Raw genomic sequence first — 72,089 nt, 5'->3', positions numbered from 1 at the left:
AAGGGTAGTCCTCCTTTCGGGCAACTTGGATTAATATTGGCTACCGGAAATATGTTCGGTTAATAATATTTACTTCTGTTTGAAATCTTAACTTTCTTTATAACACTTTATCAATGCGAGCTTCTTGACTTTTATTCTAATTGTATTAGGAGTCTTTAATCTGTTGTACTTCATGCTGGAATCTATCTGACAAACTATTACTTTCCTGTTTACAATATTAAAACAATTTTGCTTTGTTAAAAACCTCCCCGTTCTAGGGCACAATTATATATATACCAGGTTTTCCTTTAACTTGAATTTGTTTTAAAGAATGCCAGTAAAACTGACAATCGACACTGTTTAAAATTTAAAATGAAATACTGACAGTCACTCAACATAATCCAAATTCAACTTGAAGGATGCTGTACAAAATTGCGCATTGTGTCCGTGAAAAAAATAATCCAATTTTGATTCGAATTAATACTCTCACCAATATTGTATTTGCTTGAGAAGACACCTTTACGGTAATAATTTTAACAGTAATCAGAGTATAGCACGCCAGGCAAATATGACAAGCAGCAAAGGTTAGGGCGACTGGAGACACCTCTATGCACCTGAATCACTGGACTATTTGAACAGCGTAAACAAGCAATAAGAACCGGAAGTGATTACGGAATTAAGGTCCGGACTTGAATAATATCAGTTTCGGTTACAACAATAATACACCGCTATGTTTTTAAATTGCTGATATCTCGACGAACGGGAATATGCGAGACTTCCCATAACACACGATGTGCGTCTGTCTTAAAAGGTCAAACAATCACATCCTAAATGCTAACTCGTAGGGTATTGAATGGAAATAGATACATTGTTAAAGAAAAAACAACCCCCCAAAAAATCGTCTTCGATGGTGTATTGTCACAAAATCAAATAAAAATCTTTATATCTTTAAGGGAAAAAAGAATGGAATGGAATGAGCTATAGAAAAGCTAGCAAAACATTTCCCAAAACCACGATATTTGACCAGGTCAGCGGCAAAGTAAAACCTGGGGCTAAGTATAAAATAAAACCAGTAATTCCACTAAAGGTAGAAAATGCCATAGCAAAACAATAGCGGCAGCAGTTCAGAAAGGATTTGGTTTAAAAAAAAAAATCAGTTACTTACAAAGGTCTCTAGAATTCGTACTTCTATGGGTTAAAATCCCGCCACCATTAAGTAACAATTCGAAGGCCAAAAAAACTAAGCACTATACGATCAAGGGTGATGGACATGGTAGTTGTTTCCCACTATTTTATAAGTCTTTGTAAACTTACAACAGAGAACAACTTGACACCAAATGTTATCTGGAATGCCAATGAAACCGGGAACTCGTTTGAACACAGTCCGTAGGCAGTTGTAGCAAGGAAGGAAGCTCGGAATGAACCAGGACGAACTGGGAATTAAAGGGGTTAGATGTAAATATGGCCTGTGCAAATGCAGTAGATTCCAAAATGGCCAATTGTGGATTGTGAAGGGGAAGACCTGGAAATCAGTAGTCATTTCCGACTATTGATGCCCCCAAAGTTCCACTAGTTCCACTTTACAAAAGGTAAAAGCGTAAATGTGCGACATCCTGGGAGAAATGTGGTTAAGGCAGATATTCCTAACGCAATGTGGACCCAAGCGACCACAAATGCTTTTAAGGGTTTAACATGGCTCGCACCAAACATTTGATTTGTTGGAAGAGGCAGCGAAACAAAATATTTATCATGACACTACCAGCCCATACCAGTCATCACTTACAACCATATCGTCAGTGGTTTCAGGACACTTGGTATGTGACCCATTGATCCGTCTGCTGTACCAGAATCGGCCTTTATCCCATTAGATTTATTTGACAACCCTATAGACGAGGTTCAAAAGGAAAACCAAACCGTGAATGATTCAGAGACAGAAGTTTGGAACACATCTCATGGGTTATTAGCTGATGCTACCGAAACTGTAAATCCACTCCCTACAGAGCACGTATTAACGGTGTCAGTTGAAGTACACACTTCAAAACGTGGATAAACCGTCGCTTGATAGCAATCTGGTGCTACCAGAAGATGATGCAAATACACTGTAATAGTTTTGATAACGGTGATCTCACTTTAATGGAAGTGAAGGAAATGACCCACCCCTGATTAATACTTCTTATGAAAGGGGCAAGGAGATTGATCATATTTTCTGTTCTCCAAGCAACTAAAAAATCTAAGAAGCCGTCCACAGCAGTTACTTTACATATACTGGTAACTAGCGAGGAGATAGGGTGAAGAAAGAAAAGGCTGAAGAGAAGGAAAGAAAAGAGAAGAAAAACAGGAAGGCAGAATAATAATAAAAAAAAACTAGAGTGGCAATGAAAGGGCCTTTGTTGAGATTTAATAAACAATAATTCAGTCGACCTCAAAAGATGAGTTAGAATTGAAATGGGTGTCATTATGATTTCCATGTATGAATCTATTTTTAAGAGAGTAATACAATGTTTTAAATCAGATTTGATTACTATATATTAGAAACAATGATGCATTGTTGTAATGGTTATTGTAGTTCCATCACTTGTTCGCCTAAACTGGCTGTAGACTAAATCCTAACATTTTCTTGTGAAATTTAATAGCTTACCTTTTTTTAAAGAAAAACTTGTAAAGGCTCTTGTATAAAGAAGAATTTGACCAATCGTCAATTGTAAAATAAGTTTCGTTACACTTGTTCAATGGGTGAGTTGGTATGACCTCTGTGTGTCTTGCTTTTATTTCAATTTCATGTCGTCAGTGTCGAAAGACTACTGTTTCGATAAACCTGTATGAAATGTTTTGATCAGTAATGTAGCCTGCGGTGTGGTATGAAGCTGTAAAAATATGTTTTTTTACGTCATTTCAATCACTATTTGCTCAATGATTTAGCATACATCTCTATGGATTTTAAAGTTGATACCAAAAAATGCTTTTTGATGGCTGAAGGGTATTTAAGATTACTTGTGTCTGTCTATCTACTCTATCTCTGCAGCATTATCGTATCGCCTTACTGCATTAGAGAACAATGCCAATAAGTCATTTACCTAATGATTCGGCTTCCTACAATTAATTGAAGCGAACAAGAGGGCATTAATGTTAAGGAGAAAATTCAAACATATTACATCAGATTGTGGGTTTCCTTCAGTATTTTGAAGGGGTTCAACTCTTTGATTCCGCCTCTATCTCCAGTTCTCCAATTCTAATGTCCAACACTCAACAGAAAATCTTCTGTCAATCAGAGTATATACTCTTTTGACAAAGAGGGCAGTGTAAAAATTCCTGTATCTTTATTAGATCCAGTTTCCTGTCCTCGTTTATTCTTTGTTCCGAAGAAAACAAAGGGAATGAGACAAGTCAAGGAATTGTTTATCCCCAATACTTATCTGGTTGTTCCCCAAATCTAGACGGAGATCAAGAACAATCATTCAATGGAGAATTACCATTTATTGACGCACTGTAAGTATCTAACATTATAGATATAAACCTATAATGTGTTTTAACTAAAAAACACAGGGACTGCCTCCTTTTTTACTCCGATAGAATACCACAGAAGGGTGCGAGGAACTTGGCATCTTTCCCAACACGTCGCACCAATATGATTTGCGGTCAGGTTTTCCGTATTACGGCCTGACGACCTCTGCATGTAACATGTCAGGGGGTACCCCATTCCACCACCTATTGCACAACCCAGTTGCTCTGAGGGCAGAGCGCCCTTGCCCTCGACAAGAGTTCTGAACACTATTTAGTCGCCTTTTACGATAAACTTTGTGCTGCTGCGAGGCTATTCTTTGGACACCCGGACCCGCAAGGGGCTTGAATTAACTAGCTGAATTCGTTCCTCTTGGTCGACTTATCATTCAACCCCTCGGAACGGGGAACTTCAAGTTCCAATTATTCATCAGGAATCATCTCCTCATCTTTTATGGTGGACTACTGAATCGGACATTTTGGGAGGTCAGTTCAAAACCAGACATAGATCAGTTCACAGGAGTCTCTAATCTTAGTTTGGAGCATATTAGTTGTTTCAATTCAGTTTGTTCGATTTCAGGAGTTTGGACTTTAGACCTCTTGAAAGAACACGTCAATTTATAAAACATGAAAGCAGTTCCCTTTGCATTTTTTTCATTTTCAGCCAATTTTTAAAACAAATCACTTGTTCTTGCATCAAACAACACAACTTGCAAAACCAAGTAAGAATATCTTCTTTGAATCCCAATCATCTATAACTTGAAGTTTATTATGTCATAGAGATACTGATCCAGATCACTTACCACAGACAACGCAGAACGAGAACTTCTTCCGTCAGTTTTTCAGACAACTGTCTTTCAATGTTGTTGGCTTGTCTGCTACTAGCCACAATTACAAACTTTCCTGTCTCCTTGTCCCAAATCCAAAAGCCTAATCGGTAGACGTCCTGGTATTAAAAACTTGTATACGCATTTCCCTATTCAGATTTCTGTCGGCAGCAATGACAACTGACCATCCTTTTTGCTCCAGCTTGGCTCATACTTGTTTAGCTCAAAGATCTTCTCCAACTGTCGTCTGTTCGTCCACTGGCTATACCAGTATAACACATTTTTCCCAGTCATCATCCTAGGTAAGAGACTCTTCATCTGTTCGCGTGTCTACTGTAAGGAATAGTTTCAAAGAGAAGAGATATTCCCGATGTAGCAAAGACATTGTCTACTATACATGAAAAATATGTTGTCGTACCAGCAGACAAAGCCCAAAACAACATTGTTTTTTTGTCTGCAAAACGTTTTACATTTTACATCCAATGTTTATTATTATCAGAGGTAGACCTAGAAAATAATAGCAGTGATAAGACCTATACTGCTACCACACTCTCCAAAGAAGAGATTGTGGAAAACCATAAATCTGTGCTATGCTCTTTTGGTCTCTCTGCCCAAGGACGATGATTGTGATTTGCCGTCTATGCACTGGATTCCTAAACTCCACAAGAATCCATACAAACAAAGTTACATAGCTGAATCTGCAAAATGTACCACCAAACCTCTTTCAAAACTTCTAACTTCTATACTCACAACTGTCAAAGAGGGTCTACAGTCCACAACGATAGGTTTGGTTTATTAATTTTAAATACTAGTCCTCCATTACTGAAATGTTTGGTGCCTTATAATCACGCCTTTCCATTTAGTGATATTATTAGATAGGGGATTAATCCATGTCCGACTTGTACAAATGGATTTATTCAGAATGTATTAGTATTTGATTTACAAAATATTAATTTTACAAATTTCTGACGCGTGGGGTCAACTGAATAAACATGGGTGGTGAGTGTTATATCAATCTGTTTGAAAATTTTATGTGATCATGTCTATTGAGTGAAGATGACCTAGTCAGAGGTTAGTCAAAGAAATAGTAATAGAGTAAGATAAGGCGTGAATTACTGGGATCTAAATGAGAATGGATTACCTGTACCAGCACTTGTGCAATCCCTAAAGTGCCTTGTAGAGGTACTCAGTCCGTATCAAAAAAAAGAAACCAGATGTCAAAGTGGAATTCGAGAAAGCTATAATAAACCGTGATGACGACCATAAAACTTCTGTAGTGATGACTTCAATCTTGAAGCAACACAACCTTGTTCCAGAAATCTAATTGTAAGAAATCTAGCGAGATACAAACAAATGCGTAGTTATGGTCAGCTCTGGCGTAACGTTAAAGTATGCAATTAATGACAGTATAACAGGGAAAAATAAAAGATTTGCTTACGATTATTGGTTTTTAAGAGTGAATCATTGATGAACACTTTGTAAAATATGTTCAAGTATTTAAGTCGGAATACTTTAATTCAATACCTCTACGAGTGGACCACACGATTCAATTTACGAATTGCTATAGTTCTGGAGTGTATGCCATGTTTCATGCATCCAAATACAATCGATCACTACGGAAAACATAAACCCGTTATTGACAATCACATAATTAATCACATATTACATCCCAAGAATTAAATTAAGTTAATTAATCTATATTAAACTTTCATATTACGAGTGCAAAACTATTTACTTTTAATTCCTTTCTAAAAATTATATGTAAAATTATAGTTCATCAATTCTAGAATATGAGGGCATTGTATACATGTACATGCAAAATGATGAAAGACATACCGATCTAATAAATGAGACATCCGATTACATCACTATTGCATGTTTACTATAACTTGCACTGCGATTTGATGTCAGTTAATCTTATATAGTTTTATTTTTCGTGAAAGTAGCAAGTAAGATATATAATAATATACTACGTAAAAGTCCTAGTCAAATCAAACTTTCGTATTTTTCTAACGTGAACCGATAGAACAAATATAACGAATATAATATAGATAGTAAAAGTGTTACTTACATGTCATGTTGATATTCTAGCTGTTAACTTTAACTTTGAATAGATGATACATGCTGTTTAGAATTTCTAATTGTAAATCAGAATTTTGTTAAAGGTAACGGTTTTTGAGTTATTTGCAAAAACTGCTATCTGACTCCTATGTTCTATTTTTAGTAACGGCGCCAAAGTTTTTTCACGGATTACAAATCCCAACGGTCATTTTGTGTGGACTAAGGAACAAATATGCCAACTTTCATTGAATTAAGTACTATGGTTTCAAGAAGTTTTTCAAAGTTGCACATGCAAAAAATGCCTCCCCCCCAAAAAAAAAAACAAAAACATAAACAAAAACAAAAACAAAAAAAAGGACGTAACTCTTACATCAGTCGAGGAATTGTTTGGATTTCGACATAAATCCGCCTCTTCCTGCTGAACAATATTTCCCTCTACCAGAATTTTGCTAACGACAACCTTCAGACTCCTATGTTCTATTTTGTATGCCAAATTTACATTCTGTCTGTCTATCTTAGTTTCAGAGGAGAAGATTCTCGAAAATTTGTCCACAACGACGACGATGACGGACACCATGACATAAGTTCACTTGGTCTTTGGAAATACAACCAACAGGTTGCCGGTTTGCGGCCAGATTTTCCGTATTATATCCTGACGACTCCAGCACGTAACATGCCAGAGGTGAGCAAAAAAGTCTAAAAAGGGCAACAACTCCAATATACATTAACAGATTAAAACGAAAATTTGACCACAGATAGATTTTATTATACTTATACTGAAGACTTTACCCTATGTCAGAATTTGGCTTAACCTAACGGTTTTGGAGATATATGCTAAAAACTACGGTCTGACCCTATGTCCATATGTTCTATTTTAGTAACGGATCAAAAACCTATCTACACACCAGTTCTATGCAGGATTCCCTAAGGAACATTCATACCAAGTATGGTTCCAATTGGTCAAATAGTATAGAGGAGAAGAGTTTCGAAAAACTGTTAACGACGACGACGGACGCCAAGTGAAGGCAATATCTCAAATTGGCCTTCCGCCAGGTGAGCTAAAAAGGTGTTTTGTTCGTCAAATAATAATTCCTGAAAAACAAATTGTCAATTGACAGAATATAAGAATAAATAATTCAAAACCAGAAAAGAATATATTTCAATGATAGAAAGCCTGTGATATCAAAAGAATAGGCCTGCAGCTGCGCTAAGCTTGTCGTAAAAGGCGACTAAATAGTGCTCAGAAACCTAGCCGGGGGCTGGGCGCTCTGTCCATAGAGCAACTGGGTTGTGTGCCCCAGGTGGTTGAATAGGGTACCCCTGGCGTGTTGCATGCTCGGGTTGTCAGGTTATAATACGGAAAACCTGACTGCAAACCATAGTGGAACGCCGCATTGGGAAAAATGCCACGTTCCTCGCAAGGTTAAAGAACCCTGCTGTAGTATTTGGTAGTAGGAACCTTTGCGCTCCACCACAGGTGGCTAAATTGCCCGACCTCACCCATCCCTCCCCTTTTCTTGTGGCAATCAAAATTTGTCGACCCTATTATCCTTGTGTCCCTTTTTTCATTTCATCATCATTTCATGTTCATTTTATCATCCCAATTCATGTTCATCGCTTGAATATAGCTGAAATATTGCTGCTCAAGCATTAAACCCAAATAATAAATCAATTAATCAATGATAGAAATGCTTATTCCAAAATAAATGCATATCACTTGGGTAAGACCCAGTAAAATTCTTGCCATCCTCAAATAAGACAATATAATATTAATGTGTAGCACCAAAATAAATTTCGTAAAAGTATAAAATTTTGAAGTTCTTAAACAATTGATCCCCAGAGCCACATACGTGTACCCAAAGGACAGTTACGTCTTACTAAATCATCAAAGACAAGTCCTAGCTGTAGAGTGAAGGATGTGGTATGCGCTTATTTGATTTAGAAGTTCACGAAAATGTGTAGGTGTAATCAACGTATTTCCGGGAAACAGTAATATAATTGCATGTTTCAATCATACATAGGCACACATTAGCTTTCCTAAATATCCCTTGACTATTGACGAACACTAATCTGATGAAAAACGCATTCAGTGTTTTACTAGTAAATTGCTGTCCTCGGTGAAAAAAATACATTTTAATAAGATACGTTACGATTCCAATTATTTTTAAATCATTGACGCAAGTATAAGTCCCGAAGTGTAAATCACAAAATATATTTTAAAACAGGACCTGCTGGGAGAAATCATTAAGATTTATTATTGGTTTTGCGAGACAATATAATACTATTGTTAATTTTATAGCTTCTGTAAAAATAATTATTGCAGATGGTGATAGCATTTGTGATTAAGTTAAAAAATAATATACCTTACCAGTATTGAGGCCAGGCTAATGATGTCAGGTCATACTAGGTCAGAACCCTTTGATCTTTCATTATCATTGTTTTTGATTTGACGTAAATAATGCAAAATCCTGACGAGAACGGTAGTAAAGTTTAATATAAAATTCGAACCTATAAATATCAACTTCTTCAATACGTTAAAGCTATATCACGACAAGATAAATTTAACAATATGAAACATTGAAATGACATCGAAGTCTAATAATAAAACAGTTACTCAAAACAACAACACAGGTTATTTACATTTATAATGGTGTGTAATAGGCTAGATTAATAATGGTGTATAAAAGGCTAGATTAATAATGGTGTGTAAAATGGTATATATATAATGGTGTGTAATAGGCTAGATTTATAATGGTGTGTAATAGGCTAGATTTATAATGGTGTGTAATAGGCTAGATTAATAATGGTGTGTAAAAGGGTAGATATAAGAAATAAAACAACAAAAACAAATATCATTTAAATAAAACTTTAAAACTCAAAAACAGATTTCATTGAATAAAGCGGTGTCTTGCATGAAATCATATTTAATGGAACGGTTTTACGCAAATCAAACATATTGTCGCAATAAAAATAATTTTGTCTTATGTTAGCAATCTAGAAGAAAATGTATACAGGAAAAAATGACAAACAAATGCGAAATACTAAGGTCGAGGATTACCAACAAGCAAATGGTCAATGCGACAAAGATATGACCACTTGCTTCTTGCAATTGCCCGATGTAGATTTATAAATGCCTAGATTAGATTTGATATAACGAAGCTTGATATGTTAAACACCGTCCAATCAATCTCGCTACATCTTCAAACATCTTTCCTTTACACAACTTAAAACAGAAATCAAGGGATTCTAGCGGGAAAAAATGTAATACAATTACAAATAACAAAAAATAAACTCGGACTCCACTGAAAACTGGGAGCATAAAACAGGAGTACAGTGTATGGTAAGCGTCCGCTGCTTTCTAGAAATTTCTAGAAACATTCGTCGAACTGCTCATAAAAAGTCAAGTGTGGGGTATATGAAGGAGGAAAAGAAAACTATATGAAGTTGGACAAATAAATTCATTCTAAACATTATCTCGTTTAATGCCTTCTTGGCAACCCTGTCTATATTTTAATTCTCCTGATATCCACATTACTATGTATCCAGAGAAAAGCAAATTCCCTAAGACGATGCATGAAATGAATAATTTGTTAAATAAGATATTTTTCATTTTGAGAATTTTTAATACATGTCAAAGGACATTTTAAAGAGCAACAAAAATAATAAACTATGAGAGATAAGTATAAGTAATCAATTTAAGTGCTTGCAATATAGCTAGAGCCTCTGTTAAAAAAAGAGTTTGATGACAATCTTTGGAGCCATCAGTATGCACTGTTGAAAAGTGTGTTTAATTATAGAGTAAAGAAAGTAAAGGATTAATATTAGACTTTTATATCCATGCAAATAAAAATAAAAAGAAGACTGTCGAAGCTCCAATGAAAGGTATTTTGAAACCACAACATGGGTCATTACATTTGTTAATCGCTTCCAGGTGGTGAGATTTCACTTTTGTGTCGAACCATACAAAATAGATCCATAGATCAAGTTAAGGCCGAAATAGAGATTGATATATGACAAATTTGTAGTATTCGCTCCCCAGTAAAAATATCAAGTACCGTAAAACCCCTAGATCTATGTAATTTGATATGGGGAAAAGAATACCTGTTGTTGAAGATTGAACCAAGAAGTATGTTTCGTCTACCATTTTTAAATTCAATTACCATAAAGGAGGTCTAGGTTCCAATGCAGCTTTCGCTTTCGACAAAAGAGCATACCAACAGGTAGGGGATAAAGTAGGGCAATTTAGCCTCCTGTGGCGGAGCGGAAAGGTTCCTACGCCTATCGAATATCACAGCAGGGTTATTTAATGTGCGATCTCGAGGCATGTGGCATCTTTCCCATAACGGTGCACCACTTTGGTTTGCAGTCAGGTTTTCCGTATTATGTCCTGACGACCCCAGTATACAGCATGCCAGGGTTAACCCTTTCCACCGCCTGAGATACACAACAAGTTATTCTGGGCAGAGCGTCCTGTTCCCCGGCCAGGGTTCTGAGCACTATTTCGTCGCCTTTTACGACAAGTTTAGCGCTGCTGCGGGCCTATTCTTTCGACACCCGTACCCGCACGGGGCCATCAACATACAGGGATCGCCCAGAACATGAGGTAAGAGTTATCAAGGGAACCAGGATTCTAGCCGAAATCAAAAGAATGCAATCCAGGGACAAAGGCAAGACATTGAAAACAGACATACACAACAATGAATAGCAATATGAATACCCACAAAAATCGGGAGTGACATCAGGTGCTCTGAAAGTACAAGTATGTCCTGCTCCGCCAGCGGCACCTGCAAGATACCAAGTGAGTATAATCCAGTAATGGTCTCACTAACCACTTCTGCCCCGTGCAGGTTCGGGTGTCAAAAGAATAGGCCTACAGCAGCGCTAAGCTTGCCGTGAAAGGCGACTAAATAGTGCTCAGAAACCTAGCCGGGCGCTAGGCGGTCTGCCCATTGAGCAACTGGGATGTGTGCCCCAGGTGGTGGAATGGAGTACCTCTGGCGTGTTACATGCAGGGGTTGTCAGGCTATAATACGGAAAACCTGATCGCAAACCATAGTGGTGCACCGTGTTGGGAAAGATGTCACGTTCCTCACACGTTAAAGAACCCTGCTGTGGTATTTGATAGGAGTAGGAATCTTTGCGCTCCACCACAGGTGGCTTAATTGCCCGACCTCACCCATCCCTCCCCGTTTTCTAGTGGCAATCAAAGTTTGTCGATCCTTTTATCCTTGTGTCCCATTCCTTTTTGTATTTCATCATCATTTCATGTTCATTTTATCATCTACTTCATGTTCATCGTCTGAATATAGCTGAAATATTGCTGCTCGGACGTAAAACCCCAACAATCAATCAATCAACTAACCACTTCTAACGTTTCCATTACTTTACATGTTAAAAAAGTAATTTTCAAATTTTCACTGTGAATTCTCAGGACAAATGACATATTACAGTTGCATAGCATTGCAAAGCTTGGAAAATAAGGCTTTCAAAATCATTATGCTAATTGTACGATGATTCTAGAAATTTTTCACAAAATTTACTTGAACAAATAATACTGAAAATCCACATTTTTACCTTTTCTGCTAACTGACAGAATGTAGGCAAATTACTCACATGTAAACAATATTCATACACTTTTGTAGTAAATTACATATATGGTTTTTAAGTACACATTTTCAGCTTTATTTTGACTACTGTTAATCAGAATACACACGAGCAATGCACTTACAATGCATAGGTCTAGGTTCAGTGTGTTGTTGGTACAACATAAGGGGTGGCCATTTGACCCGGAAGTGGTTAGTGAGACCTAAAAAGTATAAGTATGTCCTGCTCCGCCAGCGGCACCTGCAAAATAGCAAGTGAGTATAATCCAGTTATAATTAAACAACAATAACGCAGTTCCGCGACACGTGTCAAACACTAGTAACATCGATTATGACGAAATCATTCATTTGTAACTAAGTTTCATGTTATTATTGTAGAGGATAATTTGGAAATAGCGGGCAGATATCCAAAATAGACAATATTAGTTAAGGGATAACTTTCATATTTTTTCGGTCTATGAAGAAATAATATTGCAGCACGGGCATTGAGGTTGTCATTCCTTGTAAATTAATTTTAACATAAATATTAACATTTATTTTAGCCAGTATTCGTTTACCTCGTATATTGGACATATTTTAACATTTTATTAAATAAGTTTTGGCTTTTTGTAGTCTCTTTTATCTCCAGCTCTGGTGGATATATTGACTATTTACCAAAAGAAAGGTTGTTAATGGAAAATATATTATCTATATATATGTATGTGAAATTTAAGGATTTTCCACCTTTTTTATTTTTTCTTAATGAGAGTCTGACAAATAAATACAAAAACAGGTCGGCTAGGAGAGAAGCACAATTAGTGCCCATTGGAACGCAACTTGATGCTGAAAAATATCTCCTCCAAATGTGACAAATATGTTATCAATGAGGAAATCAAGCATGCTACAAACCTGCTTTTCTGTGTTGCAGTCTTTACCATTCTGAGATGTTTTAGAAAAAATATGTGGATTTGTAACCTAGAACAACAAAGTCGCATAGATTTACCAATAAAGGACGAAAATAAACCAACTTGCTTAAATGCATGTTATTAGCCTAATTATTGTTTTTGCTTATAAATACATATGCATGACATTTAAAAAAAATGCTGTTTAGTATTTAATTTTTCAATCAGAGTAACTGGAAACCCTATCTGTATTAAATCGGCAAAGCAATTCTTTCTTTGTAAACGACAGATGTTAATTCAGTTTAATAATTTTCTTGAGAATTTCTAGAACTTAAATGGATTCTGGTGTTTCATGTCCTATAGAAAGAAACAACAAATGTAGAGAGTCTGGAGATCTTCCTTGCAGTTTGATATTATACTACATTTATGTTGCCAGTTTTACAATTATCACTGTTCAAGTGTATGAAATATTTTTAATTTACATAATATGCAAATCATATAACAAAGTAAATTTATTAGCAGAACTTTAATCAAGTCTACTATGTAAATACGAAATGATTAGCTGAGTATTTTAATGAAAAACTATGAGAAAATATAAACAACAAACACAAAAAAATCAGATAGAACTAGGACTTGACTAAAATAACAAAATGAAACATGAAGAACAAATTGGCACAACACTGTTAAAACACACAGTATTTACATCTCATCCATGTCTGCTTTGTTTCATTTGGAAGCCGTTGAGCAGTTCATATATTCACCAAGTAGCTTTCTCTTCTCAGTTCACCCCTAATATAAAATTGTACATTTGTTCAATGGTTGTCTGTAAATTTTGCTTTATCATGAACATTCGTTTTTATCGTTTTTTAAATAATAATAATAAAAAAAACTGTCCTGCAACCACTTGTAAGTCCTGACGTGGAGAAATAAATGACCTGTTAAGAATTTGCCAGCTCCCCACTCAGAATCAAATCTTGAGCAACAACATATCAATCCGCTGCTTAATATAGGTTTTACTATACAGAATACGGTATAACCACTACTCATTACAAAACTGCATCCTTTGAATCCGTTTTACCAAACTAATTTGCATGTAGATTCGGAGTTAGTACTGAGTGTGACATAGCGACTAAAACCTCTGCGCATGAGATCGCCTTTAATGCGTCCGTTCACAGTATACATGTTATATCAATATCAATAAGGGTCAAACCAAATGAACTATCCGGACCTTGTCTTCGGAGTGTCTCAGTAAGCTTTGATAATCAAACAAGATTTATTTCTCTTATCTCTTCATTTACATTGTTCTGCCAACTCAACAAAATAATTATTTAGTTCATTAAAATCACAAAAAGAAGAAATTCCAGCTTAAGATCTCAAATCAAACCACATATATCATTAAGCATTGTAAAAATTCTTTTTTTTTTCTATATTTCATCAACTGCATTTTCAGTTTTCAGGTGGAATGTATGTACGCCTAGGCAGTAGGTATTTTGGAATTACAGTGTCGTTGTATAAACCTACATTCGCATTTATGAAAAACAATATCACTGCTAAGATATTTCCTTTAACTAGTAGATATACCTCAAGACTTTTATAGCCACTTTTTGTTTGTTTTTTTCTAAAAGCATAAGGTAATGTGATACGATCTAATTCACCTATTTTAAATTCAATACACATAAAAATGAAGTAGGTTTGATTGATGAAATTCTGAAAATATAATTAAGATTTAAAATCACACCAACTTATTTTGACGGGTTGATCGTGTGTTATCCTAAAGTTGTTTAGGCTGTCATCATTTTTCTTCCTTTTGAACGAACGTAAAGGAATAGGAGGTTTTGGTTTGGGAGATCTTTCTGCAATAAGCACATCTCTGTGTTCCATTGATTTATAATTTGTTTCCTGGATTACGTACAGTATGAATTAGTACAAATTTTATCCTGAACTTTACTTCATTGTTTGCCTTCGTTAGGCTAGGATACAGTCTCTGCTTTTCAATCGCCACGGGTAATTGTTAATTAGTACAGAATATTGCTTGCCTTGAGGCAGTAAGCGTATTTTTAGTAAAAGAACAGCACCTTTTTCATACAAGAAGTGTACATCAATCGTTCGAGCTCCTCCTAAGCGCAGTCATACAAATCAATGCACATTGCCTATATGGATCTGGTGTGTTTTGGAGAAAAATGCATATCATTTGTTCACATCTCACTGAGTAGACCGGTGAAAATACGATTTTATATTATAGATATACAGTGCAGATCCAACACACTGTTTTTTTTAATATTTAATTTTAGTACCTCTCCACACGTGGCGAGGTATTGTATAATACCTTTCGAAAAGTTGCGTGTCCGTCTTTCCGTCTTTTTCAAACTTTGTATAGTTATCGTGTATTATGAAATTCAGATCAACTTCGAACTGTTCCCAATTGTTATAGAGTGGTTTTTGGCTCTGTTTACGTTTTGGAGGAAATTTTTTATGAAACTTGAGAACGAAAATCCCTGTGATACGTATGTATGACATGATGTACCATGGTTCTCAACCCTACATGGAAAGAATTGGGATTGATATGACATATAATTATATGTAAGGGCATAACCTTTTATAACTTTAAACTGGTCTGGAGTTTACTACCAGTCGTCATTTGTGCATTTGTGTAACTTATAATCAGTTTCTTTATATCTGTTTCAACAAGGGACTCAGATTTAGATCAGACCAGATTTAAAAGGGAGAGGGTCGTGATCATGCCGAAGTACTTGAACCCCGCCGCATTTGTACGCCTGTACCAAGTAAGGAATTTCGGGCCTATATATGTGTTGTGTATCGTTTTTCTCGGACACTACCTGACCAGTTAGAACCGAACATGGCAAGAATGTTGCTTGGGGTATTCTGCATAGAACTGACGTAGGGATTTTTGATGCTATGAAGAACCCTAAAATAGAACAAGAGGTAAGACAGAATATTTTTGTCATATATCTCTAGGTTTAGACAAAATCAATTGCCAAAATGATCCTTAAGATAAAGCTTACAATAGTCTGCATCGGCTCAAAGATGACGGACGACTCCTTGTTAGAGTTTTTGCCCTTGAAAGGCAAAAATGACGTTTATTTTACAGTTTCAGCAAATATCTTGGTAAATATGATTGATAGGAAGAAACTTTCAAATGATAAGGCCTTCAAAAGTCTGCATTTGATCAAAGATGTCGGTCGACTTTTTGTTAGAGTTATTACCTCTGAAAATTGAAAAATGATGTTTTTGAAAGTTTCAGCCAACATTTTGAAAACTATAGTATATAGAGGATACTTTCAATTGATGAAATAATCCTTATGACATGTCATACCTAAGTTTATTTTTGAGTCAAAATTGTCGAACGACTTCATGTTAGAGTTATTGCCATTGAAAGGAAAACATTTAACCAGGTGAGCGATTCAGGATCATTGGAGCCTCTTGTAAACTTTACTTTTATATTGCTGGAGTACAATTTTGCTGTACCTGTGTATAATGTTGTTAGGGACCAGCTGAAGCCTGCCTTATGGTGTTAGTTTCCTCGTCACGTCATTCTTTGAAGATAAATGGATGGTCATTTTTTACCCCAGTGGGTTGTAGTCTCTTCGACATATTCATTATATCCAATCTCTATATATATCAAGATACTATTATTTAGAAAACATTATAAAATATTTCGCATCCCAATGTAAACGATAATTTCGGTTTATTTTTTTAGTTGTTTAGTTGTTTTCGTATGATTTCATGACTTTGAAATGGCGACTTCTTTGTTTCTTGTTTGATGGTTTGACCCCTTTTTAAAATGAACACATGTGTAACGTGCGCCAGCATAACAATGTACCATGTGTTGTGTTATACTCGCCACAATTTGTAACAATTTTAATAAAACTAAATTAAGGATGACGTAAGATTAAGGGTTACATGGGGTTGTGTACTTGGATACCCTTGATTCGTTTAAAGACCAATATCAGCAACCTTCCAGTACCATTCTCATGCTATCTATCAATTCAGATGCTATTTTCTTCTTGGATAGCTAGGTATTTATTCATGCGTGTTACCCGCGAGCCTCCGTTACCCTGCCGGATATGTGGAATGCATTTAGTGGCTATCCTTTTATCATGCCATTCCTATAATATGTGAATGGATCAACATGAATTCTTTTCCATTGTATTTTTGGTTCGAATGTTATGTTTTAAGCACACAAAGATTTATATTAATCGACAATGCTCAGAAAAGGATTTGAAAGTTCCTTAAAATGCACACATTTAAGTTCTTTTTTGCAACGAATTTCAATGCATGCTTTCTATGTAATGATTTTTTCTAAAACTAAATTAAACTTTAAAAATGAATTTGTGACATGAAATGAAAGAAATTATTTTGTAAACAAAATTTCTCATGTGCTTCCTACTAGCCGGTTTTTGCATGGACACCATCCACATAAGCATTTTATATAATGATATTGTAGGTCCAAGGGAACTTTGTTAACACGAAATAACCTTAATAATGGACTTTCATATCAATAACCCTATCAAATATATGTCCTCTAAAGAATCATCCGACGGAGAATTCTTATAGTCTATCGTATTAGATAGGTGTTTCATCAGGAGTTCCTTATCAGAAAAGCTCTGAATGGTCATACAAAGCATTTCATATACTTTGTTCTCATTGATGGTGTTTAACGCCCAAGCAGCAATGTTTCAGCCAAATCCGGACGATGAACACGAAATGATAATGAAATGAACAAGAGGCTCTCGAAGAGCCTGAATTGCTCACCTGGTAAACCATGCCTACTAACTAAGTAAGTAAAGGCTTTGTTACCATGCTTGACAAAATATTGCTGAAAAAGAGCATATATTGATGAATGCTGTAAGTTCAAAAGAGTACCTTAGGCACTGTAAAATGTTGGAAATGCATTCAATGTGTTTTTAGAACCTCTGGAAAAAAATTTTGTCAAGGGTCCTCCTATGTCCTGTTATTCCACCGAGTCTAAGGGGCATTAGCCCAGTATACAATTGCTGAAAGATAACATAGTGAAGTTAAACTATGGCTATCTAACATTTTCATCATCACCAATCATATCAGGAGACCATGTTTACTATATAAACCAATTATCGTTAAAATCATAGCAAGTATAAAAGTTAGCAAGAAAATGGCCGTCCAGAACGATCTTTTGTCTTCACCATTTAACTTAAAACTCCTAGTTTCTTAAATAAATAAAACATCATTGGTATCTGGTGAAAATGGTCGCAAAATAGCCGCCTAAAATAGTAATTTCCATACAGCTAGTCAACTCAGAATATCATGTTTATCTTACGAGTTCCTTTCATTTTTACAACTCTTCTATAGTTATCTTTTATAGGAAAAATTAGCAAACAGCGATTTGACCCCTATGTTACATTTGTATTAAAAAAAACCTGCTGTGGTATTCTCCCGGAGTAGGAACCACAGGAGGCTAAATTATCCAACCTATCCACCTCTCCCGATATCCAGTGGCAATCAAATTCGTCGACCCCATTATCTTTGTGTCCAATCCCACTTTTCATTTCATTATCATTTCCACCCGTGCAGGTCCGGGTGTGGAAAGAATAGGCCTGCAGCAGCGCTAAGCTTGTCGTAAAAGGCGACTAAATAGTGCTCAGAACCCTAGCCGGGGGCTAGGCGCTCTGCCCACAGGGCTGTTTGTTTGTTGTTTGTTGGGGTTAACGTCCGAGCAGCAATATTTCAGCTATATTCAGACGATGAACATGAAATGGATGATTAAATGAACATGAAATGAAAAAAAAGGATGGGACACAAGGATAATAGGATCGACAAATTTTGATTGCCACTAGAAAAAGGGGGGATGGCTAAGGTCGGGCAATTTAGCCTCCTGTGGCGGAGCGCAAAGGTTCCTACTCCTATCGAATACCACAGCAGGGTTCTTTAACGTGCGAGGAACGTGGCATCTTTCCCAACACGGTGCACCACTTTGGTTTGCGGTCAGGTTTTCCGTATTATAGCCTGACAACCCTCGCATGTAACACGCCAGGGCTACCCCATTCCACCACCTGGGGCACGCATCCCAGTTGCTCAATGGGCAGACCGCCTAGCGCCCGGCTAGGTTTCTGAGCACTATTTAGTCGCCTTTCACGGCAAGCTTAGCGCTGCTGCAGGCCTATTCTTTTAACACCCGGACCTGCACGGGGCGCCCACAGGGCAACTGGGTTGTGTGCCCCAGGTGGTGGAATAGGGTACCCCTGGCGTGTTACATGCTGGGGTTGTCAGACTATAATGCGGAAAACCTGACCGCAAACCATAGTCGTGCGGCGTGTTGGGAAAGATACCACGTTCCTTTCACGTTAAAGAACCCTGCTGTGGTATTCGATAGGAGTAGGAACCCTATGCGCTCCGCCACAGGAGGCTAAATTGCCCGACCCTACCCACCTCTCCCGTTTTCTTGTGGCAATAAAAATTTGTCAACCCTAATATCCTTGTATCCCATCCCTTTTTTCATTTCATCATCATCATTTCATGTTCATTTTATCATCCTTTTCATGTTCATCGCCTGAATATGGCTGAAATATTGCTGCTCGGACGTTAAACCCCAACAACCAATCAATCAATCATAGGATGTAGCCCTTTTGTATAGGCTTTTAATATACAGCACGAGGGTAGGTCATGTGAAGACGATTTACCATTTTAGATGACCGATGACCTCTAGTCAAATGAATTATGTTTTTGCATAACTATTTTGTGTCTCGGTTGTAATTAGTTCTGCATGATGCATTGAATTTGTTATGCATGGCTGATGCACAAGATTTTACAGTGCAGGGCCAATAGAGATGGATTACATCTCGATTATAGACTAATTTTTCCAATTTGTTACCTAAAGTGCTGCCATGTTCAATTGTATAAAAATATTAATTCTGAACACCTACATAGTTCTATAATATTAGCTCGTTCAGAGGTTACATTATTTACGTTTTTTATTCTTGGACGCAACTTTAAGAAACAAAAATCGTTTCAGAAGTTTTTAAAGCACCAAATCGTTCACTTGAATAATAAAAATCAAGAGCGCCTTAATAAGTCATTTAACATATTTCTAACCTTCATGAAACTTAAGGGCAGCAATTTGTTAACTTGAGAAATGTCACAATCCATTTAGTATATTTAATAGGAAATAAGAAACTGTTAAATACATAATAAGGAAGTTCTTAAAATATTTCTTGGGCTTTTTCAATGTAGTAAATTATAAAACTTCAGAAACATATACTCTTGTTTCTTTTTTTGTATTTCATTTTTGTACAATATGCTAATATGAATTGCTTAGAAGTGTTGACCCTAGTATCATTGTGTCCCATCCCATTTTTCATTTCATGTTTATTTTATCATCCACTTCATGTTCATCGCCTGAATATAGCTGAAATATTGCTGCACGGACGTTAAACCCCAACAATCAATTAACAATCATCATATATTTGTTTCTAAATTATCTCTTTGATTTGGGTAAAATATCAGAAGTGATGACGAAGTCTGTGACCTGTACACTACCATATATAATTAATTAATGCATAATTAATGCGACTCATTTATCATCTAGCACTTTATTATCCTGTGAAGTACGTCTTATGTAGATTAATATGACCCGAGGTGTTGAATATACAGGCCGTGATGGATTCATCACGATAGAAGTAGATATGAACAGGGAAAATATATATAATACATCTTTGCATTAAATTCTAGTTTTAATGCCCCCGTAATTAAATATTGGGCGCAATTTGTTTTTCCCCCACATGCCCGTCCGCCACTATCGTAAACATTAATGTCCTTCTGATAATCACACCTGCAATTTATATATCAGCTTTTTTTAATACATTAACATCACTTTTAGGTATACTTACTTATTTCGTTCCTTAACATTTCGGAAATTACGGATTTTATGCTATTATATATGTGCATATTAACAGTTGAAAGGTAATATAGAAATCAAGGGAACCAAGATTCGGACGGTAATGAAAAAGAACGTTATCCAAGGAAAACGATTAGACAAAGAAAAAAAGACACACATAACTAATTACATAAACGGCCACCAACAAAACAAAAAACCATTCCAATAGAAACAAATGTAAATGAGCAACCTTGACTCATCTAAACAAAAGGCTCCCAGGAGCCTGAATCGCTCACCTGGTTGAATTTTGCCATTCAAGGGCAATAAATTAAACAAGAAGTTGTTCAACAATTTTGACTCAAGAAAACTTTGATAGGACTTATCATAAGGATCATTTCAGTAAATGAAAGTCTAAATCTATCATAGTTTTCAACACATAGGCTGAAGACTGTAAAAAAAACCTTGTCATTTTTCCATTTCAATGGCAATAACTCTTATAAGGAGGCGTCCGAAAAATTTTATGCCTGAAGACCCTTGTAGTCCTAAAAACAAGGATCATTTCAACTACTGAAAGAATTTGGCTAAATCTTACGGTTTTGGTGATAAAACTACCCTGACCCCTATGTTCTATTATAGTAACAGTTTTGTTTCAGTTGGTAAGGTAGTGTCAGAGGAGAAGATTTTTGAAAGAAACAACATCAAAAATAGCAAAAAAAAGGACAATAACTCCAACGTGGCCGAACAGATTAAAATGAAAATTTGACCGCAGATAGATCTCATCATGCTGAACACTTTTACCCGGTCAGGATTGGGCTAAACCTGCCCATTTTGGAGATATATGCGAAAAACTATTGTCTGACCCCTATGTTCTATTTTTAGTAACGGCGGCCATGTTTTTCGACGGACCAAAAATCCCCACATCAGTTCTATGCAGTATACCCAAAGGAACATTCATACAAATTGGTCAAGTAGTTTCAGAGAAGAGTTTTGAAAAATGACGACGGACGCCCAATGATGGCAATAGCTCACCTGGCCTTCGGTAGGTCAAGATATGAGGCTGTATCCATCTGCGCTATGAAAACTAATTTGTTCAACGTGTGATAGTTTTCTTTACTCTTTCATCAACCCCGGACATGACTTTTTATGAGCAACTCGGCATGTGTGTTTCTAGAAAAGTAGAGAACGCTTACCCTACCGGCGCACCTGGTCCATGCTCCCAGTGTTTAGCGGAGTCCGAGTTGCTCCTTTCCCTTTTTACTTTGTATGTATGATTTTAGTTACTTTATGTTCTTTGTTGTGTAAGTTTGTTTTCCATTTCTGGTCTTAACCCTGGATTGCGCTCTTTTGATTACCGCTATAACCTTGCACGGGTTTGTGTGCCCCTGACGTGTTACATGCTGGGGTTATCAGGCTATAATACGGAAAACCTGACCGCAAACCACACTGGTGCACCGTGATGGGAAAGATGCCACTTTCCTTGCACCCTGCTGTTGTGTTCGATAGGAGTAGGAACCTTTGCGCTCCGCCACAGAAGGCTAAATTGCCATATCTTACCCATCCCTCCCTTTTTCTAGTGGCAATCAAAATTTATCGACCCTATTTTCCTCGTGTCCCATCCCTTTTTTTGCAATAACACATATAAAGATATATTCGTGTTTTTTTTTAAGATTGGGTTCTTTTGCAAAGTGATGTCGGACACCATTCAAGTGCTACAATATATTTCAATTTATACCTTGAAATCAAAGAAAAAGAGTATATGTTATAAATTTTATTTTCAGAACAGTCCTATTCTTCAAGGTGGGGCACAGAAAAAAGAAAGGTGCATCAGAAGGTAAATGACCTAATGCTTTCACCTCCATTTTTCTATTTCAAACTAAAGAACAAGCTTTTTAATTAGAAAACAGCAGATTCTACTTAATTAAAAATGAGAAAAAATGTGGAACTGTTCAGGCAACCAGTTGTTTAAAATTTTACTGCATAGCAAAAATATTGTCTACATTTTCATGCAGATGTAGATTTGTTTGTTTGTTGGGGTTTAACGTCCGAGCAGCAATATTTCAGCTATATTCAGGCGATGAACATGAAGTGGATGATAAAATGAACATGAAATGATGATGAAATGAAAAATTGGATGGGACACAAGGATAATGGGGTCGAAACATTTTGATTGCCACTGGAAATCGGGAGAGGTGGGTAGGGTTGGGCAATTTAGCCTCCTGTGGCGGAGCCCTATGGTTCCTACTCCGGGAGAATACCACAGTAGGGTTCTTTAACGTGCGAGGAATGTGGCATCTTTCCCAACACGGTGCACCACTATGGTTTGCAGTCAGGTTTTCCCTATTAAAGCCTGACAACCCCAGCATGTAACACGCCAGGGGTACCCCATTCCAGTTGTTCTGTGGGCAAAGCGCCCTAGCCCCCGGCTAGGCTTCTGAGCACTATTTAGTCGCCTTTTACGACAAGCTTAGCGCTGCTGCAGGCCTTTTCTTTTAACACCCGGACCTGCACGGTGCGTTATCGTTGTTTGTTTGTTTGTTGGGGTTTAACGTCCGAGCAGCAATATTTCAGCTATATTCAGACGATGAACATGAAATTGATGATAAAATGAACATGACATGATGAATGAAAAAAAAGGGTGGGACACAAGGAGAATGGGGTCGACAAATTTTGATTGCCACTGGAAATATGGAGAGGTGGGTAGGGTTGGGCAATATAGCCTCCTGTGGCGGAGCCCTATGGTTCCTACTCCGGGAGAATACCAGAGTAGGGTTCTTTAACGTGCAAGGAACGTGGCATCTTTCCCAACACGGTGCACCACTATGGTTTGCGGTCAGGTTTTCCGTATTATAGCCTGACAACCCCAGCATGTAACACACCAGGGGTACCCCATTCCACCACCTGGGGCACACATCCCAGTTGCTCTGTGGGCAGAGCGCCCTAGCCCCCGGCTACAGTTCTGAGCACTATTTAGTCGCCTTTTACGACAAGCTTAGCGCTGCTGCAGGCCTATTCTTTTAACACCCGGGGCGCTATCGTATCAGGGTTCGTGATTCATAGTCTCTCTTGCCGTGTGTTATCATGGGACCATCTAACTTCTGTCATCTTGCCATATCCTGTTCACGCAATTAATTTTCACTGTGGCGGCATCTTCCACCTAACGTTTGTGTTTTTCCATGCCAAATAAATCTTTTTTTATAAAATCCGTTTAGCTTTGTTGTTTGTTGGGGTTTAACATCCGAGCAGCAATATTTAAGCTATATTCAGACGATGAACATGAAATTGATGATAAAATGAACATGAAATGAAAAAGGGATCGGACACAAGGACAATGGGGTTCATCCAGGCGATGAATATTAAATGATGAAATGCAAAATAGTGAAATTTAAATAGGCAGTTAATTGACTTTGTTAAAGGATTTAAAATTCTTTAGCCGAGTCGTCTAGGTTTCGGTCCTCGATGGCGGAGCATAATTTTGTGAGCCAAATCATGCTCTCCAGTTACACAATATTTTGTCGCGGAGTCAAATGTGATATTTTGTAAAATGAAGTAGTCTGCAAATTCAGTTTAGAGTAAAAAAAAACATGTCAATAGTATTATCAGTTGTAAATGAAAGAAAAAAATAATTTTCTTTCTGTTAAGTTACAGAATATTAATTTTCAACAAGTCCAGCACGGTACGGTTTAAATGTATACACTTGTTAAATCTTTCGCTTATTTATTTAACTTATCAAAGTTATCAATATAACAAAATTCCCTTAAGCACCGTGGCTGCATTCTACAAAATTGCACATCTTAAACATTTCGGCGATATAATTAATTTTGCTTCATATTTTGATTTTGAAAAAAAAGTATACACCTCAATCTTCCTATGTATTAAGTTCGAATAATGAGAGATTAAGTCTTCAGCTGTGTGTACTGTATAATGAGTTTTATTATATTAAATATGATTTATATTGCATTAAGTATTACTGTTAATCCTTTGACAAGCAATAGCTCAGAAGATTGATTAATTTTCGTATACACACCTACACGCACAAATATATATATATAGTAGACTATGTTAGCTTATCGGTTTTCTGTGATTACTATTTTTTGTTTCATGTTTGATACCGTACCGGGGATATATTCTAATTGGACTCGTTCATTAATTTTAAAATGTCGTTGTCATTTAGTATAAATTGTTTGTTGTGGCTTAGTGCTGCTGTAGGCCTATTGTTTGTTGGGGCTTAGCGCTGCTGTAGGCCTATTGTTTGTTGGGGCTTAGTGCTGCTGTAGGCCTATTCTTTTAACACCCGGACCTGCACGGGGGATTTAATATAAAGCAGTAACATATTTTACTAAAGTTAATCCGATTTAATTGTTGATTTTAAGACGAATATCCAAAGGTACCTCCATTTCAATTAGTTGGCAATGTGTGCATTTGCCATGTAATGCTATTTATGAGTGCTTTTCCAAATTTCCCTAGTGCGTTTCTGAACTTAAATGCATGACTTGAGGCAATTTATATAATTAACACATATCAGAAGCTTTGTAAAAACACGTGACATGCCGCAAGGAAAACAAAACAACAGTTAATACTGTATTAACATTATCGTATAAACTTTTGTAGATTTGTCGCCTAAACACTTCATCTATATGCGAAATCATTTAGCAACATTTAATCTGTTGTAGATCTTCGTGTTGCTGATAACTAATTCCTTTTGCAAATTGGCTTTCATAAAATGTTAGCCTTTATGTTCATATATCTTTTAAGTTGAATTTTAACAATCCCTCTTCGACCTTCAATCTCTCTCTCTTTGACCTTCAATTGAAAAATTACTCTCATTGGTGTCACTTTTGTTCCTAATTTTTGACAACAAAGTTCATTGTTTACAAACTGACCGTTTGAATTTTCCTTGTTTTGTTTTTATTTTTATTTAACTTCATGGAAAATAAGTGTTATCACCTATGTAAAAAGTTTTTGACAAGTATGGTTGCTCTCCTATTGTCTTTTCTGGGTTAGGAAAACTTAAGTACCTGTCAATATGAAATTCGGACTTTGTCAATAGTAGAGATGATTTATGGTGTCGAAAATCCATCGAACAAATGATGCTTTTTGTTTTAGATATATTATTTTCATGTTATATTAGTCCTCTTTGTATTCAGATTCGTATTTTCCTCAAGATCAATACACTCATCTCCTACTTAATTCGACTAAATCAAGGACGGTAACTCTTGCAATTTTCATGTAAAATTTAAGCATTGTTATTTGTCAGTAACTATTTATGAAAAAGATATATAAGCGAGTTTTGTGGGATTTTTACCTGCATGAAACAGTTCCTGGCAGATTTTGATACAGACTGCTACTTAAATGAATTAAATTAGGCTCTTTCATTCACAAAGCAATAATAATTTATCAGTGACAATTTCTGTTTAATTCGTGATATTAGATGCTTTATTAGTAACTATAAGGCGTTATTTTTCACATTTAATGCATAATTACGATTATATATATATATATAAAAACATTTGAATAAGAACTGTTTTAGATATTGACTTTATTGGAATCTTGACCTACCCCTCCAAAATAAAACACGTTTAACCAAATGCAATCTGAAACAATTGCAATTGTTACCATTGCCTTTGTGTAATGTATGGATGCCATCAACTGAGTGATTCTTAATAAAATTCCGCTAAATTTAAATATTACCTTTATTACCTTAATAGTACACCTACACCAATATTCAGGTGTATATATAAGAAGAATGTAACGTCACTATTAACAAGGATAACATGGTTCCAGGAAATTCTGTAATGTTCATAATTGGTAAGCATTTATGTTTTACAATCATGCTATTGTGACGGCAAAAAAACTTGACTTATGTTTATTTTTTAAGTTGATGTTTTATTTGCAGTAAATGATACAATTTACCAAAAAAAATCTGTGAAGAAAATATTCATTTTAAATGTAATAATTGGGCTTTAAACAATTCAGCGAGAAAAAAAAATACAAAAACAAAAACAAATGAAATCATTGATCCGTTAAATTGTATTCCGATTAACTTGTCTTTATCAATGTAAACGGATTTCGTATATTGGAGAAGTTTTGTTAAAACTTAAAAACTACTTATATACAATCAATATGGCAAAGGACGGCATAATACTTTAACCACAAAAAATGTGTTCTTGGATATAAACAAAGTAACTTGTATCGTCTTTTTGATGCAAATCTTTTCCCCTCTAGATCGACTTAATAATAAGAAACTCTAGAATTGAAAAAATAAATCTACATAGTTGATTTCAAATATGAATAAACCCTATCACGTCAGTTTACTTTTATTTTTATTGTTTTGAATAAAGCAATAATAACCATTATTTTGAAATAATGAAATGGTCTAAATCAATGAAAAGTTACTAAATACAAATAATACCGATCATTTATATTGATGATGAAATGATGTTTTATTGATCTGACATCACTTTGATTCCTTCTTTTGTCAAATAATACTTAATAGATAGTTTGATTGATTGATTAGTGTTAAACGCCTTCAGTTTTAACCGAGGAATGAAAAAATGGGATGGGACACAAGGATAATGGGGTCGACAATTGATTGCCGCTGGAAATAGGATCGGACAATTTAACCCCTTGCAGCGGAGCACCAAGGTTCCTACTCCCATCGATTATCCCAGCAACACTAAGGCTTGCGGTCATGTACTATGGCCTGAAAAAAAAAATGATAGTGCGCATTTGTTGTGCTGAAATGTTATCATCTAAAGGCACTTTATGTGAAAAGTTTATTTTGAAAGAGTAATCCAGGGAACCAAGATTCTAACGGAAAACAAAATAATATAATCCAGGGACAAAGACCAGACATGGAAAACAGACTATCACAACAAAGAACATAAAGTAACTAAAATGATAGATACAAAGTAACAAAAGTAAATGAACAACTCGGACCAAAAAGTGGGACCATGTGCACGGGTAGGTTAGCGTCCTCTGCTTTTCTAGAAACACCCGCAGAGTTGCCCATCAAAAATGCTGCTGAATTGCTGCATTCATCTAAGCTATCTAAAGTTCGAGTTCAATTATGTATATAAAAACAAATTTTCTGCTATGAACACCAAATGTCATTTAAAGGATTTTCTACAAGGACCGCGCACATTTATTTCCCACTGATATAAGTCTATTTTTTTATTCTTAGCGGTCGCCTTGGGAATATATATTTTTTTCTCTTTTAAATGATCGTTTTTTTATTTCTATGTTTTTCCAATATTTTTGCTACATCCTTCGATGAAAAATAATTTGTCAAAGTATGTGACGAATAATTCCTGTATTATTGAAAACAAACATAAGCGTGTTGAATTCACCAAATTGACGGAATGTTTGAATACACTTGAATCTAAAGTATTCGTCACATACTTCGACAAATCCGGCAAATTGTTTGTCATCGAAATATGTAGTTAAATAAATTTCCAGATTGGAGCCTCGTGCTGGTCCGGGTGTCGAAAGAATAGGCCCACAGCAGCACTAATTGTCGTAAGAGGCGACTAAATAGTGCTTAGAACCTTCACCGGGGGCTAGGGCGCTTTGCCCAGAGAGAAACTGGGTTGTGTGCCCCAGCTTGTTGATTGATTGATTGTTGGGGATTAACGTCCGAGCAGCAAGCCTTCAGCTATATTCAGACAATGAACATGAAATGGATGATAAAATGAACATGAATGATGATGAAATAGAAAAAAAGGGAAGGGACACAAGGATAATAGGGTCGACAAATTTAGATTGCCACTAGAAAAAGGGAGGGATGGGTAAGGTGGGGCAATTTAGCCTCCTGTGGTGGAGCGCAAATGTTCGTACTCCTATTGAATACAACAGCAGGGTTCTTTAACGTGCAAGGAACGTGGCATCTTTTCCAACACGGTGCACCACTGTGGTTTGCGGTCAGGTTTTCCGTATTAAAGCCTGACAACCCCAGCAACCATCGACGACACGGAGGTAACGTCACGACTGGAGTATAAATACGACCGTCAACCGCTAGAACTTCCTCACCCAACAATACCAGTTACTCACGGCAAACAAGTAGGTTAAATTAAACATCGGACGCACTGTCGATGTACGTTTACTCTGGACTTTTACCTTCGATATGTCCATCATAAATAACCCTACAAGGCATAGCTCGCATCCTTCATAACCACGCCAAGAATATGATCCGTGGTGAGTGTACTACCAATTACGAATTGGTATTTTTTTCCAAGGAATTCTGTTTTCACCATTACTTTGGGTCTAGAATATCTATTTCTCTAGTATTATCTGTCAGACAAATGCAAAAACTGAAAGCTTATAGGATATATGTATATCTTTATTAAGTTTCTGATATGCAACCCAAAGTACTTTAAAATCGAAGTTAATTTTATTTTGACATCTTGCCGAATTCCTGATTGATTCCGTGAACGGATAAAAGATGAGTTAAAGGCTTAAAGGAATGCGTTGGTGTCAATTTTTATTTTTTTTTATTCGGTAAACTCGGAGGGAAAGCTATTAAGGCGTGTAGATTGAATTGTTTCGATGTCTCGTCATTAATTAATAAAATAGTCTCGAAAATAATTGCAATAAAATGAACCAAAACGGATATGTAAGAGTTAGGATAATGGTGAAGGGAATGTATAAGTCTTAGTATTAAACTCGTTACGATATTATAATACAGGGCCGCAGAATTGTAAATTAATAATCTTCATAATGAAAGAAAAGTCAACTAAAAACTACTTAGTATTGGGTTATACTGCTGAGATGTTACAGTGTACAACAAAAAAAGTAGCTATATATGATAAAGCAGCTATTTATTTGGTGGAATCTATTTTACAAATCAAAATCATAAGCAATCCCAGGATCGTCAAAATTCAGACTCGGGTCACATGCAATAGATGAGTAATTTGCCTGTTATGAAATCAAATAACAACAAAGGAGTGCAATTACCTATATTAACTTTATTAATGAACTTTTGTAACGAAAGATAGAGTAAATTATTTGAAATATTTTGATATTTATATATTTGTTTTATTTTAATATTAGAATCTACAAACGTGAATAAAATAACTTGAAATCCGTCCAGACAATCAAAAGACAGAAGACGTCACTGATAACCTGGAATTTTATTTGAGAGAACTTGTGGAACGAAAATACTACTAGGACTTTAAATTTATAAAACAATGAGGCTCTATTCATTTCTTTGAACTTATATCGATATACTTATATCGGTATCCGCTTCGTTCTTGTATACAATGGCATTTATGAATTAGGATCTTCATATTCACTTGGTTCTAATGCTATCGATGAGAGTTTTTAAGAGTAAACAGATGTACACTATGCCCTTTTCACAACCTTTTGATTTGTTTGTTTGTTGGGGTTTAACGCCCGAGCAGCAATATTTCAGCTATATTCAGGCGATGAACGTGAAGTGGATGATAAAATGAACATGAAATGATGATGAAATGAAAATGGGATGGGACACAAGGATAATGGGGTCGACAAATTTTGATTGCCACTGGAAATAGGGAGAGGTGGGCAGAGTCGGGCAATTTAGCCTCCTGTGGCGGAGCCCTATGGTTCCTACTCCGGTAGAATACCATTGTAGGGTTCTTTAACGTGCGAGGAACGTGGCATCTTTTCCAACACGGTGCACCACTATGGTTTGCGGTCAGCCTTTCCGTATTATAGCCTGACAACCCTCGCATGCAACACGCCAGGGGTACCCCATTTAACCACCTGGGGCACACAACCCAGTTGCTCTCTGGGCAGAGCGCCCTAGCCCGCAGCTAGTTTTCTGAGCACTATTTAGTCGCCTTTTACGACAAGCTTAGCGCTGGTGCAGGCTTATTTTTTTGACACCCGGACCTGCACGGGGCCACAACCGTTTGAAATAAACTTGACAACTGTCTTGTTACCCATAAAATTCCTCACTTAACTGTAACTATTAGTCACTTGAATGCATCTAATACCTCCTGAATACATTATCGGCAGCATGATGTAGAAGTCCTTCCATTTTTTGCATATTAGTAACTAGTATATTTTTTTAACCATACCCGCAGTGAGTAATCTTTTTAATTATGACACAATTTGCTTATTTGCATTTATATTTATATCTATATCTTAAATAAGTGCATGCAAAAAAAATGTGTCGATACTAAGTTTAATATTATATCAGTTGTTTTATAAAAAAATAGACCAGTGCATGACAAATTATAGAACAAGTAGAAATTACAAGTGACTTCCGTACATTTTTTGGGGTCATAATCAGATGCACTGGAAGTTAAAAGTTTAAATTGAGAGAGACAAAAACAAATCACTCCCCCCACTCCCGGAGAAAAATATATATTAGGCAATTCTAGCACATGTCTGCAAGTAAAATAAAAAATAAATCGCCGACAGAGAGTTCTTATTTTCTATACGAAGCACAAAAAGACAAATATATATTTTTATCTTAAAATTCTGTTAATTGTTTATCTTTAATTTTGGACAGTTATTAGACAAGCACACAACTTTAAAATGTATATTTGAATTATAAAGTCGCATAGCCACACTCCAAAGACTAAGTTGCTTTTGAATAAACACGACTTGAGATATACAAACCAACAGTATATAAGACGTCAAAATTTTTATGATAACATTTCTGATATAGATGATAAAACAAAAACAAAAAAATAGTTATTTTGGTAAAACTCATCACCAAAATTCAAATTGAGTAAGTTAGTTAAAAATAAATAAACGAAAAATAAAAACAAAGAACATAAAATAACTACTATGATACGTACTAAGCAAATGCATTTGACTTCACTAAAAGCTCCATGCTGGTCCGGTGTCAAAAGAATACCGCATCTACCTCCAAAGAACTTGAGATAAAGGATATTACAGACACTGTAAGGTCAGACCCATATCTTGACCTACACTTGGAAATCGATGGTAAAGGAAAACAATTGACCAACCTTTACGACAAACGGGATGACTTCATTCAGAATTGTCAACTTTCTTTTCATCTGTGGCAACATCCCTTCAGCATCTGCGTATGTAGTGTTCATATCACAACTCATACGTTATGCTAGTGCTTGCCGAAACTACGCAGACTTTTTGTATTTAACGTGCGAGGAACGTGACATCTTTCCCAACACGGGGCACCACTGTGGTTTGCAGTCAGGTTTTCCGTATTGTAGCCTGACAACCCAAGCATGTAACATGCCAGGGTTACCCCATTCCCCCACCTGGGGCACACATCCCATTTGCTCTGTGGGCAGAGCGCCTAGCCCCCAGATAGGTTTCTGACCACTATGTAGTCGCCTTTTACGACAAGCTTAGCGCTGCTGCAGGCCTTTTCTTTTAATACCCGGACCTGCACGGGGCGTAAACAATCAATCTGACTTCACTAAAAACTGGGAGCATGGATCAGGTGCATCGATAAGATAAGCGTTTTCTGCTTTTCTTTAAACACCAGCAGAGTTGATCTTAAAACGTCAAGTCAAGGGGAGACAAAATAGGAAAGGAAAACTATGTCACGTTGAACAAATCGGTTCTCATGGTGCAGATGGATACGCCGTAACGATTCACGAGTTCGTGATTACGATCATAAAACTGTTGAAGTGATGACTTCGATTTTGTAGCAAAACCCTCCTGAAGCCTAGAGCGGTATAAAGTCTGCTTAGTTACGGCAAGCGCTTGGATACGAGGTTTCTTCTTTATATCTTGTATTATGTTATACCGACAATTTTTAAGGAATACAGGAAACCGTATAAAGCAGAGCAATTTCTATCTAAAATTGATTATTGTTTATTTCCGACAGTAATTTGACATTTGATATAAGTGGTCAAAACAGAAAAAAAGATGTCAAAAGTGAATCACTACAAGGAATAACTAGAACCGTATAGATGACTAATTGAATAAAAATCGATTCAATATAAATAGTTAATGCATATATACCACTTAATCATTTAATAAAAGGGATGAATCTGGTAATAAGACATCACATGTTCTGAATAACAGAAGGTATACGAAAATTAACATATTTGAAACAGGTATTTTTTTTTCTAATTTTACAACAGAATTTTGATTTACATTAAGCTTTAAGTACAGTGATTTACTAAAATTGAGTTTGATTAATATTATGAAAATAAAAGTGGGGGTCACTAGGCAAAAATGAGCAGGAACATCCTTAATTCTTTATTGGGAACTAATAATTATTTGATTTTATATCTTTGGCAAAAGTCAAAATAATCAGACCCTTTTACAAACGTGTTTCCTATTTGAAATGATTTACTGAATGAAATAGAGGTTTTATTTCATGTAAACATCCAAACGCATTGTGACGTATGTAAAATCCCAGAGCAATACAGACTTCTACAAGTGATGACGTTGTGTCCAACGAGATTACGAAAATAGATGTTTTGATGGATTAAACCACTTAAAACGAAACATTTACGATCTGGATTAACAAAATTATCATTTCCATGAATGCAGCTAATGATTAAGAAACTATTTTTCTTTTTCCTAAGAAATTTTCTGTAACAATTTATTATTTGTTAAAATTCGGAATATGATAAAATTTTAAATATTGTTAGGCTAACGTGTGATGTTAATGGCGATAAAACTCGTATCTCGAAAAGGAAACTTCAAATCAATATCATCATCAATATTGAATTAGCAATCACTAGAACTAATACAGAGAATAACGGTTATTATTGACATCAACCATGTAGACAAAGAAATATAACACTAACATAAATAACTGATTAAGACGTGCTACATTATTTGTTAAAATATATTCTATAAAGGTTTGCGTTTGACGTCAGAGGATGGAAAACAGACTATGTTATGAAATACTATCACGAAATAACCATATAAATTTTAAAAAATGGAACTTCTTCGTCTAATAGGTCTGTTTCTGATGTCAGCCTCTTGTTTAGCAGAAATTAATGAAAGACAGGTCAACAGAATAATTCAACTCCACAACTCATATAGACGAATATTGTCCAATGGAGCTTACAATGTGTTTGTTGCCAACATGAAGAAGCTGGTAGTATTATTTTCTTATAATTATATTTGACAATAAACAGTTGATCAAATGCAATTAAAAGTGTTAAAGCGTTATGCAGGCTTTTGACACAGACAAAAAGGAAACTACAATTCTAAAGCTCACAATCAAAGACCAATAAACCTGATTAAAAAAAAACAACAACAGAAAAACAAATCCCGTTTCGACTAAAATTGGCCACTGATAGGGTTATCATCATTTTTCCAGTGGCAAAGAGCTATTGTAGTGATGTTTTATGTTGAGATGACACTGTCATAACCAAAACTTTTTGATAACAACAAAGTTCATAATTTAGCTATTAAACACATGCAGGACTTGGTGGGTCGTTTCAAAAGATGAATGGACAACTAAATATAATGGTATTGCTTTTGTCATTAAGTTACCCCCTCTTTTCTAGGATACACATATGAAGTTGACTCTGTTGTATCACTTATGCCAGTTATTTGATACGATCGAAATATTAGAAATTGGAGCTTAAGGATTTCGACAAATGCCATTTTAATTTTTGATAAGGTATATTTAAGTCTAATGAGTTAAGGAGTTATCAAGGGAACCAAGATTCTAGCGGAAATCAGAAGAATGTAATCCAGGGACAACTGTGTCCTTCCTAAATATCTCTGAAACAATCTCTTTTCTACGGAAAACGTGAATTCTTGAAAAAATATCCAAATTCGTTGGTCCAAGTCTTATAATACGCTTTCGACGTACTGCCCGGATCATGTGTACATGTGTAACAGAAGTATTGCAAGTTCATTATTTGATTAATTAAACGAGATCAACCATTTTTACGGTGTGCAAAACAGTCCAGACATGAAAAGGCGTAGAACCTTCCCCTTTTAAGTGTATACATCTGTGCCCGAGGTCCGGACTCCTCCCCTTTTTTAATGTAAACTTGCATCACTGTTAAACCCTTTACCCATTGTTTTGAGTAATTTAAAAAAAATAATATGTACCTTTTAGCTAGGTGAAGCAGAACTTTCAGAAAATGTTCAACCCAGCTCCCCTTTCCCTCCCACACCCCCCCCAATGAAAAAAAAAATAAACAAAAAAAACGACTGGATTATCAATCACAAACAAACGGGAAATGATATTTTTTACACATTTAAAAATGTGTCGAAGTAAACAGACTGTTTATTGCAAGTGTATGTTTAATGGAGTTTGTTTTTTTCCTCGACGGGCCATATCAACTTTTGAAGTCTTTACTTTGCGTTTGTCAGCTTCTTATTCCCAAATTAAACCAACTTTTCCAGGAAAGTTCATTGACATGAAGATATGAAACTTTGTTTAGGGACGCACCTTTTAACTTCCGGGAGGGGAAAGGGGGGCTTCTTTTTTTCTTTGGTTGTTAAAAATATTTCGATCCTGACTTTGGAGAAAAGATAATTTGGGAAGGGTTAAAAATATGTAATGTGAATAAAAAAGAAAAATAATAATTCGCTTACATGCGCAAAAAAACCCAAAAACAATTCAGAGTCAAAAAGAAAACCAAGTCCCCCTGAAAGGTTAATGGTCAACTCCTCTTGAACCACAAAAGCAATTTGAACAAAACTGTACACCATTAATGTATGGTAGATGATCGTAGATCCTTTTTACAATGATTACTCATTTTGTTTGGATCCGTCAAATTAGTACTGTTTCCACACTTTGCTCAATCGACCGCGATTTGGCGGGCATCTTCTAGTAATATCTCAAACTGGCTAAGGTGTGTTTGTTCAAGAATCTTAAGAATTAATAGGAAATGGATAAAACTAAATAAAATAAGTTCTGCATTAGTCAAATTGTAAGAAACCATCATCTGTAAGCAATCGTTCTTATCTGTAACTGTAAGAATGCATATATTAAATGGAAATGGTAACGAATCATCCGTTCTTGTAAATAAAGTATTGTTGTGTAGAATTTATTGACTAATTACGCAAGTCTTGAAGAAGTCCTAATGAATTTCTTATTCAAATGTTACTTAAAATCAAAGCAGTTTGTCATTATAATGTACAGAAAAATTATTTTGAATATGTTTGATATACTCATTTTGACTGAGGAAGAAATTTTGGAATATAAATTGAAATTCCTTTGTACATTTACGGACTTTCAAATAGACACTTTACCAAAAAGGAAATTTCATACATTTCACCAACTGGTCATTAAGTAAAGTACGAAGTAATCACGTAATTTGAAAAAAACCAACATTCCCGATTATAATGAAGATCTAATACAAAAGAGACATGTCGTTTTACAAAACGTATACATATTAAACTATATTGTTTTATATCAGCTGTTTTGTCACGATATGATAAAATGGACGGAAATAGAATTTCTATTTGGCTTTTATTAGCAGATGTAAACTAACAAAGTAGCATGTTAAGTTTAATCTATATTTTTGTTTCATCAAATATTGTTCTATATAAAGGCCTAGAGAAAATTTAGGATTTAATTAATAACATCTTATAGTATTAAACATTGTGTATATATTTCGACCGAGCCGCTTTCGATTTTCTTTTTATTTATGCATGTTACACAACATTTATTTTTTATTATACCACACTCTTAAAGATTGCAATCACCATGTCCGTCAGTCAGTCGTACCTTACACTTTTATGTAGCTGATATCTTAGGGTCTATTTGTTTGAATGCTTAGATTTTTAGTATTTGTATCATAAAATGTTGCATGGGTCCCCTTTTTTCTAAATTCCTCTGATCCACTTCCTGTTTACATGTAAAGAGTTATGATAGGTTATTTATTATGGACTTTCTCAGTTTCTATTGGAGGGAATCCTCAGATAGTTAGTATATTGGTATTGCTTGATGCTTTGTACCACGTTTCCCGTTCTCAGATTCCTTGCTCAGATATTTCGTGCTTACAGATCGACTTAGTAGTTTTCAGGTTCGACAGAAATTGTTGGGTGTGGCATTCTTAGCCGGAAGTACCGTGTACCATCTTGTTTCGTCGTTAGGAATTCGGTCTTCAATATTATTAACTGATTTTGACATCCTTAGCCGATTTATAATTCTGATGTTTTTTTCTTATCATGACATCACACAGCCGTCTGTTATATTTTTTTCATAGTAGGTCATCTTAAAGGAAAAACAGTTCATTCATAAATTGCAAATTTTGAAATAAGATGAGAAAAAGAATGAAAAAGCATGTTAACATTTTACTGAAAACATGATTTAAATACTTAATTTAGAAGAGTTATCAAGGGAACCAAGATAGACCTGAAATCAAAAGTTTAGATTCCAAGTATAACCACTGAACAGTAAAACAGACACACGCACAGAGAACAAGAACGGACCAAAAGTACAAAGAAACAAAAGTAAATGAGCAACTAGGACTCAATCTAAAACTGGGATCATAGAATATCGTCCTCTGCTTTTCTAGAAACATCCACCGAGTTGTTTATGGAATGGCACGTATGGTGTAGACTCAAGAGGAAAGAAAAACTATGAGACTGAATAAATCTGTTTTTATGGCACAGATGGATCCACCGTAATAATTCAAAAGTTCATGGTGACGACCATTGAAATTTTGTAGAGATAAATCTTATAGCAACAAAACTCTGTCCCAGAAGCCTAATTGGAAAAAGTGTAGCATGGTTCGATTCTTCTGCGTAATTACTGCAAGCTTTGGTATAACGATATGAAAACTCCTTAAGCAGAATGAAAGTCATCGCGATTGCAGAAGAGTTTGGTCATGACTTTTCCTATTCCATCGGTTGATTGGTGAAGGTCGAAATATATGGCTGAATTCATTGTGACTGTAGTGTCTTTTTTTAAGGGGGTATAGGCGATGTATAACATCCACAATACGTCATCTATATAGCAGACACTGAGATCAAAGTATATGGCTAAACGGTCTTCTTTGCCTTTTGATCAGTTCAGATATAGGGTCAGACTCATCAGAATGTAGCATTAGGTCAACGAATGGCAGGACACAATTTGTTCCCATTGGAATGCCGACCGTCTGTTGAAAATCGCGTCCACCACTCTGGACAATTATATTGTCGATCAAAAATTCAGTTTGAGAACTCTCAAGGATATTTGGAATCGTTTATTTTTTACACAATAAATATGAAATACTATTAGGTATATGTATCTAGGTGTACGGTCTTGTTTTACTTCTGGAATAAATTACCAGTATTTTCGAATATTAGTTTTTGAAAATTTGATATTTTCTCATTCTTTGTAAAAAAAAAATTGATTTGGGACCAGCTGCAGCCTGCCCTGTGGTGTGACAGTTACCTTGTCATTCAATGAAGACCCATAGGTGGCCTTGAGTTGACATTTTTCATCCCTTTGTGGTTGTTGTCTCATATATATTAACCATATCCATTCTTGTTATAACCACAGATTTAGACAAATACTTTTACCTTTTAAAGCAATGTTAAATATAACATAATATTTTCAGGAGTGGAGCAATGAACTTCACGAGGAAGCAAAGCGGCGTCTAAGTTGCTCAAATCTGACAACCGTTGTAACAGATCCTAGCCTCAGTGTGAATGTTAATATTGGTGTTTCTATCCAAAAGAATATTAGAAGAATTCTAAGAGATTGGTTTAACGAAATAAATCGTTTCATTATGGAATACAAAACTTGTATTCCCATGAAAGATTGCAAACGATTTTTGACGGTATGTATTGTAATTATATGAAACCACTGTGAGTATGTTTTTCCTTCCTTATACCGCAATGGTCCTGACTTGGTACAGGCACTTCAAACGAAATAGTGGGTTAAATCTAGGTTTTACAGCGCGCTAAACCTCTTTTTTCCATTGCGGCGTGACTATACCAGTGGTGATTAAAAAGCATTTACATGCTATGTCATAATCGGTCCATCAGCACAAAGAACAATTTTCAAAAAAAAAAAAAAAAATCTTTACTCATTTTTCAGAAGAAACTGAGTTTTTTTTAACCGAGGACTGATATCTAAAAAAAGTGTTTGGTAAGAGACCTTTTAAGACGCATTTCTTCAATTTCTTCATACCCCTGATTCAGGAGTCTGTTATGCAGATATTTATGGCGTTCACGGAAATCAGAGTAGTTAGTAGTTGCTCTAGCGTAGCGATTCAATTGTGAAATATAAACACCATATGCAGAAGATGAAGGTATATTGCTGCACAGTTAAGGATTAATCTAGGGCTGTAACTTAGTGCACAATGTATGGTAGTAAGTTACAGCCCTAGACTAATCCTACGAGGAGGAATGACCCGGCCAGCAAAAGCTATATTTTTACATAGCCTAGCTGGCCGAGTGTTCTAGGGCACTGGACTAGCCCCCGGCTAGGTTCCTGAGCATTATTTAGTGGCCAAAAAAGGAAAGGAAAACTATGACACGTTGAGCAAATCAGTTTTAATGGCGCCGATGGATACACAGTAACGATTCGCGAGTTTATGATGACGACCATAAAACGTCTGTAGTGATGACTTCGATCTTGTATTGATTGATTGATTGTTGGGGTTTAACGTCCAAGCAGCAATATTTCAGCAATGTTCAGAAGATGAACATGACATGGATGACAAAATGAACATGAAATGATGAAATGAAACAAAAAAGGATGGAGCACAAGGATAATAGGGTCGACAAATTTTGATTGCCACAAGATAAAAGGGAGGGATGGGCAGGGTCGGCCAATTTAGCCTCCTGTGGCGGAGAGCAAAGGTTCCTACTCCTATCAAATACCACAGCAGGATTCTTTAACGTGCGAGGAACGTGGCATCTTTCCCAACACGGTGCACCACTATGGTTTGCGGTCAGGTTTTCCGTATTATAGCCTGACAACCCCAGCATGTAACACACCAGGGATACCCCATTCCACCACCTGGGGCACACATCCCAGTTGCTCTATGGGCAGAGCGCCTAGCCCCCGGCTAGGTTTCTCTGAGCACTATTTAGTCGCCTTTTACGACAAGCTTAGCGCTGCTGCAGGCTTATTTCTTTTGACAGCCGGACCTGCACGGGGTACTTTAATCTTGTAGCAACATAACATAACCCTGTTCCAGAAGCTTACTTGTTAGAAGTCTAGATCGATACAAAAAAATCTGCGTAGTTTTGGCAAGCTCTGGTATGAAAAGTTCCGTAGGTTGTAACATCCTGTCAGACTGAGATTGGCTCTCGGTGATTTCAGTGCTATCACTATTTCGCATCGAACACCTACTGCCTGATACATTGTAACTCTTAGTTCTCTATAATTAATAGAAAATAACAGTTTTTTTTTATTTAGAACTTCAGACGATGACTGTATTGTCAGAAAAAAAACGGCATCATGACCTTTTATAATTACATAGTATTTGTGGGTGAAGTAACAAAATAACTATCGTGCAATGTTATGAGGTCAGATATAGTTAAGTTTCATTCCAAATGCTAATTTACTTTGACAGATGGTTAACGCAGAGAATAACAAAATTGGATGCGAGATACTTCCATGTATCCAGAGAGGTAGTCGAGTTTATGTGATGTTATGTGTTTACGACGGCGGGTAGGTGTTTTTGATGGAACAATACAGACAAAACAATTGTAGGTTGTTTTTCTTTACACTAAAACACAGATGTTTTCCGAAACCTTTCGAAAAATGCTCATCCAAAACATTATCATTTGGTAATTTGATCCAAATGTGTCATCTAGGATATGGTCTTATCAGCTTATTTGAAATTTCAATGTCAGCAGTTGACAAATTGTGTATACAATGGCTTTTCACACTAAGTCTAATAAAAATGGTGTGACCAATATAAATGAAAGCTAACAAAAACAAAATAAAAACGAACACAGAACAAAAAATAACAAAAAATAAAAATACAAAAATAAAACTTGATAAACCGTATGTCATTGGTAAAGTGGGTTTCCAAATCACTTGGAAATGATAAACATACTGTATCCCTTTTTCCACTTACGACAAGATCCAAAAATACCAAATATGTTTCATATCATTTCGTCATCATTTCATGTTCATTTTATCACCAATTTCATGTTCATCGTCTGAATATAGCTGAAATATTGCTGCTCGGACGTTAAACCCCAACAAACAAACATATCTTTTAGTCATTTGGAGTCGATAAGTACCTTATGAGACGATATCCTTTTTTTATATTTTCAATTCCTATATTTTTGCCAAATGTGAAATTAATTACGATGTATTTCACTATGATGCAGATTCTGTTTAAAATGCGACTTAATATCATGTAACCTGAACAACATTTTTTCATAGACAAGATTTATTAAATCCCTTCAAGACAGGCCCTCCATGCACAAAGTGTACAGGCAATAATGCCTTCTGTGAAAAAGGATTGTGTGGTAAGTGACATGTCTTTATCAAAACATACCTGATATGACAAATGCAATTTAGTATTGGAAAAAAAAACTTATTGCTGATTCATTCAAAGACAACAATGTAAATGTTACCACAATCGCCTGCGCTCACACGATTTTGGACCTCCCCCTTCCTAAAAACTAGAAAAATTATACCGGAAACCTTGGTTTAAGCGACTAATTAAATAAAACTACAGATTTCATACGAAATGAAAAAAAAATAAAGAACCTTGATTCTACCAAATCGTATTAAATATTCTGAGTCTTGTTGGCTTTTTAAGTATCATGAGATATAAGGTGTGTACGACTTCTACATTCTGTTTATATTCCGTCGTTTGTACTTTTAGGATTAAGTAATTTAATGTCTGAAGTCTTTGCAACATTTTATGAAATTGATTGGTATGCAGCTTCAGTATGATTCAGATTCGTTTTCACAGAAAAATAGAATTTTATTTTATTTGTTTTTATTTTAATTATCTTGACACCCACTAAATGACTTTCTTCTACTTGAGTATTTAATGTTCTTTTTTAAAATTTTGACATGTTGTAAAGCTTTACCTAATTTATTTTAGTGCCATGTGCTGGAGGAAACTGTGGTAAGTAAAGTTAATCTAGGAAACCAAGGTTATAGCAGTAATCAAAAGAATGTAATCCAAGGACAAAGACCTGACATGGAAAACAGACATACACAACAAAGAACATAAAGTAACTAAAATCATACATACATAGTAACAAAAGCAAATGAGCAACTCGGACATACTAGAAACTGGGAGCGTGGACCATGTGCACCGGTAGGGTAAGCGTCATCTGCTTTTCTAGAAACACCTGCCGAGTTGCTCATAAAATAAAGTCAAGTCCGTGGTAGACATGGTATAATGTATGAAATAAAAGTGGTAAGAAAGCTGTATAGGAAACAAGTTCCGATGCATTTAATAAGTTTAAATATACATTGATATGTCCAACTCTCACTATTATATCGGTTAAGTTCAAGTAATAATAATGAAAAAAAACAACATTTTAACTACTGTGTCTTCTTTATCGGCTAGTTGAATGTTTTATAGCTAGAACTGTCATATTTTAGATTGCCGGAAAAATTGTACTAAACCTGGAATAGGTATTGGAGTGCTTGATTCAAGCACTTGTAGCTGCAACTGTTCGTCTGGATTAGGTCCAAATTGTGATGGTAAGAAATACATGATAAAGCACGGTAAAATTTGAGGTGATAAAAGTTTAATGACCATGTTAATGAGATGGAAAAATAAATAATATGGTGAAACACAATAAATGCACCATCGTAAAATCAAAATCCATAAAAGTAAATGCTTCTAGAGAAGACAAAAAGGTCTTCAACAAGTGCAAACACATCTGTATGTTAGCCTTGAAAGCTCCCAAAAACAATGGTAATAAAACTCGCGGTGAAATACCGATGATACTTCTTTAAAATCAGTTTAAAAGTATTACATGTATAAGACACAAAGACAAGTTAATGACCACCATTTGACTGTGGATAGACACTTGAAATAACATTCTTTTGTTTGTTTGTTTGTTTGTTGGGGTTTAACGTCCGAGCAGCAATATTTCAGCTATATTCAGACAATGAACATGAAATGGATGATAAAATGAACATGAAATGAAAAAAAAAGGATGGGACACAAGAACATTAGGGTCGACAAATTTTGATTGCCACTGGAAAAAGGGGGGATGAATAAGGTCGGGCAATTTAGCCTCCTGTGGCGGGGCGCAAAGGTTCCTACTCCTATCGAATACCACAGCAGGGTTCTTTAACGTGCGAGGAACGTGGCATCTTTCCCAACACGGTGCACCACTATGGTTTGCGGTCAGGTTTTCCGTATTATAGCCTGACAACCCCAGCATGTTACACGCCAGGGGTACCCCATTCCACCACCTGGGGCACACATCCCAGTTGCTCTGTGGGCAGAGCGCCTAGCCCCCGGCTAGGTTTCTGAGTACTACTTAGTCGCCCTTTTACGACAAGCTTAGCGCTGCTGCAGGCCTATTCTTTTAACACCCGGATCTGCACGGGGCTAATGTTCGACCATTATTAATCTATTATGGTTGCATTCAACTGACGAAAGTTGTAAGTTTATTAAATCAATAGTTGCTACGTTTATCTGTGTGGTCACTTTCAAACATTGGTTTTTATTTATATCACAAACTATGGTGAACTAACATGATAGAACGTGTTCAAAAGAATTGAATAAGAATATAATATCAAACTTCAAAAGCATTGAACTTAAGAACTTAAGAAGAGCAAAGTCGAGTTAGTTCTAGTTTATCTAATTTGTACCGGTGCACCTGGTCCATCCTTCCAGTTTTTAGTGGAGTCCGAGTTGCTCATTTGCTTTTGTATGATCTTAGTTGCTTTGTGTTCTTTGTCGAGTGTGTCTGTTTTCCATGTCTGGTCTTGGTCCCTGGATTGCATTCGTTTGACTACCGCTATAACCTTGGTTCCCTTGATTACTCATGTAATAATCAATATCAATTGCAGAGCCGTGCCAAAACCCAGAACAGTACGTCGACTATGATATTTGTCAGACTGTGACTGTTGAAGATTGTTCAAATGAGGAGTTCAAGCATCTTCTCCAGGAGTTTTGTCCAGAACAGTGCCTTTGTAACAAATACACATAAGACTCACCTTTGAGCAAGGCTTCTTCTGTACGTAAACATTTCAGTCCGATCACACATAAGGCAATTTGTGTTCTTGACAATATAAGATCATCACAAACCAACGGTCATTTATAGAAATATCATTGCATCAAATTATATTGAAACTAAACGTTGCGTTAAATCATAAATAAGCTGCCCTTTATATGTGTTTGAAGTAATATAACTTGGAAAACAATTAAAGCTGTGATGACAAACATGTCAACAAAATAATAAATAATAACAGCATTTGATAAATCAAGCTCAAAACAGGAAATAATACCATTGAAATTGTTTTCTGTATGGTAATAAGTTTTGCAGTTACTGATTGTGTTGGAAGTTCGTACATGGCAGTATACATATTACTCATCCACAGTAATTTTTTTGGTTAGAATTCTGATTTAATCGCAATATCTACAAATATAAATTATACTCGTTTATCTATAATACAGTTAACCAAAATTGAATTTTTAATCACAAGATATAAGATGTACAAAGCTAGTCTTTTTGAATATTTACTTTTCATAATATTACAAATTGAGGGTCCTGAATTCCTACATTAGTACAAATTCATCTAACGCTAAAAATCATTCCAATGAAAAAAAACAAAGTAGCATATTCAAATGGAATAACTTGGTAATTATTTTAAGATTCATTCATCAAGTGGTTAAGGGGAAGTAGTGGATATAAAAATATATCCTTTACCTATTACATGTATCTAAAACAAAAATGAATTTCAGGTGCCTAAAAAGAGTAATCTAATTTAATATTATAAGTACATTGCTGCATTCCCTATATTTCAATTTTATTTATCATGCAAGCATTTAACATTTTTTAGACATAAGGGTATCCCTATTTGAATAAATTGCAAAATCAATGGTAGGGAAATTTCATTCCAAATTTAATTGGATACAAGGTTTAAGTTGACAACGCTGCCGAAAACTCATGCCCGAATATTTCATTAGAGTTTTTTTCACATCGTATGTTTGGTAAGGCCAACAGAATTTATAATGTTCAAACATTGATTGTATTACATATCGAATATAAACAAATAAAATGGGTTGTGATAACCATACAAGTTGAATTTTATAGTCTTTTTTGGGTAAGTTCCTTTCCTAGGGTGACGATGGAGTACATATTGTTTAACTTACACAGATGGAAGCGCACTGATCTATTGTTGAGATATTTCAAGGTGTTTACAGGCAAATACATTATACAAATATTGATTATTTAAAACGTATTGTGTAATAATAGAAATGTTGTTCTCATAAAGTTGATTAAATGGTAGTGTTTTTCGTTTTAGTATTAGTTGTAATACTCGGCGGGTGTTTCTAGAAAAGCAGAGGACGCTTACCCTACCGGTGCACCTGGTCCATGCTCCCAGTTTTTAGTGGAGTCCGAGTTGCTCATTTGCATTTGTTACTTTGTATGTATGATTTTAGTTACTTTATGCAGGACCGGGTGTTAAAAGAATAGCCTTGCAGCAGCGCTAAGCTTGTCGTAAAAGGCGACTAAATAGTGCTCAGAACCCTACCCGGGGGCTAGGGCGCTCTGCCCTCAGAGCAACTGGGATATGTGCCCCAGGTGGTGGAATGGGGTACCCCTAGTGTGTTACATGCTGGGGTTATCAAACTATAATACGGAAAACCTGACCGCAAACCATAGTGTTGCTCCGTGTTGGGAAAGATGCCACGTTCCTTGCACGTTAAAGAACCCTACTGTGGTATTCTCTGAGTATGAACCATAGGGCTCCACCACAGGAGGCTAAATTGCCCGACCCTACCCACCTCTCCCTATTTCCAGTGGCAATCAAAATTTGTCGACCCCTTTGCCCTTGTGTCCCATCCCTTTTTCATTTCATCATCATTTCATGTTCATTTTATTATCAATTTCATGTTCATCGTCTGAATATAACTGAAATATTGCTGCTCGGACGTTAAACCCCAACAAACAAACAAACAAACAAGTTACTTTATGTTCTTTGTTGTGTATGTCTGTTTTCCATGTCTGGTCTTTGTCCCTGGATTACATTCTTTTGATTACCGCTATAACCTTGGTTCCCTTGATTACTCTTTGTAGAGTGAAGGAAGGGAAATGATAAATGTCGGAGGACTTCAAAGGGAGATAATCTAAATTAAGGATTTTACATGTTAAAACCACGTAAGCGCAACTCCTCATAAACCACTCAAGATATTGTGAAGAAATTTAATAGGGAGGTTGGGTATCACATGTAGATGTGCATAATGTCTGTTTGTTTGTTTGTTTGGGTTTAACGCCCGAGCAGCAATATTTCAGCTATGTTCAGGCGATGAACATGAAGTGGATGATAAAATGAACATGAAATGATGATGAAATGAAAAATGGGATGGGACACAAGGATAATGGGATCGACAAATTTTGATTGGCAATGGAAATAGGGAGAGGTGGGTAGGGTCGGGCAATTTAGCCTCCTGTGGTGGAGCCCTATGGTTCATACTCAGAGAATACCACAGTAGGGTTCTTTAACGTGCAAGGAACGTGGCATCTTTCCCAACACGGAGCACCACTATGGTTTGCGGTCAGGTTTTCCGTATTATAGTTTGATAACCCCAGCATGTAACACACTAGGGGTACCCCATTCCACCACCTGGGGCACACATCCAAGTTGCTCTGTAGGCAGAGCGCCCTAGCCCCCGGCAAAGATTCTGAGCACTATTTAGTCGCCTTTTACGACAAGCTTAGCGCTTCTGCAGGCCTATTCTTTTGACACCCGGACCTGCACGGGTATAGATGTGCATAGAGGAATATATTACTGTCAGATGACTCCAAAAGGAGATAATCTTTGTTTGTTAGGGTTTAACGTCCGAGCAGTAATATTTCATTTCTATTCAGAAGATGTACATGAAATGAAAAATGGATGGGACATGAGGATGATAGGGTCAACAAATTTTGATTGCCACAAGAGGGATGGGTAGGGTCGGGCAATTTAACCTCCTGTGGCGGAGCGCAAAGGTTTCTACTCCTATCGAATACCACAGCAGTGTTCTTTAACGTGCGAGGAACGTGGCATCTTTCCCAACACGGTGCACCACTATAGTTTGCGGTCAGGTTTTCCGTATTATAGCCCGACAACCCCAGCACGTAACATGCCAGGGGTACCCCATTCCACCACCTGAAGCACGCATCCCAGTTGCTCTGAGGGCAGAGCGCCTAGCCCCCGGCTAGGTTTCTGAACACTATTTGGTCGCCTTATACGACAAGCTTAGCGCTGCTGCAGGCCTATTTTTTTTACTCCCGGACTTGCAAGGGGCGAGATAATCGTAATTAAGGATTTAACCTATTAACACCTCGTACGTGCAATGCTCCTTAAAGGCTCGAGTTTTAGATTTAATTTTAAGGGAAGGTGGGGTATTATATGTAGATGCTCACAATACTTCTAGTTTTCAATTTGTTCATTAATGTCATGTAGTAGGATAGTGTTGCTCTATTAATTGATTAAAATGCTATTGTTGTAATACCAAAGCACGTGAACAATCCGTATATAATGGAAAAGTTTTACTGAGACTAATGAATCGCTTAATTTGTTTTATTTTCAGCAGCATATCAGACGGCTTGAACTGTTCAGTGATCCAATAATATTATCGGTGGTATGAAACAAAAAAGACAAATTATTGTTTGGTATTTATTTACAAATAAAGAATAATTATATTATATTCAGCTAATTTATTGTCTATCACAATAAAATGCTCCATATAAAAAGTCGGTGTGACGTTTACAAATTCTAGAGAAACATATCAGTTGAAAAACAAAACGTTGCATATGTCATTATGTTAAGTTCTGACTTTGATCACAATACGTTTATGACAGTCAGTTCTTTATATGGATATTCATGCAATTTCAAGATATACTTATTGGACGGGTGTAAAACATACACAAATGGTACCCATTAGGATGCCTTTTGACTATGGAAACATAAATTGTTCCATAATTGTATATTTATTGATTCTGAATTATCTTTCAAAAAGATTTATCTCGACCTACTACAATTCATATATATATATATCTGACTTCACATTTCTTAAAACAACCAAACTGTTTTGACATAAAATTTCTACTTTTTTCGTTTGATGATTAGGAAAAGTGAGTGTTTCACCTATGTAACACTGAATTTGCCGGAGACACACACACACACACACAAAACAAAACAAAACAAAACAAAACTACCAATGACAAAAATTATTCAAACGAATAAGACTTCGTCATAAACAAAGTCCATAACTCACGCAATGTAAGCAATATCATTAACATATCAGGGGCATACTTTACGAAATTGACTGTTTATTTCTAACCTAGTCATAGGACTTTCAAAATACATCAATGTTGTAACCATTATAAAATCTAGCAAATAATGAGGAAGTGATTGATAAAATAGTCCTAAAGAATAGTCAAAAATTGGAAGATATGAACAATGAATAAGTGAAAATAAAAGGAACATAATACAAAATAGAAGTTACTTTCAGAAATCACCAAAATGTCTTCGCCCAGTGCAGGTCCGTGTGTAAAAAGAAAAGGGCCGAAGCAACGCTAAGCTGGTCGTAAAAGGTGACTACAAAGCGTTCAGAACGCTGGCATCCTACATGCTGGAATTATTATATTACGAAAAACCTGACCACAAACTATATTGGTGCACCTTGTGGGGAAAAAAATACCATATTCCTCGCACATTAAAAGAATATATCAGCTTTGCAACATGATGTTTGATAGACTATTACATACGATAGTTACATTACTTTTTGTTAGTTTCAACTGGTCTGGAGCTGGCATGTCAGGTAACTGCTAGTAGTCCTTAGTTTGTACAATTGTGTAATTTATATTCAGTTACTTTATTTCCGTTGTTAGGCTAAAAACCACTAATTCCACTTTCCATAGGCTTCTATGCTAATTTCACAATATTCAATGGCTTCTCTGGACTTTACCTTAACTTTAACCTGCAGAGGACTATATATCAGCATGATTCTACATATGTCAGCTCACAATCCTCAGAATGGCATGTGGGGTTAGCAGACTTGCAGTGCAGTACTGGTCACCGGAAGTGAAGGGTCTATAAATAGCATGGAAAATCCCAGTGTTTTCACAAGATAGGGGTATATTTAAAAATCATTATGGAGATTAGGCTTCTCATCACAAGAAGCAAAATGCACCTATAAAATGTACAGAAATGTTTTTCCTTTCAGAAACTGTTTAAATTTTTTAAATAAGATGAGAACTTTTTTCACAGCACTATGAGGAACAGGGGTAATTTCTGCGTAGGACTATTTTTGCGTACGTTCCAAATGCTCATTGGTTGAATTGGTGGTCTGTAACCTAAAGAGTCACTTTTTGTCTTAGAAAAAATAAATAACTATACAGGTATCTTCCTACACACATACTGAATGCTTTTGCAAAGTTTCAGTGAAATGTGACAAGCACTTTTTTAAGTATTTGATTTTTAAATATAGGGTAACCAAGTTGTGCGAGCAAAAAAGTGACAATATTCTACCATACTTAAATGCATTAAATATTTGCAAAGAACTTTTTCTGACTTTTCAAATAAAATATATCAATCACAATTTGTTTTTTAACAATATCAATGAAGAAATAGTTTTAAAAGTAATCATTTTCTGAGAAATTGGTCTATTTTTAAAAATTTATTTCTGACATGCCTCCCCCTTTTTCTTGATCACATGTCAAAAATCCTAAATCTTTAAATTTTCACAAAAGGTGATATATTTGGCTTTAAATTTGTAAATACAGTGTTTTCACATTAAAACATGACCAGTAAAGGGCACCTAAAGCAAAAAAAGTACTCAATAATGGATTTTCCATGTTGCCATAGGGGAATGCTTATATGGCCTTAACTGCAGTAATGAAAGTGAGTTTTTCCTCATTTCTAACCTAATTTTTGCTCAAATCTACACAAAACTTGATTTCAAGTGCTTATTACCACCATATTTAGGTAAATATAGCCCTCACAGTTTAATATTTGATATTTTTACTAAATTTTCTACACTTTTTACAAGATAGGACATAAAAATCAGCCAAAAAGACCAATTTTCCATAATTTGGACCTATAACTTAAAAAAATGCATATTTTGAAGGATTTTTGTAGTGTATTCCTCTCATGGCAAAGTTAACAAGATCTTCAAGTAGTTTAAAGCTATTTCAAGAAACTTTTCATTTTGCCATGGCTTCAGCTTAAGGCTAAAAACCACTAATTCCACTTTCCATAGGCTTCTATGCTAATTTCACAATATTCAATGGCTTCTCTGGACTTTACCTTAACTTTAACCTGCAGAGGACTATATATCAGCATGATTCTACATATGTCAGCTCACAATCCTCAGAATGGCATGTGGGGTTAGCAGACTTGCAGTGCAGTACTGGTCACCGGAAGTGAAGGGTCTATAAATAGCATGGAAAATCCCAGTGTTTTCACAAGATAGGGGTATATTTAAAAATCATTATGGAGATTAGGCTTCTCATCACAAGAAGCAAAATGCACCTATAAAATGTACAGAAATGTTTTTCCTTTCAGAAACTGTTTAAATTTTTTAAATAAGATGAGAACTTTTTTCACAGCACTATGAGGAACAGGGGTAATTTCTGCGTAGGACTATTTTTGCGTACGTTCCAAATGCTCATTGGTTGAATTGGTGGTCTGTAACCTAAAGAGTCACTTTTTGTCTTAGAAAAAATAAATAACTATACAGGTATCTTCCTACACACATACTGAATGCTTTTGCAAAGTTTCAGTGAAATGTGACAAGCACTTTTTTAAGTATTTGATTTTTAAATATAGGGTAACCAAGTTGTGCGAGCAAAAAAGTGACAATATTCTACCATACTTAAATGCATTAAATATTTGCAAAGAACTTTTTCTGACTTTTCAAATAAAATATATCAATCACAATTTGTTTTTTAACAATATCAATGAAGAAATAGTTTTAAAAGTAATCATTTTCTGAGAAATTGGTCTATTTTTAAAAATTTATTTCTGACATGCCTCCCCCTTTTTCTTGATCACATGTCAAAAATCCTAAATCTTTAAATTTTCACAAAAGGTGATATATTTGGCTTTAAATTTGTAAATACAGTGTTTTCACATTAAAACATGACCAGTAAAGGGCACCTAAAGCAAAAAAAGTACTCAATAATGGATTTTCCATGTTGCCATAGGGGAATGCTTATATGGCCTTAACTGCAGTAATGAAAGTGAGTTTTTCCTCATTTCTAACCTAATTTTTGCTCAAATCTACACAAAACTTGATTTCAAGTGCTTATTACCACCATATTTAGGTAAATATAGCCCTCACAGTTTAATATTTGATATTTTTACTAAATTTTCTACACTTTTTACAAGATAGGACATAAAAATCAGCCAAAAAGACCAATTTTCCATAATTTGGACCTATAACTTAAAAAAATGCATATTTTGAAGGATTTTTGTAGTGTATTCCTCTCATGGCAAAGTTAACAAGATCTTCAAGTAGTTTAAAGCTATTTCAAGAAACTTTTCATTTTGCCATGGCTTCAGCTTAAGGCTAAAAACCACTAATTCCACTTTCCATAGGCTTCTATGCTAATTTCACAATATTCAATGGCTTCTCTGGACTTTACCTTAACTTTAACCTGCAGAGGACTATATATCAGCATGATTCTACATATGTCAGCTCACAATCCTCAGAATGGCATGTGGGGTTAGCAGACTTGCAGTGCAGTACTGGTCACCGGAAGTGAAGGGTCTATAAATAGCATGGAAAATCCCAGTGTTTTCACAAGATAGGGGTATATTTAAAAATCATTATGGAGATTAGGCTTCTCATCACAAGAAGCAAAATGCACCTATAAAATGTACAGAAATGTTTTTCCTTTCAGAAACTGTTTAAATTTTTTAAATAAGATGAGAACTTTTTTCACAGCACTATGAGGAACAGGGGTAATTTCTGCGTAGGACTATTTTTGCGTACGTTCCAAATGCTCATTGGTTGAATTGGTGGTCTGTAACCTAAAGAGTCACTTTTTGTCTTAGAAAAAATAAATAACTATACAGGTATCTTCCTACACACATACTGAATGCTTTTGCAAAGTTTCAGTGAAATGTGACAAGCACTTTTTTAAGTATTTGATTTTTAAATATAGGGTAACCAAGTTGTGCGAGCAAAAAAGTGACAATATTCTACCATACTTAAATGCATTAAATATTTGCAAAGAACTTTTTCTGACTTTTCAAATAAAATATATCAATCACAATTTGTTTTTTAACAATATCAATGAAGAAATAGTTTTAAAAGTAATCATTTTCTGAGAAATTGGTCTATTTTTAAAAATTTATTTCTGACATGCCTCCCCCTTTTTCTTGATCACATGTCAAAAATCCTAAATCTTTAAATTTTCACAAAAGGTGATATATTTGGCTTTAAATTTGTAAATACAGTGTTTTCACATTAAAACATGACCAGTAAAGGGCACCTAAAGCAAAAAAAGTACTCAATAATGGATTTTCCATGTTGCCATAGGGGAATGCTTATATGGCCTTAACTGCAGTAATGAAAGTGAGTTTTTCCTCATTTCTAACCTAATTTTTGCTCAAATCTACACAAAACTTGATTTCAAGTGCTTATTACCACCATATTTAGGTAAATATAGCCCTCACAGTTTAATATTTGATATTTTTACTAAATTTTCTACACTTTTTACAAGATAGGACATAAAAATCAGCCAAAAAGACCAATTTTCCATAATTTGGACCTATAACTTAAAAAAATGCATATTTTGAAGGATTTTTGTAGTGTATTCCTCTCATGGCAAAGTTAACAAGATCTTCAAGTAGTTTAAAGCTATTTCAAGAAACTTTTCATTTTGCCATGGCTTCAGCTTAAGGCTAAAAACCACTAATTCCACTTTCCATAGGCTTCTATGCTAATTTCACAATATTCAATGGCTTCTCTGGACTTTACCTTAACTTTAACCTGCAGAGGACTATATATCAGCATGATTCTACATATGTCAGCTCACAATCCTCAGAATGGCATGTGGGGTTAGCAGACTTGCAGTGCAGTACTGGTCACCGGAAGTGAAGGGTCTATAAATAGCATGGAAAATCCCAGTGTTTTCACAAGATAGGGGTATATTTAAAAATCATTATGGAGATTAGGCTTCTCATCACAAGAAGCAAAATGCACCTATAAAATGTACAGAAATGTTTTTCCTTTCAGAAACTGTTTAAATTTTTTAAATAAGATGAGAACTTTTTTCACAGCACTATGAGGAACAGGGGTAATTTCTGCGTAGGACTATTTTTGCGTACGTTCCAAATGCTCATTGGTTGAATTGGTGGTCTGTAACCTAAAGAGTCACTTTTTGTCTTAGAAAAAATAAATAACTATACAGGTATCTTCCTACACACATACTGAATGCTTTTGCAAAGTTTCAGTGAAATGTGACAAGCACTTTTTTAAGTATTTGATTTTTAAATATAGGGTAACCAAGTTGTGCGAGCAAAAAAGTGACAATATTCTACCATACTTAAATGCATTAAATATTTGCAAAGAACTTTTTCTGACTTTTCAAATAAAATATATCAATCACAATTTGTTTTTTAACAATATCAATGAAGAAATAGTTTTAAAAGTAATCATTTTCTGAGAAATTGGTCTATTTTTAAAAATTTATTTCTGACATGCCTCCCCCTTTTTCTTGATCACATGTCAAAAATCCTAAATCTTTAAATTTTCACAAAAGGTGATATATTTGGCTTTAAATTTGTAAATACAGTGTTTTCACATTAAAACATGACCAGTAAAGGGCACCTAAAGCAAAAAAAGTACTCAATAATGGATTTTCCATGTTGCCATAGGGGAATGCTTATATGGCCTTAACTGCAGTAATGAAAGTGAGTTTTTCCTCATTTCTAACCTAATTTTTGCTCAAATCTACACAAAACTTGATTTCAAGTGCTTATTACCACCATATTTAGGTAAATATAGCCCTCACAGTTTAATATTTGATATTTTTACTAAATTTTCTACACTTTTTACAAGATAGGACATAAAAATCAGCCAAAAAGACCAATTTTCCATAATTTGGACCTATAACTTAAAAAAATGCATATTTTGAAGGATTTTTGTAGTGTATTCCTCTCATGGCAAAGTTAACAAGATCTTCAAGTAGTTTAAAGCTATTTCAAGAAACTTTTCATTTTGCCATGGCTTCAGCTTAAGGCTAAAAACCACTAATTCCACTTTCCATAGGCTTCTATGCTAATTTCACAATATTCAATGGCTTCTCTGGACTTTACCTTAACTTTAACCTGCAGAGGACTATATATCAGCATGATTCTACATATGTCAGCTCACAATCCTCAGAATGGCATGTGGGGTTAGCAGACTTGCAGTGCAGTACTGGTCACCGGAAGTGAAGGGTCTATAAATAGCATGGAAAATCCCAGTGTTTTCACAAGATAGGGGTATATTTAAAAATCATTATGGAGATTAGGCTTCTCATCACAAGAAGCAAAATGCACCTATAAAATGTACAGAAATGTTTTTCCTTTCAGAAACTGTTTAAATTTTTTAAATAAGATGAGAACTTTTTTCACAGCACTATGAGGAACAGGGGTAATTTCTGCGTAGGACTATTTTTGCGTACGTTCCAAATGCTCATTGGTTGAATTGGTGGTCTGTAACCTGTTACAAGGGGCTCAGACCTTTTTGAACTGATTTTTAGATGTAATTAATTGTGTAATATTTTTTCCACAATTGCCAAATTTAGAAATGAGAGGGTTGTGATCGGCCAAAGTACTTTAACACCGCTGCATTTTTTTTGCGCCTGTCCAATTTAGGAATTTCTGGCCTTCTTATGACTTATTTTGATTATTTTTATATTACTTGAATGCAATTCTTTAGCTGAACCTATGTTAAATGATTTTAGGGGCCAGCTGCAGCCAGTACTGTGGTATATGGATTTCCTCGTCGTCCATTGATGACTATTGGGTGACTTTCGACATTTTTGGGTTGTTGTCTCTCGACATATACTCCAATATTCCTTCCATGTCGTCAATACTGGATCTTCAGATACTGGAAAAAAAGAGGAAAAAAAATACTGTCGGGCGATATTTAAGATTTTTTGCGTGAATATTGGTGACTATTGGTTCGGACAGGTATCATATTGAAAGAATGTGTAAGTGTTAAATTTTCACCAATTTTCATCCAATATTTTATTATATAGTACTATTTTTTCGCGAAGTACTATTCTTAGCAGAAGTGTTATTTTTTACACACTATTCTAATACTGCACTTGGCTTAATATAGTGATATTACCACTAGTACAAGATGACTACAATCAATTCTCAAAACTTTCAGATGAATCGATTGGCAAAATTGTCTTATACTGTCTCGGTCGTTTATAATCAGAATACATGGATGTTATCTAGAAATATGTGTGTTGTTTTCCATTCGACGTATTGTTTGACACATTTGGAAAAATGACATTACAGTTATGCATTTATCCGGGATTGGAGTGAAAAGTTTATTAAGAGGACAATGGTACCCCTTCCATGACAAATTAATGGGTAATATTAAAAACACAATCCGACTATGCTGTAAAGCCGTGGTAATCCTAATGACTGAATTACTGAGAAAATAAAATGTTTTTTTTTTTAAAAGCTTTCCAGAAAAAGTTTGTTGTAAGCAAATACAACGGTTTTAAACTCATTCAGAAATGATTTTTGCATGTACTGTTTCCTTTAGGTCATCCACTGAATCAGTTAGTTGTATGGAAATGCACTATTAAAAATTATTTGCGGGGAATGTGTCAATTATCACGATAACATTACAGAAAAAAACCCTTTATTATAACTTATAAAGGTCAAAATGTCCTGTGTGCTGCAGGAAACATTGCATGTTAAGATTTTATATGATCATAAAAGGTTTAATTAAAAAGTACATGTAAACATGTAGAAAAAGACCTGCTAAATGGGTTACTTCTTGTATGTGATATGACAATACCGTGTGTAAACATACAAATCTTTCGAAAGTAATGGTTGATATAAATGTATAAAAATCATTCATTTGCCATCAAAATGAACATATATTCTCGAAATAAAATACGAATCGTTGGATCTTGTGAAGAGCATTAATATTTTGGTAGGAATCAAATAAAAAGAATACTTGTTCGATGGCATAATTGAGAAAGCTTACATTCAGGTTCACACATAAACAAAGTATCACACAATGACGGAAAGGTCATAAATATACAATTAAATCGTAATAACGTAGTTTGCAATTTAATAATACTAAACACTTATTGAATAGGAAAACAACTTACCTTATAAAACTGTAAAGTATTCTTCTGACTACAATGACGAAACTAATTTCCCTTATATTAGTCTAGCTTACGGATACCGACAACTAATAATGAAAAGATCAAAATTGTTCAATCACCAGTTCCGCTGTAGGCGGAGCGCCCTAGCCCCCGCCGCCTTTTACGACAAGCGTAGTGCTGCTGCGGTCGTATTCTTTTGACACCCGGACCCCGTGCAGGTCCGGGTGTTAAAAGAATAGGCCTGCAGCAGCGCTAAGCTTGTCGTATAAGGCGACTAAATAGTGCTCAGAAACCTAGCCGGGGGCCAGGCGCTCTGCCCACAGAGCAACTGAGATGTGTGCCCCAGGTGGTGGAATGGGATACCCCTGGCGTGTTGCATGCTGGGGTTGTCAGGCTATAATACGGAAAACCTGACCGCAAACCATAGTGGTGCACCGTGTTGGGAAAGATGCCACGTTCCTCGCACGTTAAAGAACCCTGCTGTGGTATTCGATAGGAGTAGGAACCTTTGCGCTCCGCCACAGGAGGCTAAATTGCCCGACGTTACCCATCCCCCCTTTTTCCAGTGGCAATAAAAATTTGTCGACCCTATTATCCTTGTGACCCATCCTTTTTTTTCATTTCATGTTCATTTTATCATCCATTTCATGTTCATTGTCTGAATATAGCTGAAATATTGCTGCTCGGACGTTAAACCCCAACAAACAAAGAAAACATTTTGACACCCGAACAGCACGGGCCATGATTGTTCTCAACTCCTATTGAATGGAAGAGGGGACCACCTGTTCATTTTACAGAAAAGAAAATTACAAACGTGTTGCAAATAATGCATAGATGTATTGAGTAAAACTTGCCAACAGATTTTAAAGGCAAATTACTCGCATCGACATTAAAAAAAATGTAAACGCAAATAACAATATGCAAGTTTTATTGAACAGCTTGTGATCCGCTTTTTGTGATCTTTTTGTTTGCATACCTTTCTTCTGAATATTGCTTCCTGTTGACGTGGAAAGAGATAGGTACCGACATTCCATTTCTATCGCCCCCTGCAGGTCCGGGTGTCAAAGGAATTGGCCTGCAGCAGCGCTAAGTTTGTCGTAAAAGGCGACTAAATAGTGCTCAGAAACCTAGCCGGGGGCTAGGGCGCTCTATCCACAGAGCAACTGGGATGTGTGCCCAAGTTGGTGGAATGGGGTACCCCCCCTGGCGTGTTACATGTTGTGGTTGTTAGGCTATAATACAGATAACCTGACGCAAATCATAGTGGTGCACAGTGTTGGGAAAGGTAACGCGTTCCTCGCACGTTAAAGAACCCTGCTGTGGTATTCGATAGGACTAGGAACCTTTGCGCTCCGCAACAGGAGGCTAAATTGCCCGACCCTACCCATCCCCATTTTCTAGTGGCAATCAAAGTTTGTCGACCCTATTGTCCTTGTGTCTCATTCATTTTTTTCATTTCGTCATCATCGTTTCATGTTCATTTTATCATCCATTTCATGTTCATCGCCTGAATATAGCTGAAATATTGCTGCTCGGGCGTTAAACCCCAATAATCAATCAATCTTTACCGTTGAACTTCATTAAAGTAAATAAAAATAAAGTATATACATGTATAAAAAAAGTACATCTGTTAAACATACATTTCTTTGAGAACAGACAACGTTTTAAAAAGAATAGATAACATTGTAAATTGTTCCATCTATCATTTGAATGATGTAGGAGCTAGGCTATGAAACAATATACGTGAGTGCGGACGGAATGTTTGTATGAACCGATGTTGCAATATGACATGGTCGAACCTGCAGGACAGAAGAGAGATTAGCATTAATAATGACAGTTCTGTTATTTAAACTATTAAGCTACCCGAAGTATTGTTATTTTAATTTGAGAAAACATATGTTGAATATTACACTGGGTTGCAACGAAATAATAAATGATCACATTTCTTAATTAAGAAGAAATAGGACTTGTGTTGTTTACCCGAGGCTGGTAATAATGCTTCACAAGTGTTGTTCATAGAAAGCAGGTAGATTTTCAGATAAATTCATATGTATTTTCATAACGTATTCAATTGCACATACACATAGAATAATCTATAAAAACTTGAGACTTTATCCTTTCCGACCTAATTCAAGGGAAAACTAGGATTCAACGATAATTTCAACACAATACAAGGATAGCGACTGCATCGGGAAAATATTGTTTGTTTGTTTGTTGGGGTTTAACGTCCGAGCAGCAATATTTCAGCTATATTCAGACAATGAACATGAAATGGATGATAAAATGAACATGAAATGATAAAAAAAGAATGGGTCACAAGGACAACAGGGTCGACAAATTTTGATTGCCACTAGAAAAAGGGGGGGTGGGTAAGGTCGGGCAATTTAGCCTCCTGTGGTGGAGCGCAAAGGTTCCTACTCCTATCGAATACCACAGCAGGGTTCTTTAACGTGCGAGGAACGTGGCATCTTTCCCAACACGGTGCACCACTATGGTTTGCGGTTAGGTTTTCCGTATTATAGTCTGACAACCCCAGCATGTAACATGCCAGGGGTACCCCATTCCACCACCTAGGGCACACATCCCAGTTGCTCTGTGGGCAGAGCGCCTAGCCCCCGGCTAGGTTTCTGAGCACAATTTAGTCGCCTTTTACATCGGGAAAAGAGACACCTACAATATTAACATGATATACACGAAAGAAACTAGAGTAAATAAGCAACTCGATCCACTAAAACTGGGAGTAAGTATTAAGAAACAGTCCAGCGTATAGATATGTTTGTCTCATACGCATATCTGGAAATTGCGACCACTACATTGATTTAATATAAACCGTCAAAGATAATATTCATCGACTTCACAAAAAATAAGGTGTTGCATTTCGCACCTACTCCTTAATATGAATTTCAAAGAAAGGTTATAGATATTATCCCTTTAAAATTAAAAACTGGGATTTAATAGTAAACGAATAAACTAGGCTTCTTAGTATGTATGAAATATCGATACGCACAAGCTAGAATGGAAAGTGTGTCGAACAAGAGACTCCCAGGAGCCTGAATCGCTAACCTGATTAAAGTTTTGCTTTTCAAGAACCATGATTCCGACAATTTTGACTCAAATTCGACTTTGGTAGGACTTATTATAAGGATCATTTCATCAATTGAAAGTTTCATTCTATATATTAGTTTTCAAGATATTGGCTTAAAACTTATTTTTTGCCTTTAAAGGGCAATAACTCTAACATGAAGTCGTCCGAAAACTTTGATTCCACAATTTTTTTGTATGCCGTACATGAATCATTTCAGCAACTGAAAGTTTCAGTCTATCTATCATAGTTTTCAAGTTATTGGCTGAAAACTGTAAAAAAAACCCGTCCTTTTTCAACTTTCAAGGGCCATTACTCTTACGTGGAGTCGTCAGACAACTTTGATCCCTCGAGGACTTTTATGGGCCTTATAATAAGGATCATTTCAGCAATGAAATAATTTGGCTTTACCTAAAGGTTTTGGAGATATATGAGAAAAACTTCAGACTGACCCCTTTGTCTATTTTTAGTAATATCAGCCATGTTTTCCACGGATCAAAAAACCAAATATTGGTTCTGTGAAAATTACATTAAGGAACGTGAATGTACATAAGACGCTGTAGCGCCTATTATAAGAAATAAAATTATCTCCCTTTAATAAACTCAAAATTGTTCCATTTTTTTAAAATTAAAACAATTTGTTTCATCTTTGATTTTATAAAAATCGGAGAAAATTTATTTTCATTTTATTTATAAACGAAATAAACAAAGTTTAAAACATATCAAATGAGTGTATGTTGAATAAAGTTAAAAACAATTACACCTTAGTGTTATGTTTTACGCTATCAGCTAAACATATCGCATGGAAATACTGTACGAAAGAGGCATATAAGTATGATGGATTAATTTTCCCGTCTGTTTATTGTTAATCTGTTGTGTGTGTTTATTTTTCAATTAATATGTAAGATGAAAGGACTACCGATAACACAATAATTTACCATATCATACATGTAATGTTAATATTTTATGGTTATTTATTCTAGAATTGGCCAGAAAAATGTTAGCGCTTATATATGCGCATGAATTAAGCATTGAAGCTTCAAATTAAGGAGGCATATATATAAATTCATCTCCAGTGCCCGTGTAATAATTCGTTGTGTAGTTCGAATTGGTGCAGTCGCGCACTTAGCCCTTAAAAGAATATCTGCATTCGTACCTTTACTTCTACATTTTATAAAACTTTAGGCATTTGTCTCCCGTTCCGTAAAATATCGTCTTACTTGAATCAGACTTGTATAAAATTCCGAGTATGTTCCGCTGAAAACAGAATCAATAGAGATGAGGCAAATATACACATAATATGTTACCGTTTTCTCGTCAACTACATGATAACACTGCATGAGTGACTATATATATCTTCAGAACCAGTTAAAACTCACTAATATTTCTCATGTTTAACTGTTAACAAATCACCGAGCAGTGTGTTAAATGTTTTCTGAGTACAATAGCTGAAACATAATCAGTTCGTACATGTACAAAATTAATCATTGTTGAAAACCTTACATTACTTTTAGTTAAATCAACAATTCCTATAACATTTGCAAAGTTTTAAAATATATACATAAGAAAAGTAAAAGTGGAACTATTTCATTAGAATTTATTATTACGAATAGTACTAATTAATGTGGGAAAGTTTGAAATAAATGCATCTATGTAGGTATTAACTCTCCTGCTTTTGGCTGCTTTCGGCTGGAGCCTCCCAACATTTCATCATACATTCCGTACTCGCCAGCGGTCTTGTCTGTCTCCCGGTGGGAGCTTAAAATCTGCAGCTTTCAAAATTTTCACTATTCATCAGTCGTAATGATGGGGATGAAAAGGGAAGTTAAGAAGCCCAGAAGTGACAAACGTCAATTTTGGATCAAAATAGCAATGGGTCTCCTTTTGTAGAGTTTCCGAAAATTAACATAAACGCAAATCGTATCTCCGCTAAAATGCATGAAAGTCTGATATATCTTAAATTCTGGTTCGAAAAATAATTTCAATAAATATCAGGTGGATATTCATACCACTATACTTCAGATGGTTCTCGATCAGGCTTCAAGTTCAGGTTCAAGATTTTCAAGAGGCGGATAACAAAATTTTGGAGACATGGATTGAATACAAGACACCACATCTGACTAAAATAAAAGACAACTTCTTTCACACATAATATAGACGCTTAAATTTGCATTAAATATTAGAAAAGACTCCAAAAAAACTGAACTGCAGACAACAATTAGCACGACAGGACCGCTTCGCACAAATATTATATTAGGCCTGTCATAACAAATACTAGAACTACACGTAGGCTATTAAGCACAGATATTTACACATGAACGTGAAAAATTTACATGTACATTTATGTTCCTCCTTGGGGTGGGGGTGCATCAAAGTACTTCATCAGAAAACAGTTTTGATCAGTGGCGGATCCAGAGTTTTAGGTAAAAAGGGGGGAATTCCTTGACAGGAATACCGGTGAGGGTCACGAAGTGAGTGTTTTTTTCAGGTTTTAACACACACAATTTTTCAACATTTTTTTTCTAAGGGGGGTGGAAGGATCCCCCCCCCCGGATCCGCCACTGTTAATATTAATTCAGGTATTTTAATCAAGAGTCTAACTGTTTTTGGCGTATTGTTTAGGTGTACACTAAATACGAAAGAAATGTTGGAAAATTTACTTTATATACAAGAAACTTAAGCAGCAGGATTTTATACACACAAAATGCGTAAAATTGAACAAACATTTTGCATACATTAACTTTGCAATATCGAATACATGTTTGATACGTGCACATTGTAAATGTATATGTATTGAAGATTTTTCCCGGGTAGAGGAGGCAGTCTTGAAAGAACTTTGTTATATGAACTATGCTTAATCATTTGATAAATATCCTAAACCTGGATTTTTTTTACAGGCAAAGCAAATGACTTTTAATTTTCCTACTTTCAAAATAAAAGCAGGAGCGAGTAAAAAGCTTTATTCGCGCTTGATATTATAACAGTGTGTCCTACTTCGCCGGATCACATTAGGGAATGAAATGCGTTGAGACATTTATTATAAAATTATCTTTAGATGGTGTGCTACAGGTTTCTATACATGTATAAACACTTATGCTTATACGAGCTTATTTAAAGCATCTCATTTTTGTACTACATTCAACGCAAAAGTAAATCATAATGTAGAACAATCTTTTATCGAGGAGATTTATACGGATCTTAGAGCAAACAAATATTGAAAACTGTTACATTAAACTCCATAGAATCCCACTTAAAGGACAATGACGCGGTTCGAAGACGTGGTGCATGTCCATAGCAGTGGCTATATCAATATCGACATATGATCAAAGATTATTTTAGACTTTATTTCATTCTTTGGCATAAAGTTGAGATAGAAGTTCTTTTATTAATACATCTACTCTACTTGCTACAGTGTATTTAGGGTCTTAGTTTATATTACACGGATGGACAGGTGCTTAATCATGTTAAGTTGGACTTCTCCATTTTTGAAGCGATTTTAAGCGTTTTTTGTTAAATGCACATAGAGTTTCAGTGAAAAATCCTTTTTCATGTAAAAAGAATGAATAAATGCACACTTTCAGTTTCAATCTTTTTTGGTTAACGCTGGATCTCACTATAAAATAAGTGGAAAAATGCTATTTTATTTAGAGTAGCCTTCCAGGCGGTTTTTGTGCATTCGTTTCTCAATCGTTACTTTTTAAATTACGAACTTAAAGCATAAAATTGAGAATTTACAATATGAATTGCATTATTATTTGGTTTTCTTTCGAATTTATGATATTTTTCTTACCAATTATTTCAGTAGGCAGAACAATGCCTTATGGACCCTCATCCTTTGGTTCCAATTAGTCCAGTAGTGTCCGAGGAGAAGATTTTTGAAAGACAAAACAATAATAATAGCAAAAAAAGTCGAAAAGTGGCAATAAATTTAACATGGTTTAACTGATAAAAATTAAAATTTGACCAAAGATAGATATCATCATGCTTAACACTTTTACTCACGCCAGAATTTTTGGTTAATCCTAACGGTTATGGAGGTATATGCGAAAAACTACTGTTGACCCCTATGTTCTAATTTTTAGGCGGTCATGTTTTTCAACGGATCAAAAATCCCCATATCAGTTCTATGCAAGATACCCCAAGGAACATTCATATTAAGTTTGGTTGCAATTGGCTAAATAGTGTCAAAGGAGAAGAGTGTTGAATAATTGTTAACGACGACGACGGACGCCAAGTAATGTACATAAGTAATTGAAGTAGAAACTTGTGAAAGTGTAACTATACAATGAAATGGACTATTTTGGAGGTTGCTTTACGTGATAAAGTGAACCGACATTAAGACTAACTCCATTAGGAGCGCACGCACTTATGTATGTACTGTGTACCTCAGTAAACCTAGAAGGTTCAATATTCCATAGACTACTAGCTAGCGATCCTAAATATTATTCTTTCGATTAACTGAGTTCAGGGGGGTTATTAAAATAGCTTCTATTTAGTTGTCGACTGATTTATATAAATCATTTCAATAAAAAGCCTTCAAAATCTCGTACTGAAAAACAAACCATTCAAATATATTCACAGTTAATTTTTTACTTGAATCGAACGAAACTTAATATAAATATTTAATGGGTAAGGGACAAATGAATCAAAAACATGTCGATTAGGTTTCAATTAACCAACTCATCTCTTTAAAAAGGAATCCGAAATAATTTATCGAAAAAATATTGATATGCTAACAAATAAGTTTCATTCATTAAAGTATTCATTCGAGTGTGTGAAACACTTTTCCTTCAAAACAGAAATATCTAAGGCATCCTTAGTACAACTATGTCAGAAGGCAATGAAAATTTAAGCTGTCGAGATTTAAGGCAGAAATTAGTTCAGAGGTAAGTTTTTGAAGCTTTTAAAACATGTTCTTCAAAGAAAAAAAACCAAAATCCGAATGATCTTAAAAGGTCAGAAACTAAACAGATTAAGACACTTTTTAAAACAGTAAAGTTCAAAAAACGGGACTAGTTAGTATAGTATTATTTTGTCAATATATCCGTACACATTTATCTGAAGGACAGTTTTAGATGTGACAACGATATTAGTAAGAAGGTAAATGCAGTTAATCGTAAAAAAAAAGTATTCATCAAAATTTGGAATATTTTGTCTTGTTGAATTGAATGGAAAAATGATGGTACAAGACCTACATTTAGTTTAATCAGTAGTTAACTGATCATCATTTTGGAAAAGAATCATACACTCCAAAGTGAATATGTTATTTTTGCATTAAGGTAGACAGTACTTTGTTACTCTGAGGTTGTAAATACTTTCTAATATATAGAATACATCATTATCATTTTAAGACTTAGCATCACCATTTTCTTTTACAAAAAACAGTGTTTGTAGAGATAGTAAATAACATTCTGTTCGAATTTGTACAATCAGCTTGTTTACCTATGTTAGCAAATATAAGAGTAATCAAGGGAACCAGGATTCTAGCGAAAATCAAAAGAATATAATCCAGGGACATAGACCAGACATGGAAACAGACATACACAACAAAGTAACTTAAGTAAATGAGCAACTTGGACGCCACTAAGAACTGGGAGAGCATGGACCAGATGCACCGGTAGGGTAAGCGTCCTCTGTTTTTTTTCTAGATACACCGCCGAGTAGCTCATAAAAAGTCAAGTCCGGGTTAGACAAAAGAGGAAAGGAAAACTATGACACGTTGAACAAACCAGTTTTCATGGTGCAGATGGATACATCGTAACGATCCATGAGTTCGTGATGACGACCACGAAACTTCTGTAGTGATGACTTTCCTTTCCTCGTTTGTCTACCCCGGACTTGACTTTTTTGAGCAACTCGGCGGGTGTTTCTAAAAAAGCAGCGGACGCTTACCCTACCGGTGCACCTGGTCCATGCTCCCAGTTTTTAGTGGAGTCCGGGTTGCTCATTTACTTTTGTTACTTTGTATATGTGATTTTAGTTGCTTTATGTTCTTTGTTGTGAATGTCTGTTTTCCATGTCTGGTCTTTGTCCCTGGATTACATTCTTTTGATTACCGCTATAACCTTGATTCCCTTGATTACTCTTTCAATCTTGTAGCAACATAACATATTCCAGAAGCCTAATTGTAAAAAGTCTAGCGCGATACAAAAAGTCTGCGTAGTTTCGGCAAGCTCTGGCATAATGTATGAGTTATGATATGAAAACTCCGTACGCAGGTGCTGAAGGGATGTTGCCACATATGAAAGGAAAATGAATAATTCTGAATGAAAAGTCATCACGTTTGTCGTAAAATTTGTCAATAGTTTTCCTTTACCATCGATGTGTAAGTGTAGGTCAAGATATGAAGCTGACTTCACAGTGTAGTATCCTTTATCTTAAGTTCTTTGGGGTAGATACAGTGTATCAAATCCCCGAAACTAGAATTGTTTAACGATAAGACGTCATCTATACAGCGGAAACTGAGATTAAAGGATCTAGCTAAACGATGTTCTCTCTTTCGGATCAGATAAGTATAAAGTCAGCTTCATAAGAGTGAAGGAATAATCTATCATCCGATGACTTTATCCATCACTCAAGGAAAACAAAGTTGAAATTTGAAAACTTGCAGATCGAATTTGTGTTGGTGTTTGTTCTTTTTTAATACAAGATTCCCCTGGTTTGTACCTTAGGTAATATAGCCGTTAGAAGATTTTCGTCATCTACTACTACTACATAAGGTTTTTCCTAATAAAAAAGATATTTGACGCACACATACTCACATTAGAATTTTAATATATTATAGGCTGAAAGTTTCTTGGATATTTGTCATACTTGAATACTTTTTAATGCTCACCAAGGGTGTCCGAAAATGAGACTTTTTATGTATATACATGATTTGGTAATTTCTTCAAAAAATGCACAAGCAAGGAATGTTGATATTTTATGCAAAAATACTTGTAAACTGTACATTTGACCACTATTTGGTTTAAATAAAGTAATCAACGGAACCAAGCAAAACAGGGAGTACATTTTATAGAAATATATGATATTTTTGGTTTAGACCCAGAAATATAAATAGAACTAAAAAATATCGTTTCTTTTTATGCAATATTAAACAAAGAATAATCAAGGGAATGAAGGTTGTAGCGGTAATCAAAAGAATGTAATCCAGGGACCAAAGACCAGACATGGAAAACAGACACACACAACAAAGAACATAAAGTAACCAAAATCATACATACAAAGTAACAAAAGCAAATGAGCAACTCGTACTCCACTAAAACCTGGGTGCACGGACCAGGTGCACCGGTATGGTAAGCGTCCTCTGCTTTTTTAGAAACACCCGCCGAATTGCACATAAAAAGTCAAGTCCGGGGTAGACGAAAGAGGAAAGAAGAAACTATACAAAAGCTGTATTTGCTTGACATGCCAAACTACACACACAAAATTCTATTGAAATCTTGAGAAAAAATAGAAGTAAATTCGTATGACATAAAATCATGTATTATACAGGATTGATATTAAAGTATAAGATGTAGTTTTACGTATGATCTAATGACTGATATTTAACTTTGTATCGAATTAGACAATGTCAGGTCATTCATGAAGAATACCAATTCGTGTGCAATAAAAGGTTTTGTATTAATAACCTGATTATTAGTTTACCTCCAAGAATATCATGGTGCACTCGTGCGAAACAATATCTACTCATAACAGTTATCTGCGATATAAATGCAATAATCTTTCTGTTCGTTTAAGGTATTTTTAAAAATTATGTACTATTAATTTTTCACAAGTATTTTTTGCATTAAAACTTCTCGGGTTTGGATCCGAAGAAGAAGTTGAACACCCAACGCCTGTAGGGAATTTCTATATAAAACGGGAAAATATATTTCTTTTACACTTAGTTTAGGTTTGTCTACCCCGGACTTGACTTTTTATGAGCAACTCGGCGGGTGTTTCTAGAAAAGCAGCGGACGCTTACCCTACCGGTGCACCTGGCCCATGCTCCCAGTTTTTAGTGGAGTCCGAGTTACTCATTTACTTTTGTTACTTTGTATGTATGATTTTAGTTACTTTATGTTCTTTGTTGTGTATGTCTGTTTTCCATGTCTGGTCTTTGTCCCTGGATTACATTCTTTTGATTACCGCTATTAGAAGAGGAGAGGAAATTTTTCATACGAAAATTTTGGGGTCAATTAAATCCACAACAAGTTTGATTGAAAAGAATGGAAACTACATTTTTACCTTGTTTCATTGCACTTAAAAATACAATTGCATCTATGAAGAGATGTCAACGTTCTTATAACAGGTCGAGATTGTTTGTTTGTTTGTTGGGGTTTAACGTCCGAGCAGCAATATTTCAGCTATATTCAGACGATGAACATGAAATTGATGATAAAATGAACATGAAATGATGAAATGAAAAAGGGGTGGGACACAAGGACAATGGGGTCGACAAATTTTGATTGCCACTGGAAATGGGGAGAGGTGGGTAGGGTCGGGCAATTTAGCCTCCTGTGGCGGAGCCCTATGGTTCCTACTCCGGGAGAATACCACAGTAGGGTTCTTTAACGTGCGAGGAACTTTTTGTTTGTTTGTTTGTTTGTTTGTTTGTTGGGGATTAACGTCCGAGCAGCAATATTTCAGCTATATTCAGACGATGAACATGAAATTGATGATAAAATGAACATGAAATGATGATGAAATGAAAAATTGGATGGGACACAAGGACAATGGGGTCGACACATTTTGATTGCCACTGGAAATATGTTTGTTTGTTTGTTTGTTTGTTTGTTGGGGTTTAACGTCCGAGCAGCAATATTTCAGCTATATTCAGACGATGAACATGAAATGGATGATAAAATGAACATGAAATGAAAAAAAAAGGATGGGTCACAAGGACAATAGGGTCGACAAATTTTGATTGCCACTGGAAAAAGGGGGGGATGGGTAAGGTCGGGCAATTTAGCCTCCTGTGGCGGAGCGCAAAGGTTCCTACTCCTATCGAATACCACAGCAGGGTTTTTTAACGTGCGAGGAACGTGGCATCTTTCCCAACACGGTGCACCACTATGGTTTGCGGTCAGGTTTTCCGTATTATAGCCTGACAACCCCAGCATGTAACACGCCAGGGGTACCCCATTCCACCACCTGGGGCACACATCCCAGTTGCTCTGTGGGCAGAGCGCCTAGTCCCCGGCTAGGTTTCTGAGCACTATTTAGTCGCCTTATACGACAAGCTTAGCGCTGCTGCAGGCCTATTCTTTTAACACCCGGACCTGCACGGGGCGCCACTGGAAATAGGGAGAGGTGGGTAGGGTCGGGCAATTTAGCCTGCTGTGGCGGAGCCCTATGGTTCCTACTCCGGAAGAATACCACAGTAGGGTTATTTAACGTGCGAGGAACGTGGCATCTTTCCCAACATGGTGCACCACTATGGTTTGCGGTCAGGTTTTCCATATTATAGCCTGACAACCCCAGCATGTAACACGCCAGGGGTACCCCATTCCACCACCTGGGGCACACATCCCAGTTGCTCTGTGGGCAAAGCGCCAAAACCCCCGGCTAGGGTTCTGAGCACTATTTAGCTGCCTTATACGACAAGCTTAGCGCTGCTACAGGCCTATTCTTTTAACACCCGGACCTGCACGGGGCTAACAGGTCGAGATCACTAGAATTCTGGCGTATCCCGCCTCTTAGACCAAATAAGAACCAAATCAATAAACCAAATTAACGTGTCAATTACTATTAATATCTACTTCATTAACATTTAAATACGTATAAATTATAATAAAACTCTTTCTAGTTTACATGACATTCTACCGATTCCATGTTCACATAAGCAAAATACGGAAATAAGTTCACGCTTTTCTTCGGTTCCCTTGATTACTCTTTTCAAGTAATTACCTGATAATGCATTTTCTATGGAGGCACAAGAATTGTATATTCTAGGTCAAAAAGAAAACAATAATGAAAGTTGCTAGGCGGCGATATCAATTGAAAATGTACCTCAAAATTATTTTAAAAAATGCGACAATAACTTACAGTAAACATAATGACGTATTCAGGTATCTCATTGACTTGATTGGTGGGGAATTCCGGGTCATCCCCCCAAAAAAAACGTGTACAGATATCCAATGTCCTCTCTCGACCTGTGAAATGTAAACTATCATTCTTTTCGATTTATTAGAATTGTAAAGAATTTCTATAAATTACTTTTGTTTTATATTAATTTTTATGTTCGCATTTTTATTGTTCTTTTTTAAGAAATTGATCTATTGTAAACATTTATGGTGTCATTTTTACGTTGTCATCATAACTCCATTTTTTCTCTTGTAGATGTCATATACTAAGACTGTTTCAATAATACTTTTGATGTATCATATACAGTATGCAGAGTTACGATGTGAAAGACGGCGGACAATACTTAGGGTACAGTATAGTGGATGTCTACCCAAACGTGTAATGTCCTATCATTGTTCCGGATCGTGTCCGTCTTCAGTGAAACCACACCCGTATATACCGTTACAGTATGAACGGCAATGCCAGTGTTGTCGAGAAGTTCAGTCGACGAGGAGGCGTATACGTCTGTTATGTTCTCAAAGGCACATGCAACCTGTACAAACATTTATTTTTGCCGTGAATATTCCTATGAGTTGTAACTGCGGCAATTGTCAGGATACTGGGTATAACAGTGGTAATATAACTACCATGACTTCTAATCCAGAAACTAATACTTAGAAATTATTAACTTTCATAATGAAACGGAATTCCGAACGTTTGTAATGTGAAAATGTAAAACAAAACAATTAATATGTTTGGTATTGTTTGTTCAGCTCAGAGCAAACTTTACGTTTAAAACTAGAACTAACGAAACATGAACAACGTTTAACTTGCCATCAATAGCTCATAATGTTGTATAACTATAATAGAACACGTTGTTATATTGTTTTCGCGCGTGATAAACAAGCCACTATACATAAATTCTTTCAGGGCTATGAACTTAAACATTCAATAATGTTAAGGGCGTGGTATTTATGACTTCCAATTTTATATTCAGTAAAATGTATGACTTTATCACTAAAAATCTGTCTAATCAGATGTTATGTTTATCATATCATACATTATTATCTTTTTACAAGCGGACTGGATTTCAAGAACCTGTGCTTTACTGGAATAACCCATTAATGTTGTTCCAGTTACATTTCATTTTAGTTTGAACATATTTCTATACATGCAACAAAATGTTATTCCACATTAAATGATAATAAAATTGATAGTCCCTGAATTCTTTATTTATAAAGAAACTGATTTTACCGTTAATACGTATTTAACTGTATTACTGGCACGACAGGGATTATGCTTTTCTAAACATATTATTGTACTGGACACTAAATAAGAATGTGGTGCTATTTGGTGATTCGGTCACTTATTTTGATGTTTGAGGTTGTCATGTCTGTAACAGCGAGTAGACCAGGATTTATTACTGTAATTGCATATCAACGTATTTCAATCGCTCCGCATCTTTTACGCCGATCCAAGTAAGATACATCTAAATGTAATGACTTGGAATTTTATCGTTTATGTATGTGTGAGGTATAGTATGATGTGCACTTAACTTATATAAGTATTGTTTCAGTGGCCCGTCGAAAACGGTTTCCTGGATGGGGGTAATTCCTCATTGTTCATTGCAAGTCCATAAACTAAACCTTCTTAATAGACTCTTTAGTTATGTACGGTTTTTTTGTTTGTTTGTTTTAGTTTTGTTTTCTTGTGGGGATAATCCCTCCTCTTTACAAATGTACATCTTTTATTTAAAAAAAATACCCAATCTGCAAATTTTATATCTTATTTTTGTTCTCGTTATTCCAAGCGTTCAGAAATCAAAATCCTTTAGAGAAAGTCAATACTTTTCAAAATGTTTATTGTATGCCTGTAAAGAGGTTAGATGTTTTTATTAAGAGGTTTCAGATCTGCATACAAGGAATTTGAAACATTCTTGCAATTAAATTTTGATCACTCAAAATGGCATACTTGATTTTCGTTTTTAATGCCCTTTCGGTAACTAGGCCCATATCACGGTAAGAGCATTTAACAATGTGAGAACATTAAAATGAAATCAAAGTCTCTTCATATAATAATGGCATTAAAACAAAATGCTTTTTACCTATAAAAAGGTACGTAAAAAGGTCAATTTAGGACATTAAAAACATAGAAACATTACTTCGATAAAACATTAAAATATTGAAAAATCAGAAAGTATCTAAAATTAGATTTTATTAAATAAACCGATGTCTTGCAAGAAATTAATAACTGTTTTTTTTTATGAAACGGTCTAGAACAAATCAAACGTATTGTCACGGTCTATATTAATTTTCCTGGTGTTGGCAAAATTCACACAATATAGAAGAACATGCTTAATGGAGAAGGGACAATCATATGGGATGTATCCAGGTCGAGGAACACCAACAAGCAAATAGCCCAGTGTAGATCTGGAATGTCCAATACGACATCTAGTTATGACCTCTTGTTCTTTGCGATTACCGGATTCAGATTTATGAACGCCTAGATTGGGTTTTATAGAATGAAGCTTGTTGTGTTCAAGACCGTCCAATTGGTCCTGTCACATCTTCAAACTATATTTCCTGGCACAATGTTTAAAATCAGTGTATGATACACTTATTGCCGTATTATTTCATTTAATGCCTTCTTGGCAACCCTGTCTACAATTGAACTCCCCTGAATTCCCACATGACTTGGTACCCAGAGGAAAACAATTTCATTATCGAAATCCTTAAGTCGATGAATAAATTAAAGGATTTGTAAGATAAGTGTTTTTCAGTTTGTGACTCTTAATTGCCAAAAGACAGCTTAAAGAATCAGAACAAATAATAAACTGTCAGAGATAAGAATGAGTAATCAATTTAAGCGCCAACAAGATGGCTTGTAAATGACAAACAC

General features: G+C 35.6%; 1 protein-coding gene across 2 annotated transcripts; it reads left to right on the top strand.

Annotated features, from left to right (window-relative positions):
- The first annotated feature begins 33,693 nt into the window (after positions 1 to 33,693).
- LOC148626878 (uncharacterized) lies at positions 33,694 to 47,364 on the top strand. Of its 2 annotated transcripts, none has more exons than XM_088564636.1 (8): positions 33,694 to 33,749; positions 38,167 to 38,388; positions 40,135 to 40,232; positions 40,959 to 41,044; positions 41,632 to 41,655; positions 42,141 to 42,242; positions 43,569 to 43,735; positions 47,299 to 47,364. In XM_088564636.1, exons 1-7 carry the CDS (start codon positions 33,738 to 33,740, stop codon positions 43,706 to 43,708), a joined length of 684 nt encoding a protein of 227 aa, XP_088420762.1. In that variant the 5' UTR covers positions 33,694 to 33,737; the 3' UTR covers positions 43,709 to 43,735; positions 47,299 to 47,364. The 2 variants fall into 2 exon arrangements, with proteins under 2 accessions (XP_088420762.1, XP_088420761.1); XM_088564635.1 differs by lacking the exon at positions 33,694 to 33,749 and adding an exon at positions 36,464 to 36,544.
- The last annotated feature ends 24,725 nt before the right edge of the window (positions 47,365 to 72,089 follow it).

Source organism: Perna viridis, chromosome 1, assembly GCF_037379345.1.
Source record: "Perna viridis isolate PV_CMFRI_1.1 ecotype Kerala chromosome 1, ASM3737934v1, whole genome shotgun sequence".
Lineage (NCBI taxonomy): Eukaryota > Metazoa > Mollusca > Bivalvia > Mytilida > Mytilidae > Perna > Perna viridis.
Note: the sequence above shows the minus strand (reverse complement) of the source record. Positions and strands in the feature narration are given on the sequence as shown.

What these genes read in the sequence shown, in the direction of transcription:
- LOC148626878 (XM_088564635.1), top strand. Translation starts at nt 36,488, where the DNA reads ATGATAGGTTATTTATTATGGACTTTCTCAGTTTCTATTGGAGGGAAT. An exon ending in TTGGAGGGAATCCTCAGATA is followed by an intron (nt 36,545 to 38,166) that starts GTTAGTATATTG and finishes TAATATTTTCAG; the next exon opens with GAGTGGAGCAATGAACTTCA. An exon ending in ATGTGCTGGAGGAAACTGTG is followed by an intron (nt 41,656 to 42,140) that starts GTAAGTAAAGTT and finishes GTCATATTTTAG; the next exon opens with ATTGCCGGAAAAATTGTACT.